Source organism: Monodon monoceros, unplaced genomic scaffold (genome assembly GCF_005190385.1).
Source record: "Monodon monoceros isolate NGI ecotype Baffin Bay Population unplaced genomic scaffold, NGI_Narwhal_1 Super_Scaffold_18, whole genome shotgun sequence".
NCBI classification, from domain to species: domain Eukaryota; kingdom Metazoa; phylum Chordata; class Mammalia; order Artiodactyla; family Monodontidae; genus Monodon; species Monodon monoceros.
In genome coordinates this window covers 23,028,266-23,098,530 of record NW_021703774.1, presented here as the reverse complement: position 1 = coordinate 23,098,530, position 70,265 = coordinate 23,028,266, and the positions used below count along the sequence as shown (strand labels likewise).

The following is a 70,265-nucleotide window of genomic DNA, read 5'->3' as shown; positions in this document are numbered from 1 at the left end:
GCAGTATCACTCAGCGGGGTGTAAATAAAGAGTGACTGAGGGTTTCCAGCCTGTGGAAGTCCCAATTGTCTGTGTCCTGGGGGCTGGGAGGCCGTATCCTTGTTTCTTAGGAAGGAAATGTCTGGCTCAGTCCCTGAAGGGCTGCTATGGGAGGTGGCATTTGAAACACCCCACTTTTATCTGGCTAACCTCACACTGCCCGCCCTGAGAGGTCTCCACGCCCAGCTCACCCAACCCTCGAGCGGTAGCCCCTGCCTGCCTGTGGCCTCCACACCCCAGACAGGGGTCTTGGGTGCCAGCCTTCCAAAGAGGAAAGTCAGGGAGGGGGGCCCTCCTTGCCGGCTGTGGCACATGCCCCCAGCACACTGCCATCTGTCTCCTCCGCCTCAAAGGAGGCTCTCCCCTTCCCTGCGCTCACGCACCCCCCTGTCTTTCTCTCTAGGGGCTGAGAATCTCTCTGGCCTTGGCTCTCGGCCGAATGATTGAGCCCTTTAATTTCTTTACCAGGAGATGCCTTTACAGCTCCGGCCTCTGTAATTCACACGGCAGCAGTCTGCTTGGATGGGTATAATTCAGTGCCGAGAGGGCTCTGGGATGTGCTGCGTGAGATAAAACTGCTGGGAAGGAGGCTGGAGCAGCAGAGGGGGGAGAGGCCCTGCGGGAGGTGGGGATGGGGGTCCTGCCCCAGCTGGGGGCTGGCTTAGTGCATTTGTGCGTTAGAATCGCCTGAAGGACTTTAAGAACGATGCTCCCCCAGTTCCACCGCAGCCCAATCAAATAAAGCATGGGTGTTTTTAAAAAGCTTCTCTGGTGATTCTAAAGTTCACCCAGAGATGAGATCAACAGGCTCAGCTACAGCTACTGGGGAGGGAGAGAGAGGATGGGTCGTCCCCGGTTGAAGGGGTGTCAATCCCACCACCCACCTCCCCCTTTAAGGCCAGAGAACAAGGGGACAGGGGTGTAGACCCTGGGCGAGTACTCCGGGCTCTAAGGGAGAAGGTTGGCCTTGCAAAGCTTGGCTGGAGGCGGAGTGGCGGGGGGAGTCCCTGATGCTCAGATGCCCCAGAGAGTAACCGGAGGAGGGGGCACCGAAGTAGCTGGGCCTCTTGCCGTGCTTCCTGACCTCACGTCCTGCTCCCCGAGCCCTCACCCCCACTCTCATCCTCTAAATCCTCCCCGTGCGCAAAGGCCCAGCTCAGATGGCACCTCCTATTCATTCAACAGGCAAATACATAGCACCTACTGTGTTTCAGGCCCTGGTTTCTGGGGTGGGAAGTGGAGACATTGTTCCAGGCTGAAGCTGCTCACGGCAGAGGGACCCTGGGAATCACAGCTCTTCATATGGTGCAGTAACCGCCATGGGGGTGCTGGGAGCCCAGAAGCAGGGCTCTTAAATCAACCTAGGGGTCTTCCCAACGGGGGTTGAGGTTTTGGGGGGGATGTGACACTTGAGCGAAGTTTTAAGGGGCAACAGGCTTCCCTGGAGCCTTTCTCAGATTCTCACAGCCTCAACTAACATCCCCCTTTCCCTTGTGACAAATGCATGGGCACCTTCTCTCCACCAGGTGTCCCATAACAGATGTTTTGTGGCTGCATCTGTGAACAGAAGTGAGGTGCTTGGGTGGGAGGAGGGTGTCTTACTCACCTTGGTAACCCCAAGGCCTAGCTGGGTGCCTGGTGTGCAGTAGGTACCCGATGAATGGTTGTTGAACTAAAAACAGCCCTGGCTCACTTTCTTTTTTAAATTATTTTACTTATTTATTTTTGGCTGCGTTGGATCTTTGTTGCTGTGCGCGGGCTTTCTCTAGTTGTGACGAGCAGGGGCTACTCTTCATTGCAGTGCACGGGCTTCTCATTGCGGTGGCTTCTCTTGTTGAGGAGCACGGGCTCTTGGCACGCAGGCTTCAGTAGTTGTGGCACGTGGGCTCAGTAGTCGTGGCGCACAGGCTTAGTTGCTCCACGGCATGTGGGATCTTCCCGGAGCAGGGCTCGAACCCATGTCCCCTGCATTGGCAGGCGGATTCCTAACCACTGCACACCCAGGGAAGCCCCCCCGCTCACTTTTGTTGGAAAGGGAGCAGCACAGCAAGGCTTTTCCCGCAGCCACGTCCTCAGGCCTCTGTGACGCCAGGCCCTCCGCCTCTCTGTGCTCGGAGCACACCACAGGCAGGCGGGGAGGGCGTGTTCAATGGAGGTTACTGGTGCTTGGGCCGCTGCGGACCCTGATGACAGCCGGCAGGAATAAGGGGTGGGGAGGGCTGTGGGCCTGAGGTGGAGGCCAGACGTTGCCCCTGCAAGGAGGGCAGGATGGAGGTTGCAAGGACGGCCCCTCTGGAAGGCACCGAGTGGACAGGGCTTCTCACCTGGGGGAACCAGGGCCAACACCACAGATGGGCTCCAGGACTGTGCATGATTCACAGGAGGGATAAGGGACAGAGAGAGAGACTGAGCAGGGCCTGGAGGAGTTCTGTGAAGAAGAATGGGAGAAAGGAGGAAAGAAAACACATGAGGTGTGTGGCAGATTCAAGTGAGAAGGTCAAAGTGGAAGAGAGACGCGAGGCCTGAGGCCCCTGGGAGACCTTGACTGGTAGCCCTGCAGCCCTGCCAGGTGGGAGCCCCAGATCCCCTCACAGGACAAGCCTGCCTGGGCCTCAGCTCCTTCCCCCACCAGAGCCAGAAGTGTGTAAGGATCACATGGGGAGATTTTTCAAAATACACTAGCTCAGGCCCATCAGTCCCAGAGGTTTTGATCCGGGCAGGGGCCCAAGATGTGTATTTGAGGGGGAATAAAGGAAATTAATACATGTAAAGTGCTTAGAAGGGCTCCCATAAGCACTCAATAAATCTTAGCTGTTTTATTCATTAGTTTCCAAAAAGCCTCCACATTTTGAGTATCTGCACTGCACTGGAAATGCCAACACTGATAAGCCAACACCTCTGCCATCTTACAGAAGGAGAGGTTGAAACTAGGGAATTCAGGGAGTGCTAGATGCAACCTTTCATCGAGGCCTGTCTTTCCTTCCTCCAGACCCATCCACTGCTCTCCATCCACATCACACACAGCCATGGTCCAGGCCAGCATCCCCTCTCACCAGCATGGCTCCAACAGCTCCTGTTTTTCTCTGCCTCATGTCCTGCAACCGTTCAACCAGAGAGATTGTCTAAGGGCACGTCTTCCTCCTCTCGTGCCAGTCCCCAAATCTCTTCTAGAGCATGCTGCCAGGAAACAAAACAAGATGACCAAACTGGGGTGGATTAGATCTTTCTTTCATCAACATCAGGCTTAGTTGTGCAGTTCCAGTGATGCATGTGTAGGGGGTGTGTATTGGACACCATCTAGTGGACAGTAGGACAACTTCTTTCCAGGCTATGGAATGATCTCCCCAAGCCCTAGTCAGACTTCTAATATCAAAGATTTAGGACATAGCCAGATTTTCAGAGCAAAGATTGCTTTGACTCCACAATACGGTCAATGTAGCAAAGGTGACTTACAGCCTTCTCGGAAGGCCCTGGCAGTAGGTCCAGGGAAGGGAAGATTAGGGTTGTTCCACACAGAGGGTGACCTAGCCTCAGGGCTGGCTCTGACGCTAAATGCCTGACCATGAGCAGTTTTCCTAGTGCCCAGGGCCTCCATTGCCTCATCTGTAAGCAAGCAGCTTACACCAGATGAATTCAAAATCCCTTCCAGCTCTAACAGCCTATGGTCCGATTAGATCACACTCCTCCTGCCAAGCAGAGGTCTCCTGGAAATGGGGTGACCGTACCATTCATCATCCAAGCCAGGATAGTGTCTTCCAAGAGAAATGCTAAACCAGATGGACACCAGCACTGCAGGTATAAGTTGGACTGTCCTATGCAAACCAGGACGAATGGCTGTCCACCTATAAAGAGGCAACTCTTTGGAACCGTCAGTCATAGGATGAGGGCATACACTCATAACCTCAATGCTTCCCATGCTTGCCCCAAGGATAGAGTGAAGAGGGAGAGAGTCCCTCTTTCCAGAGTGCCTTGGTTTGGGCTCCCTCAGAAGCAAACCTGACACAAGGATTTGGGTGGTGGTTTATTTCGGAGGGAGGTGGGTAAGAAGTGAAACAGAAGAGGGAACATCACCAAAATAGGCTGCTTTAGGTTCCCTCTGAGGGCAATGGAAGCTTAATCCAGATGGGAAACCCTGGGAGCTTTAGAATCATCCCACCCCCAGGGCAAGGGAGCTGCGGTATTTCTAGTCGTCAACCAGAGCAGATCCCAGCTGCTGGAAGGGAGGTGGGAGCATGCTGAATAGAGGAGATGAGGGAACATGCTGGGAGCACCCACAGAGTCTACTACCCTGGGCTTTGGGGACGTTTTCATGGAATCATATAGGCAATGTTTTCAAGAGAAAAGAAGGAAGGAATAAGAGATAGCTTTGCCTCATACTTATTTAATAAAAAGCTGCGGCTTGGGCTTCCCTGGTGGTGCAGTGGTTGAGAGTCCGCCTGCCGATGCAAGGGACACGGGTTCGTGCCCCGGTCCGGGAAGACCCCACGTGCCGCGGAGCGGCTGGGCCCGTGAGCCATGGCCGCTGAGCCTGCGCGTCCGGAGCCTGTGCTCCTCAACGGGAGAGGCCACAACAGTGAGAGGCCCGCGTACCGCAAAAAAAAAAAAAAAAAAAAAAAGCTGCGGCTCATAGATGTACAATGAACCCATGAGCATCCCCAAACCCACCACCATCACTGTTAAGAGGGAAGGATTCTTCCTCACTTTTGATGGGAAAGATTTTCTAAGCACATTCTTGGCCTTTCTTTCCTCCTTAAGGATGCTCGAAGTGGTCCTATGGGGTGATATCCAGTTCCCCCGGGCCAAGGAAACTTGCCCCTCCATGTCCCTGTTTACGCTACAGACAGACCCCAGAGGGACAGCACTCAGCAGACAGGCACTGAAATGGACAGGGTTTCAAACCCCAGCAGACAAACCCACTACAGGTAGAGTCAGACTGTTCAAGGGCCATGGGCTCCCCAACAGGTTCCTTCCCACCTCTGTGGACAGACCAGGTCAAAAGTGTTATGGAGAGCTTCCATCTAGGTTTGTTTGGTGGTGGTGTGTTGTTTGGAATTTTTTATTATGAACTATGTGGATGTGTATAATATGTGTAACCCTTTTAAAGAATGATCATAGCCATGTACTTATCATCCAGCTTGATAAATAGAATTAAAGTATTTTTCTAGCAATGGAATTATGGGTCAGAAAGATGAACAAGTTCAACTTTATTAGGCAATGGCTGGTTGTGATTTTATTCTGCACTGGGATTGGCTCTAAATGGGGCAGTCACCGTTGGTCATTTATTTTGCAAATATTTGTTGAGTTCTCTTTGTGCTGGTCACTGTGCTCGGTAGAATTTCAAAAATGAGCCAGATATTGCCTTTGTCCTCAAGGATTCACAGGTTAGAGGGAAAGCCAGCTATGGGAGCACATTATTATAAAACAGGATTCAGCACATGGTTAAGGAGAGTCCAATGAGTTTAGTCTAGACTCTGGGCAGCTTTGAGAGAAGCCCTCTTTGGTTGTGTCTCCAGGGCACTGTCCCTGGGTCTGGAGAGGGACCTTGCCCTCCATGCCGCATCTGTGGTATAATCCAGGTGACCAAGCCTGTCTTGGGGTTGACCTGGCTTCCTGAGTCTCCATCATCACTGGTTGGCTCACTGCTGCTTCTTTATACCCTTGCCCACACCTTTGTCTCACAATAAGAGAATGCTTCTTTCCAGAACACTAGCCCTCGACTCATATAAATTAATCTTGTTCCTTACTGGGGCAGAGTGGGGAAAGCCTGGCTGGAACAGCGGTGCTCTCTCCACTCTGCCCTCACTAGCTGGGTGACCTGTGGGAAATCACATTACCTCTGGCCTCAGCTGTAAATCCAGGAGACCAGACACAACTCCAAGATGCCTCCCTGTTTAAAAAGTCTGCGGGTGGAGAGTGGGGCTGTTGGGCTGCTATTATCGTATTCCAGGGAATTAAATTCGACTCATTTATTTCTCAGTAAGTCAAATAACAAATCACACTACAATAGTGTTCTACTGTAATTCAAACAATCAAATCTTAAAACATTAAATTATTTGTGTGTATTTAGTTCTAACTAAATGTTCTGCCCTCTGAAATTGTACAGAAAGGAGAATCACTGATTTTGATGCTATTTTTAAAAAAAGAATAGTTATTGAACAATAAATCATAACAGTTGAAAGGCGCCTCTGTGTGAATGCGGTTAGGAAATCTTCACTCTGATGGGAATTATGCAATGATTTCCAAACCAGCTCTGTTTCATAAACACAAAGATTCCCAACTGCATCGTAATGTAACTGTGGCTTGGGGAAGCTACGACCCTCTTGAATTGGGAAGCTACCCGTAGCTTTAATTTCTTCCCTTTCCTCCTTTTTATGTTTTGTAAAAGAACAAAGGAGTAAAGTAAGATCGGCTTAGTCACTAAGAGAACAGGGACAGAGATCTTCAAACTAGAAACAAGGGAATGAAAATGTACATTATTCGTGGCTTTGCTCTCACTCGAGAAATGAGTTTGCTGTCAGCACTTCAGTTCCTGCATCGGCCCCAGACCTACAGACCAAGCTTTGATCTTCATCTTTCTAGAATATTTCAGTCCATCCCAACAAAGCCCCGTTCTTGACAGAAAATCAACGTCCAGGACAATTGCGTGGGCTTAGCAGGGAACATAATTTTCGGAGGCAATTGTGAGTTTCTTTATGTCAGCCTCGTGGTTCAAAATATCAAGGCTTATTTGTTTTGTGAGAAATGCGCTCGGGAGGCACAGGCACAGGCCAGGGCTCAAACCTGCCGGCTGAACTGCGTCCTCCTCTGAGGGGCTCTGCTTTTCACCAGGCCCTGTTGGACTTGCCCTCACGTCTTTAAAGGCAAGTCAAAAAAACGTTTTTTTACATATTTGTATATGTATTCAATCACTGATTCATCCTTTCAGCAAATGTTCACTAGGTGCCTTCCATGTGCAGATGTGAGGCTAAGGGTAAAGAATACAAAAGAATTCATGTGTTAAAACTTACCTCTGTTGCCAAGTAGGAGAGCTGTGTTATTCACTCACTCATTCGCTCATTCATTCATTCACAGGGCACTGCAGGTATAGTATGAGTAAGACTCTCAAGGAGCAAGTGCAAGTCCTCAAAGGATTTACAGTTTAGCAGGAAATGCGATTGGCACGCTGAGGGTCACTGAAGGGGGCTGGCTTCCATTCATTCATTCGTTCACTTCTAGAGAAGTTGTTTTTTCTAAATTGCCTGACCCAGGTGTCCCTTTGGAATGATCTATGTTAAGTATTGCCAAGCACTCAAAAAGTCCAGAGCCCCCCATTACCCCTTTTTGAGGTGAGGCCTCCAAGGGTTCCCTGCCTAGGACTCCTTGGTGTGCAGATCTGTTACTGGGGGGTGGGAGAGAACAAAACTGCAGAGGTCCAAGGAGACTCTTGGGAGAAAAAGGCAGCCCCCATCCTCTCCACCCACTCGCCAAAACTTCTCTGACTGATTGAAATGGTTCCATCCGAGGTCCACAGCAACAATGGCCTTGAGGGCCCCGAAGATGCCAGGGCTCAGACTCATGGGGAGGGGTACTGGTTACAGCACGACTGTGGACTGTATATCAAACTAAACAACTAGACTGTCGTGGAGATTCCCTGTCCCCCACCAGGGGCCCCACGAGCGCTCCGGGCTCAAGGTGCTCCTTCAGCTCAAACTACACGCCTTCCTCTTGCACGAGGCTTAGGAGGAAGTCTTCAAAATGAGGGGGAGCTCTGATGTCATCCACGTCGCCACATTTATGCCAGGCACTGCTCCAGGCACCAGGGACCCAGCAGTGAACAAGAGCTAGATGCACAGAGGGCCTGCCCGAGGGCACCTCCTTCTGGGGTAGCCATCAAAACGTTAACAGAGCAGGAGTCTTGCTAGATTTCTCATCCTCGAAGTCATGTGGCTTTGCTTTGCTTCTACAGGCTGCAAGTATTACTTACATAATCAGGAAAAACAACAAGGCTGTTTATATTGTGGCTTTTTAAAAAGGAAGACAAGAAAAGGATGGTGAGGCCACGTGTGGTGGAGGCAGCCATGGAAACAGCCCTTCTCCGCCTCTCACTCTGCACAGACCCCTGGTTTCAACCACACACCCCAGTCTCCCACCATCATTTCTGTCTTCCCTCATCGTGCAAGAGCATTATTTTTGTCTAGTCTCGCTCTGTTAATAAACCAGGCAACATAATGTATGGTAAAGAGCATTTGGAAGTTAAGAACAAACAGGGAAATAAAGTAAGATATGTTTATATCATTTAAAAAGAACTATGGGGGCTTCCCTGGTGGCGCAGTGGTTGAGAGTCCGCCTGCCGATGCAGGGGACACGGGTTCGTGCCCCGGTCCGGGAAGATCCCACATGCCGCGGAGTGGCTGGGCCCGTGAGCCATGGCCGCTGAGCCTGCACTTCAGGAGCCTGTGCTCCACAACGGGAAGAGGCCACAACAGTGAGAGGCCCGCGTACCACAAAAAAAAAAAAAAAAAAAAAAAACTATGACAGAGTAAACAAGGTGGGGAATATTTTTTAATGGGCAAAAGGTAGAACAAGAAATTCACAGAAGAAGAAATTGAAACAGCCAACGAATATAAAAAAAGATATTCAACCTTACTGGCAATCAAACACTATTTAAATAAAAATAATATTAAAACCCAATAAGAGCACCAAAAGATATGTACATTCCAGTGGTTGGTAATGAGATTTGAACCAGCCAAAAATATCCTAAATATCCATCAACAAAAGAACAAGTACAGGGCTTCCCTGGTGGCTCAGTGGTTGAGAGTCCGCCTGCTGATGCAGGGGACACGGGTTTGTGCCCCGGTCCGGGAAGATCCCACATGCCGCGGAGCGGCTGGGCCCGTGAGCCATGGCCGCTGAGCCTGCGCGTCCAGAGCCTGTGCTCTGCAATGGGAGAGGCCACAACAGTGAGAGGCCCGCGTACCGCAAAAAAAAAAAAAAAAAAAAAAAAGAAAGAACAGAAGTACATGGAGGTGTGGTCACCCGGTGGAATAGTACATGGCAATCTGATGAACGAAGTGCAAGCACACACAGTCATGGGGTGAATCTTAACAGACGTAATGGTGAGCAAAAGAAGGCAAGCACAAAAGAACACAGAGTGTATGTGCCCATTTGCATGAAGCTTAAAAGCAGGCGAAACTATAAAGATAGGAGCTGAGCAGCGGTTGGTGGGAGGTGATAGCGGGGAAAGGGCATGATGCCTGTAAAGAGCTGCGAATGTTCTGTATCCTGAATTGGGTGGTGATCATGCAGGTAGATTCACTCAGTAAAATTCATCAAACTGTTCGCTCAAGATGTGTGCACGTCACTGTATGTTGCTCTTCAGTAACATCATTACAAGCAAAATCAGGAAGTCATTAGATTCTCAGAACTTAAGGGATTGTGCGTTTCCTCACACTTTCCCAATTTCCAGTGGATATTGTTAGTCTTGAGCACTGCTAGAGGAAGTATAAAGCAGTGCAGCCTCCTCGAACAGCAATTTGCCAGAGTCTCTAAGAACGTTTATCTCATCATCCCACTTCTAGGATTTCATCTCAGAAATCATAGCAGGGGGTGTACAAAGACACACGTGTAAAGGTGAAAATGGCAGCATTATTTTTAAAACAAAAAAAAACAGTAGGCAACAACCTAGGTTTTTATAAAAGCCAACTGAATTAAGGGGAGACAGACTGAGTGCACGTCATCTAATATCCGTCCCACCCCAAATCCATGAAGTTGGAGAAGAAATATATATATATATATATATATATATTTTTTTTTTTTTTTTTTTTGCGGTGCGCGGGTCTCTCACTGTTGCGGCCTCTCCCGTTGCGGAGCACAGGCTCCGGACGCGCAGGCTCAGCGGCCATGGCTCACGGGCCCAGCCGCTCCGCGGCACGTGGGATCTTCCCAGACCGGGGCACAAACCCATGTCCCCTGCATCGGCAGGAGGACTCTCAACCACTGCGTCACCAGGGAAGCCCGTGGCGAAGAAATATTTTAAAGTAATGAATAAGCCCATAATAGCACAGGAAAACAAGAAAGCTTGCCATCGGTATGTTCTGATCACCTCCCCATCACCCGATTGGTGAAGGAGGCATCCCCTGCCCTAAACAGTATGAGATGGCTAAACACGTGACAGCTGACACTGGGCAGATGAGGACGACAGCAGTGTATTAATCACCTACATCACAGCCCGGGGTGGAGGATACCCCACACCAGGAAGGGCCACGCCAGGGCTGCACTTGGGAGCAGAGTGAACAAGCAGTGACTGTCAGAGGCAGGCTTTGTAGTGACAAGAAGGTGGGGTGACCTTTGGTTCCCACGGGAGAATGTGATTGGCTTATTTGAGCAAATTTTCAGACTGGCAGGAAGGTGAAACCCCTTAGGGTGAGGCTGTGGACAAAGAATATCACCTGCCTTTTCGGTAAATAAGGATGTTGTAGCCTTCAAGCCCTCAGCCACTGCAGCCACCCATGATGGTGCACCCTGAGGGGATTCAAGATGGAGAAAAACAGGATACTGGCCCTAGAGAGTTAAGGCGCATATCAAAGACATAATTTCATTAAGCCCAGACTCTTGCATCTTCCCAAACATAGAAAAGTACTAAATTCATTAATCTGAGATGTCTGATTTTTCTTTAATTAACAGTAATCTTTTTATTTATTTGTTTGCTTGTTTGTTTGTTTTTGGCTGCATTGGGTCTTCATTGCTGTGCGCAGGCTTTCTCTAGTTGTGGTGAGCGGGGGCTACTCTTCGCTGCGGTGCACGGGCTTCTCATTGCGGTGGCTTCTCTTGTTGCGGAGCATGGGCTGTAGGCATGAGGTCTTCAGTAGTTGTGGCTCGCAGGCTCAGTAGTTGTGGCACACAGGCTTAGTTGCTCGGCGGCATGTGGGATCTTCCCGGACCAGGGTTCGAACCTGTGTCACCTGCATTGGCAGGCAGATTCTAATCACTGCGCCACCAGGGAAGTCCCAGCAGTAATCTTTTGACGTTCAACTACCTTTTTTGGGGGGGTTTGTTTTGTTCTTTTTTCAAAAACCCCTGTATATCCTGGCTCCTCCCTTGTCTCTTTCGAACAGGCCCTAAGAGATACCTGAGGGAGGCTGGCTGCCTCTTGGGCTTAAGTCCTCAGTAATGCAGCAAATAAAACATAATTCTCAACTTGTAGATTGTGCATTTTTTCCAGTCAGCGAGGTTCAGGTGGGTGGGGTACTGCTGGTCCAACTGTTAGAGGAGCTAGCTAGTGGGGAGCCTTTCCTGTCTAGGGGGGACACACTGGTGAGAGCCAGGGAACTCAGGGTTGGGCCCTGTGAGGCCCAAAGATGGCAAAGCAGCATGTGGCATCCCAGGCCTTACAATACACAGTGGACCAATACCTCAGGAAATCCCGAATGGCAGAGAGCAGGTAGGGCAGGATGTGTGGGGAGACCCGCAGATAACACCACAGGAGAAGTTGCCGCAGGGGCAGGACTGGGTGTTGGAGGATGGAGGGAATGACAAATGCCCACCAAGCTGAGAAGGCATCTTGAGACTAAAAAAATGAGGCAGGCAGCTCCGTATTATAGGGTCACTTACTCACAGGGTGGGATCAGGACCGGGTAGACAGCAATCAGGAAGCATTTGTAGCTGCACTCTGCACCTGGGACAATTTTACAGTGAACCTAGAGAACGGAGGTAGGTGCTTGGAAACAGGACAGGCATTCCTAAGTCAAGATTTATGAATGGGTAACTAGTCTCGTGGGCGCCAGGAATATACCAGCGAAGGGGAATAACAGGGCATAGAGGCTACCTGGTCCTAATGATTATAAAACAATATCTATTAACTGCGAAGCCCTTGACAACAGAGAAGAGACTCACTGCACAGTACGGTCCTGAGCAGGATCAGCATAAGGACAGGAGAAACTGTAAGTGCCCAAGATGGCGTCAGTTATGCTAACAGCCATACAGTGGGTAAGGAAAGCTGCACACCCAGACAACAGCTGAGTGGAGGAAGAGGGGTTCAGGGGCATTAGTCAAGGCTATGAGGGCACATCTAGGGTAGATGTGGGGACTGGAGAGGCTCTCATGGCTCCAGGCTTCTGCTGACCCCAGGAGGGGTGTGGGAACTCCTGCAGGCAGAAGACAACCCACGAGCACCCCCATCGCAGGAGCATGCATCCACCCTCACCTCCCCCCCCTGCTTCCCACACACAAAATCACCAGTCATGGGCCATAGAAGACAAAACCGGAGATGAACATATATATAACCTCAATACACAAATCAGCAGATGACCAAGAACCACTAAATGTTTGAAGACTGCCAACACTACGAAAGCTGCCCACAGGAAAACCCAGTGACAGCTCTGGCTCAGAGTTCAGGTGATTGGTCACGGCGCCCTTCTATGGCCTCTTTCTCGTCTTCTGAGTACCACCCCCAAACCACAGGAGATCCTGGTCTGTCTGTTGGCAATGAAGCAAAGAAACTGGGAGAGATGTGAGTGACAGTGCTGTGGATGGCAGGCAGCCTGAAGAGAAGTCTGTTCAGAGGAAGGAAAAGTACCCAAAGGATCTTGCTGCATCCTGAGGCAAAGGAAAGCTGATGTGGCAAAAAAAAAGGAGGCTGTCAAGGCTGATCCAGATAAGAAAAAAAAGGTAGAGGAGGGGCTTCCCTGGTGGCGCAGTGGTTGGGAGTCCGCCTGCCGTTCCAGGGGACGCGGGTTCGTGCCCCGGTCCGGGAGGATCCCGCATGCCGCGGAGCGGCTGGGCCCCTGAGCCACGGCCGCTGAGCCTGCGCGTCCGGAGCCTGTGCTCCGCAACGGGAGAGGCCACGGCGGTGAGAGGCCCGCGTACCGCAAAAAAAAAAAAAGGTAGATGAGCAAGAGGAAGATAAAGACAACAAAGTTGAAGACGATGATGAATGAAGTGGTTCTAGGGCAGCATTTTTTTTGTTGTCTATTAAGCATTTAACCTCCCTGGACACAATTCATTTTTTTTTTTCATTCCTTTTAAATTAAAAAAAAAAATTGAAATGTAAAGCTGGGTAAGATTTTCTTTTAAACTGCCCCTTTTTGGGATGGGGGGTTATTGTTAACAAGAATTCCTAAATAATTTTTTATACAACCCTGTCCTGGTGATATTTTCCAAGGCCACTAACCTTACCTGGTATTGTATACGGGTTGTGACCCAGCATGGGAATTCAAAGCAGGTTCTTGTAGGTGCAAAAGACAAATTAATTATATAGGGGCACTGTCATTTTTTCAGTTGTCTCTCATGCAGCTTACACGAAATAATTGTTCTGTTACTGAACTCTACTCTGTAATTAGGGGTCAGGGGAGTTGTAACAGTTTTGTGACAGCTTGAATGCTTCTAAGTAAATATAATAGTTTATTAGTTTTTTGAAAAAAGAAAACTATTTTATGTCATTATAATGAGAAGCAAACAAAATAATGTTTGGGAAGGCCCATTGTAAAACACAAAAATCTATATAAGTGTGAAGGAACCTTATTATTAAACAGGTGGGCTGTGCAGAGGAAGTGCCAAATGTGGATTCATTCATTCATTCAACAAAATATTCTGAGTGCTTGGCACTGTTCCAGGCACTGAGAATATTACTACAGGCAAAATCGATAAAAACCCCTGCCCTGGTGGAGCTTACATTTTGGTGAAAGAGACAGACAATAAACATATACATATATATGAAATATGCTTAGGAGCAATAAGTGCAAAGAAGAACACAGCAGGGCAAGAATTTGAAGATGGTGTGCAGACGAAGCATCTTAGCTGGGGTCATCACAGTGATGTGTGAGCAGAAGCTGAACGAAGAGAGGGAGTGAGCCCTGCACTCACCGGTAAAGACTGTTCCGGGAAACGTAAACGCAAATCTCCAAATCTCCAAGGTGGGAGTGAATTTGTGGCGTTTGAGGAACAGGCAGGAAGCCGGTGTGGCTGGGGCAGCTGGAGCCCCCAGGAGACGGAGGCCATGAAGTCAGGGTAGCAGACAGGGCTCAGATTCAGCCACAGGAAGAATTCTGGCTTTTATTCCAAGTGTGATGAGAAGGCTTTGGAAGGTTTTGAATGTCGAAGTAACACAGGTTGAGATCTAAAGTGACCTCACATGCTTTCATGGGGAGAAAAGACTGCGGGAAGGCCAGCAGGGAAGGGGACTGTCTCGGAACCACAAAAGATGATGGCGGTCCAGACAGTGGTGCTGTGTTGATGGGAAGGTGGTGAGAAACTATTGAGGTCATGGAAGTCAGGATTCAGTGACGGATTGGATGTGGAACAAAAGAGAAAAGGAGTCAAGTTGACTCCAAGGCGTTTGGCTTAAGCAACGTGGAGAACCATGGACCATTTCCTGAGGTGGAAAGTACTAGGGGAGGTTTTGGACATCACTGGATATATATATGACATCCAAACAGAAATATCGAGTAGGCAGTAGAATATACCTGGCTCTCCTCAGTGTTCTACGGCAGGAATTCTTTTCTTTCTTAATTGAAGTATAGTTGATTCACAATGTTGCGTTATTTCTGCTGTACAGCAAAGTGATTCAGTTATACATATTATATATATATATTCTTCTTCATATTCTTTTCCATTACGGTCTATTACAGGAAATTGAATATAGTTCCCTGTGGCATATAATAGGACCTTGTTGTTTATCCATTCTATATATAATAGTTTGCATCTGCTTGTCCCAAACTCCCAATCCAACCCTCCTCTTTGGCAACCACAAGTCTGTTCTCTATGTCTGTGAGTCTGTTTCTGTTTCGTAGACAAGGTCATTTGTGTCATAATTTAGATTCCACATATAAGTGATATCATATGGTATTTGTCTTTCTCTTTCTGACTTATTTCACTCAGTATCATAATCTCTAGGTCCATCTATGTGGCTGCAAATGGCATTGTTTCATTCATTTTTATGGCTGAGTAATATTCCATTGTGTGTGTGTGTGTGTGTATATATATATATATATATATATATATAAAACACATTTTCTTTATCCATTCATCTGTTGATGGACATTTAGGTTGTTTCCATATCTTGACTATTGTAAATAGTGCTGCTACGAACATAGGGATGTATCTTTTGCATTATAGTTTTGTCTGGATATACGTAGGGCAGGAATTCTTAACCTTTGTGTGTGCACCCAGGACCCATTTGTCGATCCAATGAAGTCTGTGGACCTCAAATGCAATGGTAGCTTCTAGATACACTATCAGGCAAGTTATCTAAGTCACAAAACAGAAAGCCCCACAGACCAAATTAAGATGCTTGAATTGTGGGGCTTATTAAATCCATCTGAAACACCTGATTGAAACTTCCTGCAGCAGGGAACAACATGGGGTGCATAACATACCCAGGACAGGCTAGAGGTGAGGTGGACCACACCATCTAAACCTGGGGTCATGCAATGTTCATTTTCTGTCTCTCTTTCTCTCTGCTTCATCATCCAACCCCACTGACAGTGGGGTTATGAAGACCAGAGCTGAGGATGCTCGAGGCTACTCAACAGAGAGTATCTGGAGCCAACTCACAGTCACCTATCAGAAAGACACAGGGGCAACTATGCCTGGCCACAACCGTAGCTTGCCAATCAGCCCGCTGAACAGACGTGGGTTTTATCTGCAATTCTTGGGCAGAGCGTAGGGGAGCCAGAATGGGACCATAGCGTTATCACCAGTGAGTGGCCATTAGGGAGGACATAGGTGTCAACCCAGACGTAGAATGATGATGCCTTTTGGTTTCTCTCCAAGTAAAATTCTTTTATTTGTTCCATCATATATTCCACTTAACTCTATTTATCTTCAACATATCTAACAGGTCACTACTTAAGCTTCTTGCCTATGTCCCACAACCTTCTTGCTTACTCAGCATCCATGTCTCAAAAGCTACTAGCTTTCTTCTTCTCCTCTCTAACAAGTTTTGTTTCATTCATCCCGTTTCTTTTTCTTGTCCTCTATAGAACTGAAGAGTCTCAAAGACAGCACACTCTGTTACAGGGTTTTAAATGAATAAAATTAAATGCATAGAATTTTAAAAGAAACCAGTTATATAAAAACACAGTTCTACATTAAAAAACAAGATCTAGTAGTAGCAGGTCTCTTAACTACCGCAATTTAAGTAGTGATGAGCTTAATACTGAGTCCTCTCCAACAATTGTAAAGTGATAGGAAAGCACCTGTGCTAACTATTGCTGACAAAGTCACAGGTATTGCTAAGACTCCCAGAATCTGTATCCATGCATTAAAATTCATAATGAAGGCGATGCTAGATTTCAGTTAGTATTGGGTCCCAACGGTCTGCGGACTGCAGTTAGAACGTCCGCCGAGGGCCAGCCCAGGTTGACCTCTCTTTGGCAGATCAACCACATTCCCGAGCCAGCCCAGCGCCTTCCAGACCTGTCCGCCCTCAGGGGAGAGAGGATACACGTATTAAAAAGCGAAGAGGCTGGAATTAGTTGTGAGAGCACGTAAGCCTTCCTGGGGACAAATGGTTAAAGGGGTGGCGGCGCTTCGTCCTTCAAAGAGCTACAGACGCCGGGTAAGCCCGGCCTAGGCCCGCAGCAGCCAGGGTCGAGCTCCCGCAGCCTCAGGCGCCGGGGAAACACCGCCCCACTGCCGGCAGGGGGCGCGCGCGCCGGCGGCCCCGCCACGTGAGCGCGGACGCCGGAGCGTGCCCGCCGCCAGGCATCAGTAATCTATCCAGAGCGGCGGGTGGCCTACGCGGCTTGCTCGGAGGCGGCGGCGGCTGCGTCTCTAGACGCTCGTGCGCCAGCGGGGAGCGGACCGGCGGGTGAGGCGTTGGTAGCAGCAGCGGGTCTCCAGGTAGCGGCGTCGGGCTCCCAGAGCTGCAGCAGCTCGAGGAGGAGGATGGCGGAGTCATCGGACAAGCTCTACCGGGTCGAGTACGCCAAGAGCGGGCGCGCCTCTTGCAAGAAATGCAGCGAGAGCATCCCCAAGGACTCGCTCCGGATGGCCATCATGGTGCAGGTACGGGCGGAGAGGCCGCTTTGTGCGAGGCTGGGGCTTCCGCGCGTCCGGGGAGGGTGGGGGGAGGGCTGGTCGGGAGCTGCAGGCCGGGCCGGCCCTTTCGAGCCCGCGCGGGGCCTGCGGGCGCAGCTGCTTCCTCTCGTCCCATGTTTGGACCGCCGGGTGGACCCTTTTGGAAGGTTTTGCTGATCTTGCAGCAAAAGCCCGGGAAATACGGTCAGGAGCTGGTGGTGCCTTTTACTTTGTAAAAATAAGGAGCCGCTTCTGTCCTTATTTCTGGGTTTGTTTTACAGCCATTCGCCTTGGGAAGAAAACGTACGCGTGGTCTTTTGAAGCTAGTCTGGTTTTGACCTAACCTTATTCTGGAAGATTTTTGTCCTACATTGATGGTGGCGACTGGCAAGTGAGGGTTGTTTTTTTTAATCTATTTTTGGCTATCATTTCAACACCCACTCTCATTTTTTTTAATTATGCAAAACTATGCAAGTTGGTGTCATTTCAGTACAGTGCATTCACTTTTGGCTTAATTTATGGTTTAACATTTTCCTCAAACTTTCCAAGTTCACAGACACGTCCTCCTGATGCCTTTGCAGCTTTCTGGTTTGAGTAAGAGTGGCTCCTGGGGTTTCTCACCTGAGCTTCTTGACAGATTCGGGATTTCCCTCCGGTGGTCCCTGAGGCTTGCCCGATGGCGGGAGGAGTGTTGCAGTGAGGTAGTGTGTCTGGAGGTTCCTGCCTCCTTCAGCTCCTGTCTGCCTGCCTAATCAGGGTTCCCACCTGCCCTGTCTTCCCCACTCCCAACAGAAAGCCTTTATCCAAGCTTAGTGCTCATGGTCAAGGTACCTTGATTTTCCTTCCGGGCGGTGATGCAGTATGTGTTTTATGAATGACGGGATGGTACTGCTGGATTTGCAGTAGTTACTGGCTGGAGGGGAGTGGGTACCATAGTGTACTTAGGCTGTCTCATTTCATACTATGGCAGGGACTGAGGTTGTCATCTTGGAAGCAGCCTCAGGGCCACCTAGCTCAGTACCTGGCACACAATACTTATTCGTTCAGTCAACACTTGCTGAGCAGCTGCTAGGTTCCGGGCACTGTGTTAGGTACTAGGGGCACAAGGAGAGACTCCACGCCTGGGAGCTTCCAGTTTGGTTAAAGGGGTGATGACTGGTAAACATTGCTGTACAGGGGTGGGTGCCACCTGATGGAGCTGTTCCCTAGGCATGATGTGCCCAAGATGGGAGCTCATCACAGAAGTGGCAGGAAGTTGAGGATGCAGAAGTGGGCAAGGCCTACCATTTGAGGCGTTATATCTCCTGCAGGGCATCTTTTCACCCTAATGTTTGGGCCGCCGATCCTATGAAGTTGCTATTAGCGCAGGAGCTCTTAACCTGGAGTCTGTGGGATGGCAGATAGAACTCAAGAGGTCCATGAGTTTCCGCGAGAAAAAATATGCATCTCTATTTTCACTAGACTTAAGTTACAATTCATTACTTCCTACAATTATGAATGTAACCTGCAAAGCAAAGGCGCATTAGCAGTACCTGTGATTTTTGTCATCAGTAGTAGTTACTGTTATTTTCACATCACTTTACAGTTGTTGGGGATTTCTTAAAATAACCATTTACACTCATCGCTACAAGATCACAGTAGTTATTAAAGTGGGTACTGTGTCTCGTTATTTAATACTTTAAAGCTTGTAGATTACTGTATCCCAGTAAACATTTTAAATGTTTTGATAATTATTTCAATATAATTGATTTCGTTTGTGAGCGTATGTATTTTATCGTGCATTTTAAAATGTTAGTCTGAGAAAGGGACATCCATAGCCTTCGCCGGACAGCCAAAGATGACCCTGTTCTATTGGGAAAGACAGAAAACCTCAGTCCAGCCAGTGTGTGGAGACAAGGACACTGGTGAGGAATGAAGAGGTGGGTTGGCTCTCTCTATCGGAGTCCAGGCGGTAAGAAAGTCTAACATTCTGGATCCTTCTTGATAGTGAAGGAAATTATTATTAAAATTAAGTGTGGTTTTCTCTAACTGTAACTGGGGGTGGGGTTTTAACTCAGAATGTAACATTGGTCTTGTAGGCTGAGCTGGTGAAGGCCAGAAAGAAAGAAGCCATTCTTGCCCGCCCGCCCCCGCCCCACTTCCCTTGGATTTAAATACCTTCTTTTACATTTTGTATGGGAGGATTGTTCTCTGAGTATCAAATACCTGATACTTTAGCTGGCATGCTCTGGGGCAGCCTCGAGGGGATGAACTGGGCCTTCCAGCCTTTTGACTTGTTGGTGTTCTTGGAAGGACCTGCAGCAAACTGCGTGGTGACTTTCTTCATGCTAGTGGTCATTCCGCTCTCTGCGGGGTAGTGGGCCGCGGTATGGCTTACTTTCGTGGCCCGTTTCTCTGGAAACAGACTGAGTGGCTGGGTAAGGACCCTGGTACGTGGTAGGCGCTCACGTTTGCTGAGTATACAGCGAAGGATACGGCTGCTTGCTCGAGCCTGGTAGCTGCCGAGCGGAGCCAGTAGTCTTGTGCCCTTGGTCCAATTCCCTTCCGGCTGTATCAGTCTCAGTCCTAAGTTCTAAAGTAAAGCCTTGCCTTGGTTAAGGGGTCTTTCCTCTTTTGGGGGAGGACGGGAGGCCTAACAGTCCCCCAAGCCTGTGCTGTGAGCACACCCTTGTGCAGGCCTCCTCTCTGGTGTCTGGCAGAGCGCCAGTGGTTGGGGGCATGGCACCCAGATCGAAGTTTAAGGGGTAAGTGTTGGGCCCCAGCAGAGCCAGGAAGAAATGCCACGGCCATGAGTTCCAGTCGGGGGCAAAGCCGCTGAGCCACATGCCCCCCTTTGCTTTTAGAGCAGGCTTAGACAGGGGTCCCAGGGCAGGAAGACCCAGGTCGAGGCCACCACAGATGTTGTAACAAGACGTCCAGATGCTTAACGAGGTGTCGGCTGCCTTGGTGAAAGTTTGAGAGCCAGGGCACAAGTCTACTCTCTGAAATGCCGTTTGTCGTCTGGTTGGGGGTGGGGAGGGCTGTCTCAGGTTTGGACGGAGCGTCTTTTCCACGGCAGGAGTTCCTCCATCCCACCTTTCTTCCCTCTTCCCTCCAGACTTGGGGCATTCCGCAGACACTGTGTGCCCGCCGTGAGCTGGCGTTGCCAGTTGCTAGCAAGGCAGGCATCGTGCCTCTCTGGGAGCTTCTAACCCGACGCAGGACACAGACGTTGATCAAATAATAACCCAAATGGATCTTGACTCTGGGGGGGGCATGGGAAGGGGTGTCATGGGACCTGAGGAAGTGCCGTTCGCCCCAGGTAGGGCTGGGGCACATTCTGGGCCCAGGGAACAGCCGATGCTGCTGTAAACCCAAGCTGCTTGATGCTGAAGAGTCCTTGTGCCCCAGCCTTATTAAGCCTACACTTTATTTAATACCGTATATTAAATCCAGAGAGAGGCCGCTCACCTAGTAGGAGAGGGCCAGTTGGAGATCTTGTCACTGCTTTTTCAGAGTACTTCCCCTGTCCGCACAACTCCATCCTGAAAGTTCTGCATGGTATTTATTTTTAATGCTGTCTTATGCCATCTGCTTGACATTTAGACTTACGTTCTATCAAAGCAGATGTTTGGGGCCTCTCTTGCTCCAGTCAGACCGTTTGTATATTTTTAAGTACCTCTTCCTGCCGAGCAGTGTAGTGGAAAGAACCGTGGTCACTGTTTCAAGTTGAGGCCGAGTCACTTGCTGCCTATCTGACCCCCACCCCCATGCAACTGTGAAATAATGGTGCTGATTCCCCAGAGACAACTGCAGGGTGTCCCCTGGTGGCTGGTGAGGGGCAGGAAGGACCTCCCAGCTGCTGGGGGTGAGGTGACACCCCCACCCCCCGTCCCTCTCCCTCGTAGAAGTCCTTCATCCCACGCACATCTGCGTGGCTCGCTGCTGGCGTGACGCTTCTCTGACACATTTGCTTGGCCTGGCGCCTGAGCTTGGGCTTGTTCCGCATTGTTCTAAGTGCACAGAGCCCTTTGGGCCTGGCGGTGGCACCTCTCCACGTGTGGACGTGCGGGACGCAGGACTTGCGTCTCCTGTGCCCTCACCGAGCTCTGGGCTGAGCCTGTGACTGAAGCGCGGCGGCAACTTTGGTAACAGTACACTGAACTCTTAGCCAGAACGGCGGTCAGTCCCGAGGGATGTCCTGGTCCCTGTCCCCAGGGCGGGCTCGGCAGGCAGCTTTCATAGCTGAGGGGTGGGTGCTGATGGCCCATGTTGGCAGCTTTTCCCCTGCGACGTCGGGGAGTGGAGAGGAGGCTGCCCTTGGTTTACAGGTAAGCAAACGGGGGGCTAGGATGCCAGGTGCTGAGGGCCGGGCCTGAGGCTCACTGCGCTTTCTCCTCCTCTGGTTCCGCCCTTCTAGTCGCCCATGTTCGACGGAAAAGTCCCGCACTGGTACCACTTCTCCTGCTTCTGGAAGGTCGGCCACTCCATACGGCACCCTGATGTCGAGGTGGATGGGTTCTCCGAGCTCCGCTGGGATGACCAGCAGAAGGTCAAGAAGACGGCTGAGGCTGGAGGAGTGACGGGTGCGTGCACACCGGGGAGGTGCCGGGGTTGCCCCAACCCCCGAAGCTTCCTGGGTTGTGGGGAGGAGGGGGAGCTTTTCTGTGGCAGCAAAGAAAAGGTCCTTCAGCTTACCCCTCTGTTATTTCAGCAGCGCCTCAGGGACCCAGTGTTTTGTTTGGTGCAGGATATTTCTCCAGATGCTTGAAATGTAGCCTTTACATTTGTTGCGGTTGTTATCTTTAATAGACCTTGTTTTTAGAGTAGTTTTAGGTTCACAGCAAAATTAAGCGGAAAGTACAGAGAGTTCCCATGACCTCCGCCACTATCAACATCCCCCAGCAGATGGTCCATTTGTTACAGTCACTGAACCTACACTGATACATCATCACCCAAAGTCCGTAGTTTATATTAGTCATCACTCGTGGTGGTGTACATCTTACATGGGTTTGGGCAAATGTATAATGACATATATCAATCATTATAACGTCGTACAGAGTATTTCCACTCCCTTATAAAATTCCTCTGTGTTCCACCTGTTAATCCCTCCCTCTGCCAACCACTGACATTTTTCCTATCTCCATAGTTTCATCTTTTCTAGAATGTCACATAGTTAGAATCAAACAGTATGCAACCTTTTCAGATTGGCTTATTTCATTTAGTAATAATGCATTTAAGGTTCCTGCATATCTTTTCACGGCTCAATAACTTACTTCTTTTGGGCACTGAATAATATTCCATTGTTGGGAGGTAGCACAGTTTATCCTTTAAGGACACCGTGGGTGCTTCCAAGTTTTGGCACTTATGAATAAACCTACTGTAAACATCCATGTGCAGGGTTTTGGGTGGACCTAAGTTTTCAACTCATGTGGGTAAATACCAAGGCACACAATTGCTGGATTGTGTGGTAAGAGTATGTTTATACTGTGAGCTGTCTTCTAAAATGGCCAAACCATTTACATTACCACCAGCAATGAATGAGAGTTCCTGTTACTCCACGTTCTTACCAGCATTTTTTACCAATGTTTTGGATTTTGGCAATCTAAAATGTTTGTAGTGGTATCTCATTTTAATTTGCGGTTCCTTAGTACCATATGATGTTGAGCATCCTCTCACATTTCTATCTGCCATCTGTATATGTTCTTCGGTAAAGGTCTGTTCAGATATTCTCCCAATTTTAATCAGGTTCGTTTTATTGAGTTCCTCATATAGTTTGGACAACAGTCCTTGATCAGATGTGTCTTTTGCAAGTATTTTCTCCCGGTCTGTGGCTTGTCTTTTTTATTCTCTTGGCACTGTCTTTCACAAAGTAGACATTTTAGATTTTAATAAAGTCCAGCTTCTCAATTCTTTCTTTCATGTACTAGGTCTGGTATTGTATCTAAAAAGTCATCACCATACCCAAGGTCATCTAGATTTTCTCCTGTGTTATCTTCTAGGAGTTTTATAGTTTTGTGTTCTATCAATACGTTTAAGTCTGTGATCCATTTTTTTTTTTTCCCCAAAGACTGGGTGTGGGAGTACTATTAAGACAAATCAGTGATACACAGTATTATTCTGAAAACAATGTTTGTTTGTTTTTAAATGAAAGCTTCTTTATTTGTGTTGGGTCTTCCTTTCTGTGCGAGGGCTTTCTCTAGTTGCAGCGAGCGGGGGCGGGGGGGGGGGGCACTCTTCATCGCGGTGCGCGGGCCTCTCGCTGTCATGGCCTCTCTTGCTGCGGAGCACAAGCTCCAGACGCGCAGGCTCAGTAGTTGTGGCTCACGGGCCTAAGTTGCTCCGCGGCATTTGGGATCGTCCCAGACTAGGGCTCGAACCCGTGTCCCCTGCATTGGCAGGCAGATTCTCAACCACTGCGCCACCAGGGAAGCCCCTGTGATCCATTTTGAGTTAATATTTGCGACAGGTTTAATCTGTTGTCTAGATTAAATTTTTTTGCATGCGGGTGCCCAGTTGTCCCCGCACCACTTGCTGAAAAGGCTGTTCTCCACCGTGTTGCCTTTGCTCCTCAAACATCAGTTGACTGTATCTGTGTGGGTGTGCTCCTGGGCTGTATTCTGGCATATTTATCCGTTTGTGTATTTCACCAGTACCACACTGTCTTGATTATATAGCTTTATAGCAAGCCTGGAAGTCAGGTAGTGTCAGTCCCCTGACTTCGTTCCTCTTCAATATTGTATTGGCTGTCCTGGGTCCTCTGCCTCTCCATAAGCCTTGGTCAGTTTGTCAGCATCCGCAAACTTGCTGAGATGCCTTTAAATTTTAAACAGTTTTTTTTTTTTGTCCCCTTTTGAAGATCTCCTGAGACTGAATTCTCATTTCTCTGCCTTGCTGTGAACTGACCCAGTTTAACCTGTTGTTGTGACTCCAGGCTGTTGATGAGAAAAAGTTAAATCGTCCCAGATCCTGTAATTCAGAAAGAACTATCATTAATGTTGCGGGTGTCTTATTAGAAAATTATTTTCTATTCAAAATTTTTTTTTTCTTTTTTTTTTTTTGCGGTACGCGGGCCTCTCACTGTTGTGGCCTCTCCCGTTGCGGAGCACAGGCTCTGGACGTGCAGGCTCAGCGGCCATGGCTCACAGGCCCAGCCGCTCCGCGGCATGTGGGATCTTCCCGGACCAGGGCACGAACCCCTGTCCCCTGCATCGGCAGGCGGACTCTCAACCACTGCGCCACCAGGGAAGCCCTCTATTCAAATATTGATGCGTGTGTGTTTTCATTCCTGCAGAAGTGGGATTCTACCTTAGGTATTAACTTTTTTTAATGTTCAGTCACCTTTTCTTGTGATAAAGTATACAGAACACAATATTTACCATCTTAACCATTTTTAAGTGTACGTTTCAGTGGTGTTAAGTGCATTCCCATTGTTATGCAGTCATCACCACCATTCATCTCCAAAACTTTGCCGTCTTCCCAAACTAATATTCCATACCCATTAAGCACTAATTCCCTCATTTACCTCCCCCCAGTCTCTGACAACCACTCTTATTTCTGTCTCTATGAATTTGACTACTTCTAAGTACCTCATATGGGTGGAATCATACAGTATTTGTCCTTTTGTGTTTGGCCTATACTATATTTGTCAATTTGTGCCTGACTATTTCACTCCACCTAATGTCTTCAGGGTTCATTCATGTGGCGTGTGTCAGAATTTCCTTCCTTTTTAAGGCTGAATAATATTCTGTTACATGGCTATACTAGATTTTGTTTATCCATTCATTCATTGATGGACACGTGCGTTGTTTCTGCCGATTGGTGATTGGTGAACATTGGTATACAGATACCTGTTCCAGACCCTGCTTTCCGTCCTCTTATGTATATACCCAGAAGTGGAATTGCTGGGTCGTATGGTTATTCTATATTCAATTTTTTGTGTAAACTGCAGTACTGTTTGCCACAGCAGCTGCGGGATTGTACATCCCCACCAGCAATACACGGGGTTCTGATTTCTCCACATCCGTATCAACACTTTTATTTTCTGGATTTTGGCGGGAGGGGAGGGGAGGTTGGTTTTTCAGGATTTTTTCTTTTTAGTAATACTCTTCCTAATGATTTGAAGTGGTATTTCATGGTGATCTTGATTTGTACTTCCCCATACCTACCTATTGCATTATACAGCTTAATATTTACTCTTCATGTTAAGTTACAGATTTCCATCGTTATTGTTAAAGGTACGTAGTATTCACTTCTTGAGGTCTTGCTCAATTTTGCGCATCATTCACGTATTTGACATATTAATTTCATTGAATCCTTGCCCCAGCCCTTTACCAGTTTTTCCAGTTGGGGAGCTGAGACACCTAGAGGTTAGGTAAGTGGCCCAAGGTTATGCTGGTGGTAAATGTTCAAGCTGAGATTCAAGTCCAGACTCTCTTGCTTTTGAAACTAGACTTTAAACCATTTGGCTCTATTACACATAGAGCTGCCGCAGATTTCTGGTATATCCTGGGCACCTGTCCAGTTTTTTCTTTAATTCCAAGAGGGGGGAAATACTGCTGAAAGAGAGAAAGTATTTGAAGGCCTTCTGTGTGTGTGCCAACTTGCCTTTCAGAAAGGTTGTATCAGTTCCACTTGTACCAACAGTATGAGATGTACCCATTTCTCCACTTCCACACCATCCCTAAGTATTTTCATTCCTTTTCATTTTGCTCCTAGTGACATGGAACATTTTGTCATGTGTTGATCAGTCATTTGTGTTACTTTAATAGTTGCGTGTGTCTTTTCCTCATTTTTCTCTTGGGGTATTTTTCTTTTCCTTAGTGAAATACAAAAGATACTAATTCTTGGTCTCATGTTTTGCAGATATTTTTCCTGGTTTGACATATTTCTTTTAGATAGGTTATTTTCTGTTTCATCATATTGAAGCTTCATCTTTGACTAAATGTTCTTGTCATATCTGTTTTCTCACTTGAAGTACCTGGTTTTTTTTTGGTTTTTTAGCGGTACACGGGCCTCTCACTGTTCTGGCCTCTCCCGTTGCGGAGCACAGGCTCCGGATGCACAGGCTCAGCGGCCATGACTCACGGGCCCAGCCGCTCCGCGGCATGTGGGATCTTCCCGGACCGGGGCACGAACCCGCGTCCCCTGCATCGGCAGGCAGACTCTCAACCACTGCGCCACCAGGGAAGCCCAGAAGTACCTGTTTTTGGTATTTTGAATAAAGTATCTGTTTTTGGTATTTTGAAATCTTTCATCCGGAATTTTAAAAATAACGTACATACAGTTATATGCACAAACTTTACGTGTACAGTTCAGTGAGTTTTGACAAATGCATACGCACATCTAATATTCACCCCATCAAATTTCTGTACCTGCCACCCCCAGAAAGGTCCCTTATGCCCTTTCCGGGTCACCTTCCGCCTCAGCAAGGTAACCACTGTTCTGATTTCTGTCCCTTTGGATTAATTTTGTGTGATTTAGGGTTTCAGGGAAAAAAGAGTAGTATCTTTTTCTCTCGTAAGCTGCTTTCGCTCAGCATAATGTCTGTGAGACTTACCCAGGTTGTCTCATGTGTCATCACTTCTTTTCTTTATTACTGAGTAGTAGTCTTTTGAGTATATCACACTTGGTTTATCCATTCTCCTGTTGGTAACTTTTGAGTTGTTGACAGATCGGGACCATTATAAATACAGCTGCTACGAACACTTGTGTACAAGCTCTGTACGCACATGTGCTCTCGTTTCTCTTGGGTATATAGCTGGGAATGGAGTGGTAGATCATACATTAGATGTACGTTCAGCTTTCTAAAGAAGGTGCCAAACTGGTTTCCAAAGTGGTTGTACCATTTTACATTGCCACCAGCACTGTTTGAGAGTTCCTCCACACCCTTGTCAGCACTTGGTATGGTCACTCTTTTTGATATTAGCCATTACGATAAGTGTGTAGTGATATCACGGTTTTAATTTGCATGTCTTTATTATTGAGTTGTAAGAGTTCTTAGAATATTCTAGGTGCGTGTCCTCTATTAGATATAAATAATGCAAATACCTTCTCCCATTCAGAGGTTTGTCTTTTCGTTTATTTACTGACTTTTTAAAAAATTTATTTATTTTATTTATTTATTTTTGGCTGCATTGGGTCTTTGTTGCTGCACGGGCTTTCTCTAGTTGCGGCCAGCGGGGGCTACTCTTCATTGCGGTGCGCAGGCTTCTCATTGCAGTGGCTTCTCTTGTTGCGGAGCCCGGGCTCTGGGCGCGCGGGCTTCACTAGTTGAGGCTCTCGGGCTCTAGAGCGCAGTCTCAGTAGTTGTGGCGCATGGGCTTAGTTGCTCTGCGGCATGTGGGATCTTCGCAGACCAGGGCTCGAACCCGTGTCCCATGCGTTGGCAGGCGGATTCTTAACCAGTACGCCACCAGGAAAGCCCTAGTGACATTTTCTGAAGAGCAATCGTTTTTCGTTTTGATGAAGTCCAATTTGTTTTTTTTGTGTGTGTTTTTTTCTCCTTTTTGGGGTAGTAATTTCTGTCTCCTAAGAAATCTTTGCTTACTGTTTAAGGTCATTGAAGGATATGCTCCAGAACTTCTGGGAGTTTTATAGTTTTAGCTTATCTTAAATTATTTAATTTTATTTATCTTAAATTAACTTTTGTGTTAGGTGTGAGGCACACGTTTTTTGGTTTTTTCCCCATGTGGCTATTATTTTGTTGCAGCACCATTTGTTGAAAAGACTTTGGCTTCCTTATCAAAACCAGTTGATGATAGGTCTGTATATGGTCTCGATACTTGGTTCCACTGATTTATGCTACTCCACTGTCTTAATGATTGTAACCTTAGAGTAAGTCATGAAGTCTTGTAGTGTAATTCCTCTAAATTTGTTCTTTTTCAACAGTATTTTGACCTTTCTAGGTCCTTTGTCATCTCCTTACAAATTTTGTGGTAAACTTGTCAATTTCTCCCTCAGAAAAGCTTGCTAGGATTCTGATTGGCATTGCATCAGATCTGTAGATCAAACTGGGGATTATTGACATCGTAGTAAATTGAGTCTTTCGGTCCATAAACATGATATTCAGTTCTTCTTTAATTTCAGCAAAATCTTGTAGATTCAGTGTAGAGAGAGATCTTGTATGTCTTATTAAATTTATCTCTAAGTATTCTGTATATTTTAATGCTGTTTAAATAGTAGTGTGCTTTAATTTCTTTTTCCACTATGTTTATTGCTAATATATAGAAATGTTTTATATTGACCTTGTGCTCTGCAAATTTGCTAAATTCACTTAATAGTACTAGTAGCTTTTTTGTAGATACTTAAGACTAATCCCAGTTACAATCATGTCATCTACAAATAGAGATGGCTTTACTTGTTCTTTTCTACACTTACACATTTTGTTTCTTTTTCTTGCCTACTGCACGTATTAGAGCCTCCAGTACAGTGTTGTCTGTGGTAAGAGAAGACAGCCTTGCTTTATTCCTGATCTTAGGAGAGAAACATTCAGTCCTGGAGTTTATTTTTATATAAGAAAAGAATCTAGTTTTTGTCCCAAATGGTTGGCCATTTTTTCCCAAGATTCTTTATTGAATGATTCAATCTTTCCCCGCTAATTAGGAATGCCACCTTACCGCATATTTAATTTTCTTTTTCTCTTGATTATGGAGGTTTTTTTGGTTTTTTGTTGTTGTTTGTCAGCTCTCTTGTTTTTTTATTGAAGTATAGTTGATGTACAATAGTATATAAATTACAGGTGTACAATAGAGTGACTCGTGTAATATATTACATTTATATTTATAAAATATTGGTTATATTCCCCGTGTTGTACAATATATCCTTGTAGCTCCACATGTTTAATTATTACATATACTTTTATCTGTTCCTATACCAAGATACTCCTTTTAACTCAGCACTCAACTCTGATAAGTGAAGGTGTAATGGAAATTAGAAGGCAGTGTTGGAATTTAGTATGTTACAGGGTTTTCATAGTAAGCACTTACGTTCTTTCCAAAGTGAAGAAGGGGGCTACAGAGGAAATGGAGAGAGGGGGACAGCGAGACCACCACCAGCTAACACTGTGCTGTTTCCAGGAGGCTGTCTGAGAAATTTTTTTATTTTATTGCCAGAAAAGAAGCTCTGTTAACCAACCACAATGGTAAGAAACAAGTGTAGATGAGATGGACCAGCTGTGGTCACCCAGAACACAAGGTGTCCTGGTAGAGGAATCCCAAGAGGTAGAGGAGGAGGACAGGGGCTCCTTGGAGCTGCGCGGAGGCTGCTGAAATGAGCGTGGCTGTGTTTCATGCTTCAGGCAAAGGCCAAGATGGAGTTGGCGGCAAGACGGAGAAGACACTGGGCGACTTTGCGGCAGAGTATGCCAAGTCCAACAGAAGCACCTGCAAGGGCTGCATGGAGAAGATAGAAAAGGTGAGAGCTTTGGACTTCACCTGTCTGACTTTCTGGACTTCTTGCGTTGGATGTCATCGGATATCTCAAAAGAAAAGAAAAAATAGGGGCTTTAGGTGCTGGCTCAACACCAGTGGTTAAAAATAAAGTGAAGATCTTAGTAGAGACAGGAGATGACAGTGACTTTTCTTCCAGGCAGGTCTGGCCCTGATTATTCATGGTCCAGCCCATGTACGTCGCTGCACCTGCTTTTAGGAGACCTGGGAGAGTTTGAAAAGCATTTACACGAGGGCTCTCTCCTGGGCTGTGCAGTGGCTGGGGGAAAGCTGTGTTTTATGGTAGGATTAAGTTTAAGGAGTGTGTTTCTTCCCTGGTATGAGCCTCCAGGTTTCTTCCTCTTAATCAGGAACTTCATTAACCACCCTTCCCTACCAACTCTGGTCCCTGAAGAATGACAGCTGGTCTGGCAGAGTGACAGCTATCTGAGTAGCAGGGACACAGGTGGAGGGGTCGGCCTGTGCCCTTTAGCCTCATTACCCAAGATGCTCTGATCTTAGGTAAACATGCTGGTTGATTAATTCAAGGCATCGATTAAAGGTTTCTGCCTCCTTGGTATTATACAGGAAATTGAGGTGAGTCAGTGGGTGTTTAGAAAGGAAAAACATGAAATTGCTAGATCTTTTCCAGCTACCTTCAACCGCAAGAATTTGAGGCAAAAGTTAAGGTTCCCAAGGGAATGCCCGAGGCTGTGTGCTGCTGACTGTTGCTTGGCCTGGAGTGGAGTAGTGTCCGGTGCTCCTTGTTACAAGGTTTCCAATCTGGGCTCACAGGCATGAAACTCACTCGGAATGTCAGGCCTGGGAATTGTAAACCTGGGGAGGATGGCGGGGCTAGATTCTAGCATAAGATAGTTTATTACTGCATCTTAGGGGGTCTTCATATGTGTAAAGAGACTGAAGAGTCTGGGTGGGGGGATTGCAGAAAGTCCCTGCTAGAATTGGGGCCTGCACTGGCTCCTTCTGAGCCTGCGATATAGCAGCCCAGGCGTTGTTCTTACGTCTGCACCAGGTCAGCAGAACATCCTCAGGGTAATGCTGTTACCTCCTCACTTGCCCAGGCAGCTAGGTAGGTGGGTAGCTGGTTGGACTTAACCCCTTCTTAAATGGGGTCCTGAGGCTTGAGGGAAACACAATCCTTGGTGGCATAAAAGAGCCAAAACCTCCCAGCAGCCCTCCCATTGCCTTCGGTGTGGACCTGGTCGCCCCTGGCCCCCCGATGTTTGACCATCCTTCCTTGTCTGTCTTTGGTAACACATGTGGATTCTCCTACAGGGCCAGGTGCGCCTGTCCAAGAAGATGCTGGACCCCGAGAAGCCCCAGCTAGGCATGATCGACCGCTGGTACCACCCGAACTGCTTTGTTGAGAACAGAGAGGAGCTGGGCTTCCGACCTGAGTACAGCGCGAGCCAGCTCAAGGGCTTCAGCCTCCTCGCCGCAGAGGACAAGGAAGCCCTGAAGAGGCAGCTCCCGGCCATCAAGAGTGAAGGGTGGGTGCCGGGGCCGGCAGGGTGGATGGAGGCTTCACACAGGCCCAGAGTCCATATCACTCCTGTGTTCCCCTTGCTGCCCGTCAGAAAGCTGGGGGTGCAGGCGCTGGGGGGCAGCAGAGCTCCGCCCCTTCCCCAGCTGAGGCAGTGGGGGACAGAGCAGGGAAGGCCTGGGGAAGCTGCAGTGCGTGTTCCTGCCGCTGCTGGTGGTCTGTTCCCTGTCCCGCATCTGACCTCCGTGGACAGGCAGAGAGCAAATCCCACTTCCCCCTGCTCCGTCTGAGCGCTCCCCTGGCTGGAGTCCACCACCTCCATCTTTCCTCTGACCCCTGCATGACCCACTTTCACGTCCCCCTGATGTCCTCGTGTGTGGATGTGTCCCTGTGTGTCTGGGTCTCTCTTGAGAACGGCGCTGGGAGAATCTTGACTCTTTTTAAATAGCGGGGGTGGGCGGTCGATAAGTTATCTGGTTGAGTTCAGATATGGTATGGCTTTCATACGGTGCTAACATTTAGGTCTGTGTTGATCCTGTGGGCACTTCTTTCCTGTGTTCCCTCTGCCAGTCCCTCGGCCCCAGTCTAGTTCTTGGTGACGAGCCCACCGAGGGGGCCGTGGCAGGGCTGTGGTGTACACTGTGCTCCTTGGACAGTGTAGGGTCGGGGTGACCCCACCTCCCCATCATCAAGCGGCCTTCGCGCAGTATTTCAGTTCAAAACGCACAAGTTTATTGCACCGCACACGTGGCTCTGGAGTGGGAAAGAAAACTGGAAAGTCGGACCCACAGATTTAAAAAGCCTCAGGGTGCTCTGATATGGGGTGTAGGTGTAGGAGTGAACAAGCTCACATTGATGCTGTAACAACCAGCATTGGTTGAGCACTTGTGGCGTGCCGGGCACTATGCTAAGCCTTTTACAGAGGATGTTTCATTTAACCGTCACCACGATCCTACGGAGTCGATGGTATTCTTTTCCTTGTTTTTACGGATGAGGAAAAATGCAAGGGTTTGATCTCAGGCCTGTGTGATGGCTGAAAGTGAGTGTTAACCTCCGTGGCTGACCTGCCCTGTTTCTAGGGCCTACTGATGACCCTCAGTGCCCCCTCTTAGGTCAGGGGTGATGCCACAGAACTTGGCCGGCAGCGTTTGCTGAGGCAGACTGGTTGGCAGCGCCTAGGCCACCGCTTCTTGTTGGGCTTGAAGTGGCAGCACAGCCTCCCCGGCCTGAGAACAGCCTCTTGGCCTCAGGAGCAGCCCTGTGTCTTAGATTGAAAGGCTCAGCGCCTGGCACTGATGCAGTCCCCGCCCTCAGCTATGGTCTTGCCTCCGGCATAGTCCCTGCCAGAACCTTCCAGGCCATCTCTCTCATCTGTGCTGCGCCGGGTTGTTCCAAGGCCCTGGAGGGACCGCTGGCCCCTCCTGGCAGCTGTGCTTCCTGCAGTGGATGACGTCAGCCACAGACACTGCCTGAGCAGAGGGCGAGCTTCTCAGTGGGCAGGGCCTGGCTGAGCCGCATGAGAATGGCCTTAGGATGGTGTGTCGCCAGAGCTGTTGGCTTTCAGGGCTTTAATGGCTCTGGTTCTTTCCCTTACGTCCTTTGTCTCTTTCAGAAAGCGAAAAGGCGACGAGGTGGATGGAATGGAGGAAGTGGCCAAGAAGAAATCTAGAAAAGAAAAAGACAAGGAGAGTAAGCTTGAAAAGGCCCTCAAGGTGAGTCCCAAGCTGGGCATCTCCTCTCGCCTTTCAGTCTCAACTCTCATCCTCATTCTGGGAAGAAAGTTCAAGGAGGTGCGTGTGTCCTGCTTAATGAGAGCTTTAAAAGTTCCCAACTTGATAGCTGTTGGTAAATAGCCTGGTTTTTCCCCCAGGTTTTCTTCCCTCCTCCCAAAGCAATAGTTCTTATGTGAAAGCTAGGCGCCAGAGCAGCGGTAGCCGGGCTCGGCAGGAGCTGAGCTGTCGCTTCCCGCTCGGCAGCCTCACACTGGGACGGGCACGTCGTGCTTCAGCCACACTGTGCATCACTGTGCCTCCCGGGCCTGTAGCACGTTGGAAACTGCGTATTAAATTCAAGGATGCCACAGGTTCTTGGCACAGGCAATGGCTGGAAGAGATGAAGTTCCATGTTTTTTAATGAAAATCTCCTGTTAAAAAAAATAATAATAAAAGGCATGTATTAAGAGGAGCAAAACTGCCCGTTAGGTCAGCGGTCACTGACCAGAGAAATTCATCGCTGTGTTGGTTACGTGTGTGTCGAAACGAAGTAAAAATTGTTAACCAGAAAAAGGTGAGTGTTGGGGAAACTAGGGGAGAGCAGTCAGTCGCTTCTTGGGGACGTGATTTCCATGAGCCCTCTGCTGCGCTCTTCCGTGAGTATTCCAGTTTTTGCCGGTGGTGTAAAAAATTAGAAGCAAGTTCTGGTGTGGTTCCAGCTGCTTGCTAAGAATCACAGATTCGGTGTGGTTGTCCTTCAATGAAAACTGTGTCAGTTTGGTGCCAACCCCAGCTGCAGTGGAGCTGGGGTGCTCTTCTGCATTTGCCCTTCATGCCCATCTTCCCCGTCTCCAGTGTTGTCAGAGGTAAAACGAAAATCAGAAGCTGGGAACACTGTGCATGGTCCCCACCCTGGCACACCCATTTATGCTGGCCTCCCATCCTTGGTCACGCAGATGACAAAGTTCTGCTTCTCTGATCTAACCTTATACCCTTAGACTTTTGCCTCGTGCTCCCTCATCTCCGTCACCAGTGGCCCAGCACGTGGCGCTGCAGGCAAGGATGTTATCGAGAGAGGCCCTTACAGAGGCTGGGAAAGGGCACGTGTGCGCGCGCGCGCGCGCGCGTATGTGTGTGTGTGTGTGCGTGACAAGCGAGTTAAACAACTCCTCGCTCGGTGCAGAGAGGGCCGGCATTTTCCTGTTTTGCAGAGGTGGTGGGGTCTGAGGCTGAGACGTGAGTAACTCGCCCACCACCCTCAAACGGGAGGACGCTCTTCCCTGCCCCGCCTCTGACGTCGGGAGACTACTGCCTTGCTGGCCAAGGTGGTCGTGAGAGTGCGTGCGATGGCGTGAAAAGTGTCCCACGCAGAGTAGGCGCTGCATGAATATTACCACCGAGGTTTAAAGTCCCATCTTCAGAAGAGCTTAAGTCTGTTCCTCCGTGCCACTGAGTATTGAGGAGGTGGGAGGTGTTTGGGGATTGCCCCTGCTGCTTGCTTTCAGGTTGTTGAGGAGCCGCCCCTTCCTCCCTTAGGGGCCGGGTGTTGGGGCAGATGAACCTGGTGCTTCGGGTGTGTTCCTGTGTGTCCTGGGACTTGTCCCTGAGGGGCTGGTTCCGGGGACCCCGGTGCCTGGGCCGCAGCCTCCCCACCTGCCTTGGCCCTCCCTGAGCGCCCGCACCCCAGGCGGACACCGCGGCCGCGAGCTGGGAGCACAGTCCTGGGGATGCGGCAGCCCCGGGGCAGCTCAGCTGAGCGCAGGGCTGTGACTAGAGGCAGAAGCAAGCCAGGGTGGAGTCTTCCTCCAGTTGGGTTTCTTTCTTTGAGAGGAGCTGGTCTCTCAGCTGCTGGCTCTCGTGCACAGGCCCAGAACAACCTGATCTGGAACATCAAGGACGAGCTAAAGAAAGCATGTTCGACGAATGACCTGAAAGAGCTGCTCATATTCAACAAGCAACAAGTGCCCTCCGGGGAGTCTGCGGTGAGCTGCCTTTGTGTTACGGGCGCCGCGAGCCGAGCGGCCAGGCCATGCGTGGTGCACGGTGACTTCCCCGGTGGAGTGTGGGAGGCCCTCCGGGTGAACACCTGCTGATATTAATTGGGAGTGAAATTCCATAGTCGTGTTGCATGGTCATCGCCATCGAGGTCGCCGCTTGCGGGGGCAGGAAGGGGCAGGCGCTCAAGGACCGAGGTGGGCTGCACATCTGCCTCGTGTGTTCACACCACAAACTTTGGCCCGAGGAGCCCTCTCTGCTGCCTTCTTCTCACAGACTCCCCGAGGGCTGCGAGGGCTGTCTTCCCTGCAGGCCCTGCCCTGCCGTCCCTCTGGTGCAGAAACAGTGGATGTTCTGGGTTCTCCCTTTATTTCTAAGTCACTGAGGGAAAGGGGAGCTGCAGGAACCCCTCATGCGTGGAAGTAAGATCTCATAAAGCACAAAAATGCAAGCTCCAACTGTAAACCACCTTCTCCGGGGAATGTTAGGAACCTCAGGGTAGTCCCTCCCTTCTTTTTTAGCGAGTGGAGCCCGTGCAGATTCTTGGTAAATGTCCTCTCCTGTAGCTGCTCCTTTCCTCCTTGACTTACTTCTCTTCTTCACTGGCTTCAGATCTTGGACCGAGTGGCCGACGGCATGGTGTTCGGTGCCCTCCTTCCCTGCGAGGAATGCTCAGGCCAGCTGGTCTTCAAGAGCGATGCCTATTACTGTACCGGGGATGTCACTGCCTGGACCAAGTGTATGGTCAAGACACAGACGCCCAACCGGAAGGAGTGGGTGACCCCAAAGGTAAGTGGGGGTGTGGATCCTGGGATATATTTGCAGAAAAACCTGGTCCCATCTTCTGGGCTTGTCCACACTCCAGGTCACCACGACTGCAGAGCAGTTTCTCAGACCTCTTTACATCGGGGCCATCCTCATAATCAGATTGTAGAAGTATGCCCTTGGTTCTGTACATTTGCACACTACACAGATGTAGTACCAAAGCACTTCCAACTGGAGCACAGGTTTGTCCAACTGGTGTAAAATCTTCCTGCTTGCAAAGACCGTGAGTTACTTTTATTTCTGTTTATCAAGTGCCTACCCTCTGCCAGGCACTGTCCTGGGCACAGGGGACATGGTGGTGAACAAATGGTAATTCCTGCCTTTGTGATGGGAGAGTGTTTCTCCGAGCAAGACATTTCCTTGCCTTGGTGCCAGACGGGGAGTTGTGTCCAGAGTTCAAGTCTCCTGTTGATCTCTCTCTCTCTCCCTTGAATTCTCAGAATGTAAAAAACCTCAGTTGGGGGACCTTGTTTGGAGCTGCGCTGTTGGGGGAGCCAGCAGTGTCTTGGGGGGCTGGCTGCTGGGTGGACTCCCCCGTGTCCTCAGACTCGGTGCGAGCTGGCGCCCCACCACCTGGGGCTGTCGTGGGCTCCCTGGGCTTGGGATTTGATGTCCGTCAAGTTCCCTCACCGCCCGTGCCTTCTCCCGGGGTGGTTGAGCATTTGGACCAGTGGCACATAGTAAGCGCTCCAGAATTGTTGCCTGTGGGCCCTGGGGGCTCTAGCACCTCAGCATCCAGAGCTGAACTCCACTTCCCCGCTTGCCTCTTCCACTCGTTCTTTTCTTGCCTTCTCTGTTCACTGCCATCATTACTGTATACGTATCTCTGTACTTTCGCTTGCTCGGTTGCTCTACAAGTCTGACCTTGTCCTTTCCCCACCCTTAAAACCTACAGTGATTCCCCATTTCTTCTAGAAATATTTTCCCAGCGTTTCTGAGAATGCCATTGTTACAGGCCCGTTTGTGGTATTTGTATCCCTTTTAATATCTTAGGTTAGGAAAAAAGTAAGATCGTGATGTGAACTATTTAGGATTTTATATGTCAGTTGCACTGCATCTATATACATTTTTAAAGGGTTATTTTAAAACGGTACCTACAGGTGCAAGACATTTTGTCAGGTGGACAGTGCTTGTTGCCCATGCAAATTCATGGATTTACAGACCATGGGTAGGGACTGTGCTGCCCCCAGGGGCTTGGATCACAGAATCACGGTCATCTCCTTAGCTTGAACTCTCCTCCCCCAAAGCCCTCCATGATCTGGCTCCAGCTACCTTCTGCAGCCCCTCTTTCTGCCACCTTTTTTCTCCTCACATACCACTTACACCACCCCTACACACACACACTCCCTCTCTGTCTCCCTCTCCCTCCCTCCCTCCCTCCCCCTGCCCCTGACTTGGTGGGTCACTGCCTCCAAGGAGCCCTCCCAGCATTCCCAGTATTGCATCACTTCAGCACGCCTCTGGTTTAGAAGCTAGCTCCTATGTAGAAGTTGCCTTTGTATATCTGACTGTCGGTCAAGGCTGAGCTTCTTTCTCAAAGGCAGAAACTCATTCTAAACTCACTGTGATGTGTGGCACTGTGTTAGATGCCCAGCATAATGTTTTATCCACCAGGCAGTCGTTGACCATGGACCTAGCAGGGAAGGGCTGTTTCTTGATGGGAAGAAGACTTAGGAGGATAGGGAACTGGTCCCTGAGCCTGGTGTATGTGATGTTTATTGAGTGACCACTTAGAGCACAGCCCATTGTGAATCGCCCGGAATGCCGGTGGACCGTGCTGGTGGCAGAGTTAATACGGAGCACTGACTGTTGATGGGCTCCCTGCCCATCTTCTGGGAAGGGAAGGGAATTGCCCTGATTTCCTTTCGGGTAGTAATCTCTCTCCCGTGCTCTGGGGAGTCTGGGGCGGCTTTTGGTCATGGAATGGACATACGACCCCAGGAAGAGGCCTCTTCATTCTTGAGGGGAACAACTCCAGAATGAGGCCTGGGGGTTGTAATCAGGTTCCAGCAGTGGTTCCCTGACCAGATTATCAACTGGGTTTTTTTGTTTGTTTTGTTTTTGTTTTTTTAAGGAAAATAGTTTTTCTCTTCAAGCGTCACAGTACCAGCTGTATTATAAATGTAGAAGTACTGCAAATAAGCACCATATCAGCAGTAACACTGTATTTCATACTAAAAGCCTCAAATTTTCCTATTTTGTGTTATTCTTTATCATAAGAAGAAAAAGATTCTTCAGTTCTTTTCTCTATCAGCTGGTTATTTCAAGGGAGAGCTGGTTTCTTAACTAAAACTTACACTCTTTAGGAATTCCGAGAAATCTCTTACCTCAAGAAATTGAAGATCCGAAAGCAGGACCGTATATTCCCCCCAGAGACCAGCGCCCCGCTGGCGGCAGCACCCCTGCCCTCTGCAGCCTCAACGCCCGCCACTGTGAACTCCGCTCCCCCAGGTGCAGCTCCGGGCCAGCCTCGGGGGAGGGTGGGGGGACTGGGGCCCTGAGCTAAGGGTGGAGAGGGTGTCCGTCTGGGTTCTTTGCTGGCTGATCCTGGGGAGAAGCTCTGCCCTTGTTCTCCCCATCCCACCCCCAGCAGGAGGAGGTAGGTTGGGGAGGGGGGGCTTCTGAGAAAGGCCAGGGAGACAGTTACCTGCAAGGGGCATTCAGACTCTCCTGCCTGACTGCGCTACGCTACAGAGCAGCATTCCAGGGCTCAGCCTTGTGCTTCCGGGCATCCCTGCCCCCACCAGTCGTCCTGAGCCTGATGTGATGCTGGGTCTCTGTCGCCTGCAGAGACTTGCCGTACTCGTTGTGATCAGCGTCAGCGAGAAGTACTCCACACCAACAAAGACAGTGAGATGAGTTTGTGTTTTTGTGGCAGAAGACACTGCTGTCTTTGTTTACTCAGGGACATGTGGTGTAGTCTAATGGTTATGGCCACCGTGTGCTGGGTGGAGGGTGAGGATTCTCCCGTGAACGTGAGCCCAGCAGTGACCTCCCTCCATCCTCTGGGGAGGGGGCGTGTGGGTGGTCATCCCGAGTTCAACCCGCCGCTTGCAGCCTGGGTCCAAGAGCAGGTGTGGTGGGCCAGGCGGGGTCGACGTCCGGGCCCTGCCCTGAGGGTCCCTTCTGCTTTCCCCTTACTTGCAGTTCACAGCTAAGTGATTCCGTTCCCTGCGGAGACCTCGGCCAACTTTCAGTTAAACCCTACGGGTATCCCTAGTTGTTCTCCCTCACAGGGACAGCTTAAAGGACTCCTCCCCACAGCATCTCTTGTGGAAATGTGTAACCAGCTCTGTATGTTCCCGTTTGCAACAAACAGAAGGCACACCCCTGACCCAGGTCTTTCTGGCCGGGGTCAGTGCTAAATACCTAAAATGCCAGGGTTCTTGGTGCCTGAATCAGTTCTCTCAGCTCAGTGTGGTCATGCTGACCAAAGCTCTCAGTGACTGCCGTGGACAAGGCTACTTTTTAAATTTTTTTTTGGCCACACCGCACGGCACGCAGGGTCTTAGCTCTCCAACCAGGGATCGAACCCATGCCCCCTGCAGTGGAAGCGTGGAGCCCTAACCACTGGACTGCCAGGGAATTCCCCAAGGCTAGTTTTTTTAATGGGGTTGATTAATAAGCATCCTGTGAGAACTGTAGTTTGCTTTTAGGCATGGGGTGGGAACAGAATAACAGAAGGAAATCGGGAGTTCACGTGACCCCGGCGTCCCACCCTCTGGCCGGCTTCCTGGTCCTTCCTCGTCTGTCTGTGGAGCAGACCCAGGGCGCCCCCGGCCACCTCTGCTTGAGGCCTGCTGTGGAGCAGTGTCAGTGCACGGCTTCTCCCTGGCCGGTCCTTCCTGTGCTGAGGACTGCGTACAGGTTGCTATCCTGCCCTCTGCTTTCCTGCTACTCTTACTCTTTTCTTCTGTTTACATAGACTTCTCCTCAAGGAGATCCCTTTCTCCCTGATCAGAGAGGGTGCTGAGGCCGTTCGGGGGCCTTGCAACCGGTCTGGCTTTCCCCTGGGAGCTGCTGCCTGGTCTCCTGCTCCCACCCTCCACCCCGGGCAGCAGCCCTGCCTAGTGATCCTTTTCTCCCATCCCAGACAAGCCGTTATCCAACATGAAGATCCTGACTCTTGGGAAACTCTCCCGGAACAAGGATGAAGTGAAGGCCACAATCGAGAAACTCGGGGGGAAGTTGACAGGGACCGTCAACAAGGCCTCCCTGTGCATAAGTAGCAAAAGTGAGTTCAGTCTGCCTGTGAACCAGAGGGGTCCCTGTCTCTCATGGTGGTGTTGAGCATTAAACGAGGTGAAGTGCCGAGCGCAGTGTCTGACACACAGAGGGACCCCAGAAATGTGTCTCTTATCATCGCTGGCATTGTTCAGGTCCTCTGGAAAGGGGCGTGGGCACTTGTACTTGGCACTGCTGCTCCATGCTGTGGTCTATATTCACGTACCGAAAACGCCCAAGTAAAGACTGTAACAGCCCACTCTTCTCACCTTGTTCACAAGATGTTGGTGGGTTTGCCTCCAGGCAAAAAGTTCACAGCTTAAGCAAGTTTGGAAAATGCAGAGTTAAACGAAGGTGAACAGGTTTCTTTGCAGGCTTAATATGCCGACGACCATTGTGAGTTTCCAAGACCAGAAAACGGTACACCGCTCTTCCCATAGGAACCTGACCTCCTTTCTCTATGTAATACCTATTAACATCTCGTTCTGTAGAAGGGTTTGGAAAAAGCAGCTCTCACTCATCGCACCTTAGAAAAAGGGGGATGTTGCTGGTGAGAGACGATTGTTGAAATGAACCAAGGCCCCAAGCACTAGGTTTTTTTTTTTTTTTGAGGTACGCGGGCCGCTCACTGCTGTGGCCTCTCCCGTTGCGGAGCACAGGCTCCGGACGCGCAGGCTCAGCGGCCATGGCTCACGGGCCCAGCCGCTCTGCGGCATGTGGGATCTTCCCAGACCAGGGCACGAACCCGTGTCCCCTGCATCGGCAGGCGGACTCTCAACCACTGTGCCACCAGGGAAGCCCCAAGCACTAGATTTTGAAGGAGAGGAGAGCTGTGGGTGACGAGCGTTGGGAAGTACCCAGCAAGTAATAACTGTGTAGTGATTTGAGATTTCAAAGTTCTTTCCCTCTGATTTGAACAGAGGAGGTCGACAAGATGAATAAAAAGATGGAGGAAGTAAAAGAAGCTAACGTCCGCGTCGTGTCTGAGGATTTCCTCCAGGACATCTCCACCTCGACCAAGAGCCTTCAGGAGTTGCTCTCAACCCACCTCTTGTCCTGCTGGGGGGCCGAGGTGAAGGCAGAGCCTGTTGAAGCCGTGACCCCAAAGGGGAAGTCGGGGGCTGTGCTCTCCAAGAAGAGCAAGGGCCCCGTCAAGGAGGAAGGTGAGGCCCCGAGCTGCCCCACCCTGCCGTGGCCCCATCCTGCCGGGGGCCGTGGCCTCTGCCAGGCTGGCCAGGTCCACCTGTGCACAGCCTCTCCCTTTGCGCCCGAATGGTCTTTTGAACGCTGCCCACACCAGTTTTCTCATTCGTTTTCCCTGGGCGCAGGATGGTGCGAGGCAGCACACAGATGCCATGTTGACATCTGACACAGGTGAAGGTGACCCACTCGCCCTGCCTGCTACCTTCCCCTTACTTTTAATTTATTTTTAATTTAATGTTTGCACTTCTCTATCCCCTTCCAAGGTACCAACAAATCTGAAAAGAGAATGAAATTAACTCTTAAAGGAGGAGCAGCTGTCGACCCTGATTCTGGTAAGGGAACGGGAGTGAGCAGAGTGAGCTGTGGGCACCCCGTTGATGAGGGAAACCATGTGGGACAGGGCTGCGCCTCGCCCTCCGGCCTCAAGGCTCCCGGGTCCTGAGAACGCACACGTCTTGTGGGGAGCCTGCAGACCCCCTTCTCCCTGTGAGACTCATCACAGGAGCTCTGTCCGTGACAGGTCTGGAGCACAGCGCACACGTCCTGGAGAAAGGCGGGAAGGTCTTCAGCGCCACCCTCGGCCTGGTGGACATCGTTAAGGGAACCAACTCCTATTACAAGCTGCAGCTCCTGGAGGATGACAAAGAGAGCAGGTGCGCCGAGGGCGGGAGTGTCCAGCAGCGCTGTGCTCCTGAGAGGCTCTCAGTGCTCCTGGGGAGCCAGCCGCCTCATGAAGAGCATGGGTGTGTCGTGAGGCCTGCAGTGAGGGAGGGAAGAGGCCCTCGCCCCCAGACAGCCTTTCTGTCCTCACTCATCAGTGTTACCTCGGGCTCCCCAGTTACTAAAGGCGTTTGGGTTTGCATCTGTTTTATTTTGAACATAGTGGAGGCAGGTAAGAGCCAGTTCTGGGGTGCTGAGGGACTGGGCTGGCTTGCACACTTTACTAGTACGGGCAGTTCTCTGCCAAGTCGATGGGCCCTCATTGCAGCCAGCACAGAACAGGAGCTGCATGTAAGTGGGGAAGGTGTGTTAAGTTCTAAGGGGGTGGGGGGAGCACTTTCGTATATTAAACTGACCTTTCCTTTTTAGCAAATGAAAACAGTTTACACATTGGAACTCCAGGAGATCCAAAAAGCTTTCCTCGTTGAAAGGCAAACCCCTGTGAGAGTGGCAGCCGCCGGGAGATACAGTCCGCGCCCGGTGCATCTTGGCCAGCCGCAGGTTGTAGGCACTGGCAGGCTCAGGCTCTTCACATCTCACCAAACCTTTCATTGAAAATGTGAATGTCAGAAGACCCTTAAAAGAGCACACAGTATCTGTGTGGCTACCTAAAATTTCTGAAGAAATAAAAGCCTGCGTCATTTACTTTACTACCTACTCTTGCTGGAGATCAGAAGGTCAAAGTAGGGTATCTTGCTTGTAAAACATACCTTCCAAAAGCTAGATGTGTATTGGAGTGCAGGAGAAGGGATAGGGTTTTTGTGGAAATGTGCTGAGTGCCAGAGTGTGTTAAACAACAGGCAAATGAGAACAGAATTGTCCACCTCCAGCAAGCAAATTCTAATGGTGATTTTGGACATGGGCGTTATTCTGGTGGCCTAGATTTATTGGTTTTTAGAGGGAAAGGACAGTGTGGGCTGTTAGAGTCAGAAGGTTTTTTTCAGGATAGGTCAGCGTGGTGTCTTCCAAACATTTGCAGAGGGAAATAACCCAGCAGAGAATGAATTTGTATTTCTCTGGGCAGTAGCCCAGAAAGCCAGCAGGAAGCCCCAAATCTTCTTTGAAATCTCTGGTTTTATCTTTAAAATGCATCCAAATCTTTCTGGATTTCCAATATATCTGTGTTTATTGTGATGTAAAATTTAACTTATGCATGATTTCCACTAAAAAAAAATGAACTCGCCCAAAGCTAGGCAGCACAGCCCGCAGGGTACCCAAGACTTGGCCCTAGATTGAGATAGAAACTGAAGACGCTAGCGTGGGTCTGTAGGTGGCTGACCCTGCAGGCCAGTGGCCCGCCCCCTCCCATTTCATCACATCTCAGCCTCTGATCTGAGCCAAAGGTTCTTCATTATTTTTAATACGCGTCGTTGATGGTTGCATCACCTTGAACGCATGACCTCCAAGTGTTGCTTGCCATGTTTCTTTGGGGAGAAGAATTGGATACTCTTATGTAAAGTTCTGTAGGCCTCAGGATTTACTCCTCAAGTCTGGCTGCCAGATACAAGGTTAACCTGTTCTTTGGTACTTTTTATAGCCCATTTGCCAGTATGATTTGGAAGTGCATTTTTAAATTACTCTAAACCTACAACACTCAGTTTAATAAAAGTAAAATAAAGGTCCTTCATTGTAATACCAGTTGCTTTTGTTCCTCTTTGTCAGTCACCATCATTTTGGGGGTGTTTGCAGTTGTTTCTCCCTCAAGGGGAGTGGCAGGGAAGGGAAACTCATCCTGAAATACAACAGGCTGACCCTTGAATTTGTATCTGATGTTCCTCCTCTCCTCCCACAGGTATTGGATATTCAGGTCCTGGGGCCGTGTGGGCACGGTAATTGGTAGTAACAAACTGGAGCAGATGCCATCCAAGGAGGAGGCCATTGAGCATTTTACGAAATTATATGAAGAGAAAACTGGGAATGCCTGGCACTCCAAAAACTTCACAAAACATCCCAAAAAGTTCTACCCTCTGGAGATTGACTATGGCCAGGTAATCACTTAATGCTCTTACACCTTCTAGTTCTCATAAAAGGAAGGGACACTATTCTTTTAAAAACATGCCATGGAACAGATGGCATCATTGGTGAATCCTATCAAATGGTTAAAGAATTAATACTGGTCCTTCACAAACTTTTCCAAGAGAGAGAAGAGGAGGAAACACTCTTCAACTCATTATGTGAGACCAGTATTATCCTGATACCAAAGATGAACAAAGACATCCCGAGAAAACTCCAGTCCAATATCCTTATAAATATAGATGCAAAATCCTCAACAGAATACTAACAAACTGAGTCTAGCAGCACTTGAGGATTTATGCACCATGACTGAGTGGGATTTATCCCAGGAATGCAAGGTTGGTTCAACATGGAAGTCAAGTCCATGTAATGTAACGTGAATAGAATAAAGGACAGAAGCCACATAGTCATCCTGATAAACATAGAAAAAGCATTTCATAAAATCCAGTACCCTTTCATGAATAGAATCTACCCCGTGAAATATGAGATGGCGCTTAGATGAGAACAAGCAGTGTGAGCATTTTTAAGACTGTCAAGGAGGAACAGTCTTTGAAGTTGCTCCCTAAACACAACAGGGAATAATTCACAGATTCCAGGTGAGGTTTCTTATCTGAAGCTATGTTGAATCATAGATCACGCGACTTGCTTTATCATCAAGATAGAATTATAGTGACTTGACGTGCTCCAGTAGGTCCCAGTTTTTAGTCCCAAATTATTTCCTAATAATTTCCCATTATTTATATTTGTTGCTTGAACGTCTGCCTATATATTACCAGACAGCCTTCTGTTGTCTCTTGGGTGATACTTTGGTGGCCATTGGTTTTCACAAAATGCTTACCTTGTTTTTATTTTATTTTATGTATTTTTATTTTTGGCTGTGTTGGGTCTTCGTTGCTGCATGTGGGCTTTCTCTAGCTGCAGCGAGCGGGGGCTACTCTTCGTTGCGGTGGGCGGGCTTCTCATTGCGGTGGCTTCTCTTGTTGCGGTGCGCGGGCTTCAGTAGTTGCAGCACGTGGGCTTCGGTAGTTGTGGTTCGCGGGCTCTAGAGCGCAGGCTCCGTGGTTGTGGCCCACGGGCTTAGTTGGTCCGCAGCCCATGGGATCTTCCCGGACCAGGGATCAAACCCGTGTCCCCTGCATTGGCAGACAGATTCTTAACCACTGTGCCACCAGGGAAGTCCCACCTTGTTTTTATACGAAAACTTACTGCTTTTATAATGGAGAGTGGTGCATGCTTATATTGCAGAAAGAAAGAGATTTGTAGATGGTACAGATTTAATTCCAAATTTTTGAGGCCTAACATGTCTTAAAGGAAGAATTCTCTAGTTTATAGAGTGTCTTGAGCTCTACCATTAAAAATAGAAATTAGCTCTTGTATAATGTTGAGGTGGAGAACTTGGGAGTTTAGAGTTGCACAGACTTGGTCTAACTCAGCAGTGCCCCCTAGTGAGTTTATTTTTCCCATTTCAAAAATATATACAGTTGAGCAACACAGGTTTGAACTGCATGGGTCCACTTACATGTGGAATTTTTTTCATTAGTAAATACTACAGTTCCACACAACCCGTGGTTGGTTGAATCCACGGATGCAGCACTGAGGATAGGGAGAAACCAGGAATATGGAGGACCAACTCTGTTATTCTCGGATTTTCGACTGCACAGAAGGTTAATGCCCTTAGTCCCTGAGTTGCTCAAGGGTCAGCTGTATTTGTTTTAGAAAATTTTGAGAACGACAGAGGCACAAAGAATTAAAATCATGGTGTATGTCTTTATATACTTCTTTCACTTCACAGCTACTTTTCCCCAATGTAACACTGGAGTCTTTCCTTACATACTGTATTTTCACCACCAGCTTTTGACCTTACTGTTCTTGGAGCGTTTCCCCATGTCTTCTAGAGCAATGCTGTCCAACAGAGAGAGATAGGCAGCCACTTAGGCAATTTTAAATATTCTAGTAGCTACATTTTAAAAAGCAAAATGAAACAGTGAAATTAATACTAGTTATGTGTTTAACCCAGAATATCCAAAATATTGTCATTTTGATATATTAATATCATTGAGATATTTTTACCTTTTTTTTTTTTAACTGAATATTTGAGAGCTGGTGTATTTTTAGCTCTTAGAACACAGCTCAATTCAGAGTGGCCACATGTCAAAACCAGTGACTACTGTATTAAAATGCACTGAACTAGAGCATCATTTCTTAAGTCTGTATAGAATTCCATCCTGTGGGTGGCCATTATTTGTGGTTTACCAAACAACACCCTCCCATGCCCCAATTAGATACTTAGATTATTTCCAGGTATTTGCTGTAATGATGCTGATATACTTACCTCTCTGCTTGTTATCATTAGAGATCGAGTTACCGGGTCACAGAGTATACGTATTTAAATAAGGCTTTTTAACATACTAATCGTTTGCCTTCAGTGAAGTTACAGCTACAGCAGGGGTCCCCAATCCCTGGGCCATGGACCAGTACCTACTAGGAACCGGGCCGCACAGCAGGATGTGAGGGGCAGGCGAGCCAAGCTTCATCTGTATTTACAGGCGCTCCCCATCGCTCCGGTTACCGCCTGAGCTCCGCCCCTGTCAGATCAGCGACGGCGTTAGATTCTCATAGGAGTGCGAACCCTACTGTGAACTGCGTGCGCAAGGGATCTAGGTTGCGCGCTCCTTGTGAAAATCTAATGCCTGATGACCTGAGGTGGAGCTGAGGCGGTGATGCCAGCGCTGGGGAGCGGCTGCAAATACAGATCCACAGCAGAGAGGTTTGACTGCACAGAGACCATAATAAATCAGTTGATTGGAGACTCATATCAAAACCCTATTTGTGAGTGGCAAGTGAAATCAAGCTCGGGGCTCCCACTGATTCTGCATTATGGTGAGTTGTATAGTTATTTCCTTATATATTACAGTGTACTAATAATAGAAATAAAGTGCACAATAAATGTAATGCACCTGAATCATCCCGAAACCATCCCCCCACCTCCAGTCCGTGGAAAAATTGTCTTCCACAAAACCGGTCCCTGGTGCCAAAAAGATTGGGGGCGACTGAGCTAGAGGATAAGAATGCATCTAAGACTTGTGTTTCAGCATCAAGAGTAGATGTATTGTGCCCCTGACAGCAGCAGCCCTGAACACTAGCACACAGGTTCCTCTCTGCAGCTTTGTTAAGCCAAGCAGATTCCAGGCTCAAGGCCCAATGCCAGTTGCCTTCATTCAAAACAAATACCAAACACCGTTAGTTGTTAGGGGACACCGTGATGGTCATAGTCCCTGCCCTTGTGGGTTCAAACGTGAGAAGGGTTAAGGCGTTTTCAGCATAGCCGGGTCTTGGCTCAGCCTGGATTCCCCGGATGGCAGGGGTGAAGTCCTGTGCTAGTAGAATATTGGGAAGAGCAGTCCCAGGGAACAGGGGTGAGGGGTGCAGACTTGGGAGGGTTGATGCTGGGATGCGCTTTAGCTGCCTGGCGGGAAGTCGGACTGTTAGCGTGGTCCTCTGGCACTATAGAGAATGCTGTGTGGATTCAGTCTTTGGGGAGGCAGGGCAAGAGAAGAAAGGAGACAAGATTTGTCCATCAGTCCGGTGTCCCCTGGGTCCAAGGATCACCCTCATAGCTGCCCAGCACTTCCAGGTTGGGCAGGAATGGGCCCCGGGCAGGTTCCCAGGCACAGGGCACCAGCACCGCCGGCATGGGAGGCAGTGAGGGAGGAGGTGAGGGCATGAGGGGAGTGTGGGTGCCTGCGGGTCTGCCTGTACAGAGCTGGATGCTTCAGTGGCGTCTGGAGTAAGAATCTGGAGCAGCCAAGAGGACCTGGAGGGGTGCACAGCAAGTATCTGGTCCTGTGCACATGCATACATGCTTCTCCTGGCAACTAATGCCAAGCCTTTTTGATTAACACTCAGCTTTTTTTTTTTGGCTGGTGGCACTCCATCCTGTGTCCTTTCTCTGCCAAACACCACCACCACTTTGCTTAGGTTGTTTAATTGTGTCCCTTCCTGATTTTCCCTAAAGGATGAAGAGGCAGTAAAGAAGCTGACGGTAAACCCTGGCACCAAGTCCAAGCTCCCCAAGCCAGTGCAGGACCTCATTAAGATGATCTTTGATGTGGAAAGTATGAAGAAAGCCATGGTGGAGTATGAGGTTACTGCACTTTTTGTTTTATTTGTGAGCGTTTGCTGGGGTTGATGATTTGAGTGCCGAGTTGGCAACGAGTTTGGTGGCTGGTCTTCAGCCTGAGACATGCAGGAGCTCTGAGGCCTGGGGTGCATGCTCTTTTGCAGAGGATCCTTGGCCTGCTGTGAAATAGATGGTGTGTTGTCCCCTGGGTCCCTAGACCCACTTGTGGGCATGGTCTTTCGTGGCCCAACCAAAGGGGCCACCTGGGGCTGTCACGGGAAGTCCAAGACATAGCCCACTTACGGTAAAAGAACTGCTGTAACCAGCATTGACAGAAATGCAGAGAGCTTCTGACACTTGCTTCATCAGATAAAATTCATACCAGCTGTTTTTAAGGAGAGATTGGGCTGGGTGGGATGGGGGTGATGGTATTTGTTTTTGTCCAGGAAAAGTGGCGGGGACCCTGGCCAAGGCCAGGCGTTTTCAGTTTGTTTCCCTGGGAAATGAGTGCAGAAGGGCCCCTTGTTCTTGCTGCCTCTGGCATCAGAGGTCTTGAGTGCTCACCCAAGGGGCATTCCCACAGAGGTCGTCCAGGCGCTGCTGGTATCTGGCTGGCAAACAGACTCTCCCCTCTTCTCCAGCCACCGAGCCCAGAAGCTTCAGGCTGCTCTGAAAAACAAGCAGGGACCAGCCGAGAGAGCAAGAATTGCAGATCGGCCTTGGCCATTACGCCCCTTCGCTGGCTGGCTCCCTCCCTGCCTCTTCCCAGGGCCTTCCTAGAGGCTCCAGGCAGCCTTGGAAGGGGGCGGAACGAATCTGAGTGGTATAAACCACTGGCAGCCTCTCTTCCTCAGCCCCGCATCTCCGTGTCTGGAGCTCAGCCTGGCAGGACTGCTCAGGCTCCACTGTTGTTAGAAAACTGAGTGTTGGGTCACCTCCTAGGAAACCCCTAATGGGTTTGAAGATAGCCAGGGCTTGTGCGGATGTCTTGTTCAAACAGATAAACAACCCGACTTCTGTCTGGGAGGTCTGACTAGTTTGAACAGCTTGTGGGTGGGCTCCCCAGGAATGCTGGCAGTGAGATGTGCGGAGGCGGGGAGGAGGGCAGGAGGCAACTCCGTTTCATTAAGGTTTCAAAAGAAATGTCCCACGTATCATTTCCGGCTTCCTGTGCTCTGGCTTATCTGTGATTCATAGAATTTCTCAACTGTGATCAGACCCAGTCTCTTTCTGTGAACATGACTTTTGTTTTTTTTTTAGCTTGTTTTACACTCAAGACAGGGAACTAGTTGATAAGCAGGAGGCAGAGGGCCAGGGGCCTGCTGCTGGAAGGCAGCCTGTGTTGAGAATGTGGAGAATGGGGCGCCCGCTCCCAGCCTGATGGGTTTTACGTGGGATTGGGTGGCCAGGTAGATGAGTAAACATGGTGCCCAGGGGAACTGAGCGCTCCCTGTAAGGCGGGTGAGTCCTGAGCCCAGAGCAGAGTCCCAGCTGAGGTCAGGAGAGTGTGTGCTGTATCCAGAGTCCTGGCTACAGCTCTCGAAGCCTCCCTCTGGCTGCAGCTGTGGCTCTCAGTGCCCTGACCCCAAGGCATCTCTCCCACTTTTCACTTTCTCCCTAAACGCAGCTGCTGTGGAGCCCCTGCCCCCAGCCCACAGTCGGGAGGGGAGGCAGCTTGTGTTGGTTGAGCCCTGTTCCTGTTCTTGTGGCCTTTGTGTGTGTGTGTGAGGGTGCCGGTTAGAGTCTTTTTTTAAATAAACACCGAAATGAGACAGCTCAGGGAAGTCGCTCCCCTCAGAGCATGCACTCTCACTCTGGTCACGCTGCCCGTGGTCAGAGCATCTTCCGGAGTCCCTTCTTTAGAATTGCTTTAGCGCCGACTCAGTCCATGCTAAGGTCGCTCTGTTCTTTTATTTTACTGTGGTCTTGGCTCAGAATACATTATCCACCTCCTTCCCCGGACTGAGCGCCAACTATTTAACTCTTCCCAGAAACCGGCTCTCCCCTGGGGGTGGACAGTACTGAGGGTACAGAGACGCTGACGTGCCATAGCTTGTCATCATTAGACGCTGTCACCACTGGCCCCTGATCGGCTCCTGATGGGCTGTGAGCACTTTCACATCCTGTTTCATTTAATCGGCATAGTGGTCTCATCTCTCAAGTGCTTATCCAGCCCAGTCTTTGTTCCAGGCCCCGCAGGTGCTGGAGATGTCAAGATGGGCAAGGTGCAGTGCTGGGGCCAGGAGCTCAGAGGGTCCACTGGGAACAGCCCTGGAGACAGTGGCTCCGGTTTCAGGGTGAGGGGCCCCGTGCGGCACTGAGGCGGGAGAGGGGCCGAGGCAGCGTTCGGGCAGGTCGCTCCCACGGGGAGCGGGTGCCTCGCCCGCTAGCTGGCGACCAGGCCTCGGCCCCCAGAGTTCACGCTTCTGCCGCTGCAGCCAGCTTGCCACCTCCCTGGATGCTGGTTCCCAAGGTATTGTGAGCAGCACTGTCGTAGGGAGGATGTTTAACCTTTGGGGTGACTGATTCGAAGGGCACACTGTTGATTTGGTGTAAGCATGTATGTTCAGGGGTGTGCCCTCTGAAAAATAATTCTCACTGCTTTATGGTTCTTACTTTCCGGGTGGGAATGGCCTCGGCTCTGAGACCCCAGGGAGGGTGCACCTTCGTCCTCACTTTGGAATTAGATGGGAGTCCTGCTGTGTCACCTTCTTCCAGAAGCGTGGGGCTGTTTCAGACTGAGTGCAGGGGTGGGCGAGCCCTGCTTGGCTTTTCCCTGCCGCAAATGGCAGTGAGCCAGAATCTTCCCTCACAGACTCCTGTCCCCTGCAGTGGGGGCGAGGCTGCAAAGCCCGTGGAGCTGGGTCACCGGGTGTCCCCGGGAGGACCAGAAAGACTTGTGACTGCTTCTGTAAGGGCCCAGGAGGCCTGGGGTGCCGCTTGGTCCGGCTCTCCCATCATCTCCCTGCACAGTGCTTTCAAAGGGAAAAATACCCCTGTCTCCTCAGATTGACCTTCAGAAGATGCCCTTGGGGAAGCTGAGCAAAAGGCAGATCCAGGCTGCGTACTCCATCCTTAGTGAGGTCCAGCAGGTAAGCGAGGGACCGACCTCTCCTCCAGCTGCCCAGGGGGTCTCCTGGCTGGCCTGTCACGGCAGGGGGGCGGTGGAGAGCACGCAGCAGTACATTTACTCAAGGTTACATGAAACAGGCATACTGATTCATGATGATTTAGATGTTTTCAGTTCAACAAGTATGACAAGTGCCTGCCACTTGCGAAAAGATGGTCACAGTACTGATGATTTAGCGGTGCTTTCAGTTATCAGCTATGCAGTAAACTCCCTATACGCCTAATGAGGAATTTCGTTCTCCTGCCTCATAGAAATGTTCTGAGTTTTATCTTGTGTGCCCTTAAGAGAAGCTGAGTTTATTTTGCGGTTACTAGGAAATCATCAAATAGGAAGTTAAATATTGTCTTTCTTTCATTTATGTTCATTCAACATCAATCTGCTGAGCATCTCCAACGTCCCCCAGTCCCCGGAGCCTGATTTAAGCCTCTGCCCTGAAGGGGCTGGAGGGTTCCACTTGTATTTGGGAGTGGCGTGTGAAAGAAGAAAAGCAAACAGGAAACTCACGTGGGACCAGGGAGGTGGGCTCTGGCTGGTGCTGGAGAGGAGGCCCTGAAATGTAGCAATTCAGTCTGGTTACAGCCGGTCCTGAGCCGTGACCCCTTTCCTTGTCACCCACTGCCTGAGACCTGGAAGGCTTTCCTCAGCCCAGGCTCTTTCCTGTCCCAGAATGTTGAGGCGGAGGCGCTGGGGTGGTGTCCTTTGCCCATAGCACAGAGCAGACTGCAGTACAGGCAGATGTTCAGGTGTGGACAAGCCCGTGTCACAGCGAGAAGCGGCCTTGGAGCTTCGTGCCTGCGGGGTGCCGAGTCGTTGCCCCTCTGCCGCCCTGTAGGCCCCTAGGGTGTCTGCCAAGTATGCAGTGACTAGTCCAGCTCCGCCATTTCTTTGTGCATTTACTGAGCACCTTCTGCATAGAGCGCTGATTGGCATTGCAGCATAGGGAGGGGCTCGCCTTTCTGTGCCTGGCCCTGGCCCTCCGGGGGCACCAAAGACGAATTCCCCACCTTAAAGATGAAGGGCAGTGGCCAAAGGGGCCTGACTGAATTTGGTAGCAGTGGGGGTTTTTTCTCCCTTTCAACATTTTATTATGAAATGTTTACAAACATACAAAAAGTTGAAAGCTATGAGCCCACCACCTAGATGCCGCAGGTGACGTTTTGCGGAGTGGTGGAGGTTTATGTGTCTGTAACTACACAGCTCTCTGTACAAGTGAAGTTGTGTACGAGAAGCCCCGTGTGTGCCAAGCCGCACTGTTTGAGGATGAGATCCTGCCACCGCCCAGTTGAGTGACACCCCAGGAAGGAGGTTCCCTGGCCTCTGTGCACCGCAGGCTGCCTCGGGACTCGGCTGCGGCACCCAGCTTCCAGAGGAGAAAGCCCAGCCAGGTGCTGGGGACTCAGTGCTGCTTCAGTCTGTTCCCTCTGTCCCCTCTCCGAAAGGCACTGTCCCAGGGCAGCAGCGACTCCCAGATCCTGGATCTCTCAAATCGCTTCTACACCCTGATCCCCCACGACTTCGGGATGAAGAAGCCTCCGCTCCTGAGCAACTCAGACAGCGTGCAGGTAGCACCGAGGTCCAGCAGGGAGCCCCGGGTCCCGGGCTTTGCAGGGCTGGGTGTCGCTCCTGTGCCACTGCGCCTCCATGTCACGATCCCTGAGGACAGCGGCCAGTGCTGGAGGCCCACCACTGGGCCCTCGTTTTGAAGTGGGGTTTCTACCCGTATTGGGAGCCTGCCCAAGGGTAGAACGGTTGGTTTTTCCTGCCCTTCCTGGACCACGTCAGTCTGGGGAAAAGGAGCCTTAGGAGAGAGGGAGCGTCTTCCTCCCTGCTTTCCCTCCCTGCTTCATAAGGGAGCCAGTGATCAGTCCCCACCTGTCAACCAGCGCGTGCCAGAGGAAAGACCGTTCTTACCATCACCGTGTGGCTTCTGCCTCTTCTCCCAGCCTCCTTAGCATTCCAGAAATCCTTAGGAGTGTTCATCTGTGAACGGATGGCGGGCTGTCCCTGAGCAGCTAGGAGGCACCTCTTCACTCTCTGTGTTGGACGTTACCTGGGTGAGTCTTTCTCCCTCACCTTGGTCCTTAGCTCAGGGTTTTTCTTGTGTTCCTCCAGGCCAAGGTGGAAATGCTCGACAACCTGCTGGACATCGAGGTGGCCTACAGTCTGCTCAGGGGTGGTTCTGATGACAGCAGCAAGGACCCCATCGATGTCAACTATGAGAAGCTCAGAACTGACATTATGGTAACAGGGCCTGCCCTTTCTGAAGCATCCAAACCCTTCATCCCAAGAGCAGTGGTCCCCAGACTTGAATGCGCGTCAGCATCTCCTGGAGAGCTTGTTAGAACAGATTGCTGGGGTCCGAGGATTGACCGTCCTAACAGGTTCCCAGGTGTTGCGGCTTGTGATACTCTGAGAACCTCAGAGCATTTCACCGGTAAAGAAGCACCTTGTTTGCGAGGCAGGCTTCCAAGTCGCGGCCTCAACTGAGTGTAAAGACCTGTTTTTGTGGGGCCTTAAAGTTTTGTTTTTCCCCTTAATCTAGAGAGGGTCTCTGTTTTTGGAGGTTGTTGGGGTGTGAACTCTGCAGGATCTGTTACTGGTATCCTACTTGAGACGTAGAAGTGCCTGACGGCAGCTGTAATAAAACTATGGTGCCTGGGTTCATGTCCTCTGGAGTCGAAGTGGCTCTTCGACTGGTGCACATAGCCGTTGAACTTGGGTGTGCTGGAGCCTTGGGCAGCAATCACCCTGCCTAGGCCACCCGGAGGAGAAATTTTTGCCTCAGCTCCGAGCTTGCCCTGGCCTTGAGCCCAGTCTCACATCTCTCTTCCTCAGCCCCCGTGTCCTTCCCTGCAGTGTTAGGAGGTTCAAGTGCACCAGGATCTGTTGAGCCTGGTGTCGTGTGTTTACGTCACTGAAAGAGTCTTTGCTCCGTGCTTAGGACAAAATACAGGTCTGTGGGTGTATGCAGGGTAGGACACCAAACGGCCTGGTTCTTCGTGAAGGGGTTGTTAATTCTCTCCATCTGTGATTCTGAAGCCCTTTAATTAAGAGGCAATGAGGAAGACCAGAATTCCTGAATTCTCTTAACTTTGGGTAAGAGTATGAAAATGTAAGAGAACACACGTCTTATTTCCCATAACACACCCATTTATTTAGGCAGAGATTCCATTACTTGATGGTTATTTGGTGGGTGTTTGCTCTGAGCCGTGATGTGCACGGCCCTGAGGATCCAGAAGAGATGGAGCATTCATCCCCATCGTCAAAACCCCTGTAGTCCGTGGGATCCCTGCTGCTTTTCATTGCAAGTCTTGACTGCAGGGTGTCTCCAGCTCCTTGTTCTAGAGGTTCCCTCTTCCCAGACAGTGAGCCCCGTGTTTCTAGCTTTCCTGATATCCCAAAGCACAGGGTTTTAAGGCAGAAGGAACACTGGGCTCATCCAGATAGGTGATGAAGAAGCCGATGCCTGGGGAGGTGGGGGCACTGGCCTGGCACCTGCCCCGGAGCGAGCGTGGTAGGGCTCGGAACACAGGCTGGCTCTGTCCCGCCCGGGCTCCACATGGGCCGTTTATTACCTGTGTATCAGCTGAGCCTGTGATTGTCCTTCCTGCCTCTGTGCGGCTCTCTTGGGGTCTCCCTTGCTCTAATTTCCAGGCGCCTTCCTTCTAGGTGGTGGACAAAGATTCTGAAGAGGCTGAGATCATTAGGAAGTATGTTAAGAACACTCACGCGACCACACACAACGCATATGACTTGGAAGTCGTGGATGTAAGGCTCTCTCCTCCCTCTGCCCCCTTTGTGTCCTGCCAGCTCTTCCCTGCTCATTCCTCCGACCTGGGCCTGGGTAGAAAGGAGCAGTTAACTTTGCTTTAAATCACCAGAGGAAGTGACTCGGTTGTTTGTGGAACACAGAAGTTCATAGTCCTATGGTTTGGGGTTGGCTTTTTATTCTGTTTTTTAAAAGACATTTCCTACCCGGAAACCTAGTTTTGCAATCAGAACAGTTATCAGAGATCCAAAATAAAGTGCCTCAAGTGTGCACCTACACGTAGCGCTAATTTTAATAGCTGGCCTCTGCTAAATGGGACCCTGAGTAGCAGCGTTGCTCCGTCCCAGCCTGATTGAAACACCTTGCACACTGCAGAAGGCCTTAAAGTGTTCCAGCTCTGGGGACAGACAGCTGGTCGGTTCTCCTGTGTCTAGTCAGATCTCCAGTTAACCAAAGTGACAAGTGGTTCCTCCTGCCTCTCTTCTTTATCCAATGCTCCGACCAGATCTTTAAGATAGAGCGTGAAGGAGAGAGCCAGCGTTACAAGCCGTTTAAGCAACTGCATAACCGAAGGTTGCTGTGGCACGGCTCCAGGACCACCAACTTCGCCGGGATCCTGTCCCAGGGTCTCCGGATAGCCCCACCTGAAGCACCTGTGGTACGTGCCTGGCCCGGGAGCTGTGGGGGAGGGGGGGGGCAGTGCCTGTTTCTGCTGCTGTCTCCACCAGAGCTTTGTGGGTACTTGCGTGAGAAGTGCACATGCCCCGGTGAATAAGGGGCCTTGTTTAAAGATGTAGGTGTAGCCATGGTTGATAAGGTGAACGTTGCCAGATGTCCCTCTCCTGACCCTCACTATTGAGAGCGTAGCTGCACACGTTATCAAGCAGAGTTTCTGGAACAAAGGAAGTAAGTGTCCAGGCCCTGCTTTGAATGCTAATTGGGTGTGTTGACTGACAGAGAGCAGGCTTTGGCCGCAGGCCAAGGCTGAGTTCAGACCTGCCTCTCCCACCTCCCAGCGGGGGACCTCCTTGAGCTTCAGCATATGCCTCGGTGAAATGTGCCGATAAATGAGTAGAGCCTGACCCAGACCTGAGCGATTGCTGTGTCACCTGCTGGGTTATAGACGTGACCCACCAGGCAGGGACTTAGGAATAGTCTTCCAAGCCCCTCGTTTTGTACTTGTAAAAAGAGGGGAGCAAAGAGGCTTAATGACCGGACTCATGAGTGCTGTGTGGTAGCAAACGCCCTAACCTCTCTGAACCTCGTTTTCACTTACCAAAAGGAATAAATATAACAGCCATGTTTACTGGGTGTTCACACGTGCCACGCCCTGGTCTAAGAAGCTGTTATTAACTCATTTAATTTTCACAGCAGCCCCCTGGGGTGCTTTCCCCCAGTTCAGAGAAGGAAGTGGGGTCCAGAGAGATTAGCTAACTCCTCCCAGCCCCTGGGTACCCGGCAGAGCTGGGATCTGAACAGCCTGCTCCAGAGCATGGGCCTCTACCGCCTGCCGGGGGCACTGTGGGAAGTGGGGACACGCAGTCAGTAGGTGGTGCTGCTAACTTCCCGTGAGAAGGTCTTCAGCTGTCCCTTTTCCATCCCTCCAGACGGGCTACATGTTTGGTAAGGGGATCTATTTCGCCGACATGGTCTCTAAGAGTGCCAACTACTGCCACACATCCCAGGGAGACCCGATAGGCTTAATTCTGTTGGGAGAAGTTGCCCTTGGAAACATGTGAGTAACCCTGGCTTTGGGGCTGGTGGCACTTGATGGGGGTGGATGGGGTGAGCTGTAGGAAGGAGAGCTTCCCTTGGCTGGGGGTTGATCCTGAGAATTCCCCACCATGATTAAGAGGACCCACCAGCTAGGCAGTGGGTATCAGACGCCAGTGCGTGTTAAGCAAACAAGATACAGGAACGCCTCACAAGACCAAGGACAGGAATACAGCCAGGCCTCGGGAACTGGCAGTGTCCATTCTTTCTGTGGGCTGCGAAACAGAGAGGTTGACTTGCACAAAGGATGGTCGCCTCACGACCCCTGTCCCCCTGCTGATGTGTACCTTTTCTGTCTGAGACCAGCTCAGATTGAACTGGAATCTCAATCCCAGTTCCAGATTCCCTGCAGAGGAAGTCTGATTGGCCCAGCTTGGATTGACTGTCCACCTTGGTCCTATCAACCGTAACCCAAAGAGAGCAGGGTTATGTAACAGACCAGGAGGGGTCCCAGGTTCGTGAGCTGGACAGAAACCTCCAGAACGCCCAGCCACCCCACAGCTCTAAACGGGCCCTTTCCTGAAAGCGGCCCCGTGGCAGTGATCGTGGGCATAAACTGTGCAAAAGGGGCTGCGCCGTCAGTTTCTAGAACCAGAGAAGGAGGGAGTTCCTAGCATGGAAGGTGGACTGGGTTCTCTGAGTGTTTATCTCAGCAGCTCCCGTGGCCTTGCTCTGCTAGTCATACTGTTGGTTTGAGAGCCCAGTGACCTTGGAGGCTCTTCTGAACCTGTCTTCTCTTAAATAGGTATGAACTGAAGCATGCTTCGCATATCAGCAAGTTACCCAAGGGCAAGCACAGTGTCAAAGGTAATGTGTTTCAGAAACCTGCTGCTGCAGCCCCAGGCACCCTGGACGGCACAGGGAGCGGGCTTTCTTTCCCCCAAAGCCACAGTTCCTGTGGCTAGCTATTACAGGTTCATTTTTTTTAAAAAATGACTCTCTGTGCCTGCCACTAGTATCGCAAATGCTATAGGAGAGTCCTGGTTGGAGCTCCAGTAACCGGGTGCGCTGGCTCTGGGTTTTAACCTGACTCTTAGCTTCAGCCCTGAGGGACCTCTGGTGGCATAGTGGTACCTGGAGCTTCTTGAATTGATGCAGCTCGTAGCCCGTGATGATTAGGTCCTCCTACTGACTAGTTGAACCGAGGGCTTTGGAATTCTGCTCAACAGAAAGAGGGCCAGGGGCACTACTATGCTTATGAAAATCAGTTAAGGCTGATACCCTGGAACTTGATAATATACCTACAGCTTTATGTCTGGAAGAAGGATGCAGTATGGGATGGGATTTGTGTGTCTTTTAAATGAACACGTAGATCTCATCTCTCTGGAGCATTTTCAACGTCTTTTGCCACAAATCATATCACTTCTGCCTTCTGTTTTGCAGGTTTAGGCAAAACTACCCCTGACCCTTCAGCTAGTATTACTATGGATGGTGTAGAGGTTCCTCTTGGGACCGGGATTTCATCTGGTGTTAACGACACCTGTCTACTGTATAACGAGTATCCTTTTACGCGTGTGCTGTGTGAGCCCAAAGGAATGTTCTGGGGCTGTGGAGTCACTGATACGCAGCCAGTTAACCTGGGGTGGGCTGGCTAGAGACTATCCTGTTGTGTGTCGTTCCCCGCAGTGGTCTCCCTGGTCGGGGTGAGAGACCTGAACGTCCCCCGCCCGCCCGCCCCCCCCCCCCCCCCCCCCCCCCCCCCCCCCCCCCCCCCCCCCCCCGCAGCGAGGGTTTGCAGGGTGTGGCCGGCAGGCTGGCTTAGCGGCAGCAAGTGCACTCCGCGTGGAACCGTTTGTACCTTGACGTGCTTCCCCTCCAGGTACATTGTCTACGATATTGCTCAGGTCAGTCTGAAGTATCTGCTGAAGCTGAAGTTCAACTTTAAGACCTCCCTGTGGTGAGCTGTGAGGCGTGGCAGCCCAGTGACTGCGGCGTGAATTCGCCTGACGTGCTTTGTACCGACTGACCAGGCAGAAACTTGAGCTGAGTTGCCGAGGGATAGCACCTTCACTAAACCTCCTTAGAAGGGATTTTATATGAACACTAGGTCACATGTTAAATGATTCTCCCAACTTTTCAAATCCCTTGTTTGTGTTGCTGGGGCGGGGGGGGGGGGGGGCCGGGGGTTGCTTTGGGTTTTTCTCCTTCCAGCCATAACCCTGGTAGGTACACCTAACAATAGAGGAAAAGTTGGGGAGGGTTTTTCTGTGTGTCTAGACTAGTCCAATGAAAGAACCTTGCAAGCCACGTTAGAACGTCTGCCTCACTGGTTTCCCCAGGGAAGGAAAAAATAATCTTCTGCCCTTATTTCTAAGTGTTCATCTTTAGTTTTGGAAAAATGTTAAGCATTTATTTTGAGGTTAAAATAAAAACTAATTTCATACTATTTAAATTTCCTTTTTTATTTTGCATTTGTTGTCATCCTTTTAGCTTTTTGTTGGTGGTGTTTGGTGAGGAGTGTGGGGAGACCAAAGGGAGGAACGTGAACAATTTCTCATACTCAGAAACGAAAAGTGCTTTCCTTTTCTAGAGACACTGGAACGTGGCAGCTCTCAGAATACGTAGGGTAGTAATTTTAAGTTGCATTTGAAATTCTCAACTTCCCTCTCAACGGTTTTGTCTTCTAACTTAGAACTGTATCACCAGAATACCAAAGGGCTAATAGTAATTCTGAATTAAAATTGAAATGGCTTCTGTACTTGTGTGTTGTGTGTCTGGTCTCATTCTGAGTGCAGATCTTTTCATCGTCACAGTGCAAGGTCCACAAAGACTGTAGGGGGATTGTTTGTACCCGTATCTGTGAAACCACAGAATGTGCCAGGCAACAAACGGCAGTGCCCAGTAGGAGTGCCGTGTCTGAGTGACAGAAAACCAAACATAGGAGGGCATTCTTCTTTTTCTTCAGTTTATCAGATACTTAGTGGTGGTAAGACACATGTCAGCACGTCGTTCTATTCTATGGAGTACCATTTTACATATACTATATCGCCTCATACTACCACTGTATATTTGAGCGCGGTGCTTATCAAATATTTACATTTAAGTTCCCTGAGAGCCAGGATGATATCTTATGACACTTTTGACCTTTTACAGAGGAGAATAGGAAGTGTGGGCTGGAAGGTAGAGTCACAGGCAAGAGAAAGCAGCAGAGTGAGCTGTTGTTTCAAACCCAAAGTTGCACCGGAATCTTTGGTCAGAGAAACAAAGGACAGACATCATTCCAGACAGAAAAGAAGAAAAACGTTTTCTCTGAGCTGAGCTACATTTTAGTGATTACAATGGTAGGTGCAGTTTATGAGCTGTGGCTGTGTCCCGTCATAGGCATGTTTGTGACTTTATGCAGTCAGCAAACTTTGAGGGCCACACAAACCCAAGTTAGGGTGTCGGATTTCAGATACGGGCAAATCAACTTGATAACAGAGTCTTTGTGTTTTTTCAGCGTCCTTAAATTTTGATGAAAATCCTTAGCACCATTGACCTGAGGGCCCCTGATCAGCCAGCCATTCAGTAATTCTCTCGGGCTCCATAGATCCTGAATATTCTGTATTCTTCGCCTTTTTTATCAGCACAAAGAAAGGCAATTACCCCCACCTGATTAGACAGTATTTTTAGATTGGAGTGATTGCTTAATAGGTTCTCTGTAATCAAAACTGATCTCTTTTCTTAAAGAGAGATTCACATCTCTGATTCCGCATTTTTCTTGTAAAAGAGGGAACCTGCCATGTTAGGATTCAGTATTCATATTTTGGTTTTCTTTCTTCACTTTATAAAAATTCCGGGTAGCAGCGAAAATGTGCGCAGTTAGTTTAAAATTTAAATCATACGGAAGCACAGGGTGCTCGGGGAGACGTGGTACTGCCCTCGGCCTCTCCTGGGAGCTGCCAGCCCTCCTGCCTTTGCCTGGAAATGCCCTTGCACGACAGCCGCGTCTGCCCGAGGCAGCACTTGGCTCACGTTTCAGTCCACACCCTTCCACGCAGTGTAGTCCACGCCCGAGGTTTAAACTTTCTGAGCAGAAGCACCCCCCATTGATCTGATGTGTTAACCAATGGGTTTGGTGTTGGCTCTTCTCTCTTGCCGCTGTCTCTTGGAGGCTGAGAACAGCTCCTCCGACAGCCCAGAGGACTCCTGTGAAGCTGCTGTACTGACATGAGTGGAACTTCGCGCTGGGGTGGACCCCGAAGCACTGTGCTTTTAGGGAGTCCCCTGAGTGAAGCCCGTGGCGTGTGCAGGGTGTGTGCTCCGTGTGTTTAGTGTTCACGCTGAAAGCTCTTCCACCTCGTGTAAGGTGCTGCAGACACCGTGTCTTCTCTCCACGGAGATCTGAATATCAGGAGCGGTTATCTCCAACCTGTGCGGCTCCTTGTCACCCGGCTACTTTAAGGAGTTCACATTTCCAAAGGGACCTCACTTCCTTCCCCTTCAATTCGGTGTTTCAACTCCCCAAAGATCGGGAGTTTTTTGTTGGTTTTTTTTTTGCGGTACGCGGGCCTCTCACTGTTGTGGCCTCCCCCGTTGCGGAGCACAGGCTCCGGACGCGCAGGCTCAGCGGCCATGGCTCACGGGCCCAGCCGCTCCGCGGCATGTGGGATCTTCCCGGACCGGGGCACAAACCCGTGTCCCCTGCATCGGCAGGCAGACTCTCAACCACTGCGCCACCAGGGGAGCCCGGGAGTTGTTTTTTTAAGGAATAGTGTTTCTACCACTTCAAACAAGGCCTTTTACATTGTGACTTACTGGGGGTTAATAGCCAGTTTTGAACCTCTGCCTGGAAGATGGGACAGCAGCCTCAGTTTGCCCATTTCTCTGGCTTAAGAGAGCGGAGCCAAGCCAGGATCTAGGTTATAAGCAGGCAGATTTGGGGAGACTTGTTTTGAAAAGTAAAAAGAAAATGGGGCCTGCAAACGTTTTCCTCAGGTGAGAGGTTGCCGACTGGTGGACAGTGCTGGTGATGGGGACACCTGGACATTAGCCCCGCTCCACCACCGTGCTGTCTGCGCAGCCTTGCTTCTGGGCGAGGGGCTCATCTCAGCACGGGTGGCGCGTGCAGCAGTGGGCTCGTGCCCGTGGGTCCACGGGTTTTGCCACAGTCGCCATCCCTCGGAAGTGGCCTGACTGAAGGCGGAATGGCTTCTGACGGTTCGGCTGTGAGGCAGCACCCTGAGGGGATGGGGCTCGAGCTTCTAGGCCCCAGAATATGCTTTTTTTTCTTATTTATAACTTTTATTGGGGTAGAGTTGATCTACAACGCTCTATTAGTTTCACGTGTACAGCTCAGTGACTCTGTTATACATATGTCCACTCTTTTTAGATTCTTTTCCCATATAGGCCATTACAGAATATTGAGTAGAGTTCCCTGCGCTATACAGTAGGTCCTTAGTTACCTATTTTCTATATAGTAGTGTGTATGTGTCAATCCCAATCCCAGTATATGCTTAAGATCAGAGACCAGTCTATGGTCTGGGAAGCAAGGGGTGGAGTGGGAGTAGCTCCTGGTTCTTGGCACATAAGACTTCCCCTGTAGCTCTGCTGGTTTGGAAGTCCAAGGTCCTGAGGGAGACATGCTTCCCTAGGGGCCACAACAGTGGTTCCAATGAATTGGAAGATAAAGCTGCTACCTGGCTGTTTGGGGCTCCTGAGAGGCCACCGTCCCCACAAGCAGAGAAAGGGGTTCCTCTACTGGCTGGAGTGACTGATCACCAAGTGGGAAATTGGGATGCTGGACCGCAGAGTCGGGAGGACGGTGTCTGCAGCCCAGTCGCTTCTCAGCATCACCGTGTCCACAGGGGGCGGTCAGTGGAAGTCAGCAGCTCATGACAGTGGCGGGACTTTTGAGGACTCAGACCCGCAGGAACGAAGGTTTGGGCACTTCACCAGGTCAAAAACTGATCAGCTACAGTTCTGGCTGAGGGCAGAAGAAATAGGCAACGGACAGTTGAAGAAGGAAGCTACAGGTAACAACTGTGGCTTTATGGCCAAGTATAGAAATGGTTGAAGCAACCAGATAGGGGGCTGGAGACAACTGGCCTAACTGGCCTGAGTCTAGGATTTGAGATGTTGGGTTAGAATGGCTATAAATATAAAACTGAACTCTTGTTTATGAAGTATCTATAAATGTCAGTATAGGTTACATTTGTACCCCCAAGCTCCCCACCCCGTACGTAGTTCAGCGGATCCTGAACTCTGAGGGTTACTGTTGCCCCCTCTAGAGAACCAATGATGGGCTCAGCTTGGGGGAAGAGCCCAAAGGAGAGAGCCCCTGTATTCCCAGGGTCAACTGAGCCCTTTCAACCAGGGCTCTTTCTCTTCACCGCAGAAAGATGAATCAAGCCATTCTGAATCCCTGAAATCTTTTGGTACCTACCTCTGAGTTGCTCTGAGAATGTGTGCTAATTCCTGTAAAGTACTTAGCGTGGTTCCTGCCCTTGATATGCCCTCAGTAAATCTTGGCCATTATTGCTGAAATTCTAGAGAATGTCGTTGCTGGGGTAGGAGTCAAAACAGGAAGATCCCTGGTGGCGCAGTGGTTGAGAGTCCGCCTGCCGATGCAGGGGACGCGGGTTCGTGCCCCGGTCCGGGAAGATCCCACATGCCGGGGAGCGGCTGGGCCCGTGAGCCATGGCCGCTGAGCCTGCGCGTCCGGAGCCTGTGCTCCGCAACGGGAGAGGCCACAACAGTGAGAGGCCCGCATACCGCAAAAAAAAAAAAAAAACAGGAAGCTCCAGGTAAAAAATGAGAAACTAGGGACCAGGACAAAGAAAACAAATCCTATGCTCGTTGGGAGCCGTTGGACAGTCAGGAGGAAGAGCCCAAGACTATAAATGTGACCTTATGCCCACATTTTCAATCTCCTGTGAAACCTCGCAGTGACACTGGCCTCCCCTCAGTGTGGCTTCATCTTCCCGTCCCTCCCCGTCACCCACCTTAACTTTAAAGGGACAGACTCTCCAACAGTGTTCCCCCCAGGCCCAGCCCCACTTCCAGCCAGGCCTGCTGGGGCTCAGAATAGCCCAGCTGCTGTCTCAGCAGATGGCCAGGCTAATTTTAGGCATGTGGTGCTCACCCAGAGACCAGGCTAGGCTTTTTAGATTTGAATAAGCTAGTGTGCAACTTTGGTTTGGAGCCAATAACAAAGCTTTGAGTTGTTGTGATCTGTGTGTCTGCCTAGCGCTTTACAGGCATTCCAGAAATGTAATTTCTAAAGGATTTTGTTTCTCTGAACCAACAAGACCCCACACTGTAGAGCCAGCAGGCAGTCAGGCCTGCGAGGTGCTGGGGACAAGCCAGGAGGACGGTGAGAAGCAGGTGATGATACCAGCTCCTGCCCTGGGCACACTTAACCCCTGGTTGCTCTCTTGGTCAAAATGAAAGGAGAAAGCCTTAGCTTCCTGGTTCATCTCTGGAACCACTTCTGGTTGATGGGCTGCATTTTGATGCCGTGGAAGGACTGTGATCAGGAAGAAATTAACCACAGATGCAAACAAGAACCGACTTTGGCAATTTCACCTACAGTCCCTTAAGACAAGGTAGCGTGAAGTAGCAGATGTGGAAACAGTGTCAGAGAGGTGAGACTGTCCCAAGTTCCCAACAAAGGTTGGGATCGAGCAGGTTGAGAACCTGTATTTTCCAGCAGGATGTTTCTTATGCATCATCCCCCATGTACGAAGACTGCCTTGCATACAAATTCCCTCAGAAAATTAAGAGACAGCCCAGTGTGGCTTGGAGATCTGTGATCCGGCCTGCCTTTGCCTCTCTGTGGGCTGATGCTTTAGTCACCGAAGGAAGTTGAGGACCTGAGAAGACATCGCTGGAATGATGAGACCAGACTCTAGTTCATGGCTCCCTAAGCTGGGTCTGTGAATTCTTAGAAGTTGCTGGATGGTCATCAGGGAATCCACTGTGTCAACGGCTGCTTTCAGCAACAAGAAAAGGAAAACCCAAGTAACAGCTGCTCCAACTATGAGGACATATGTAATCTCTGTCAAGAAGTGGTCAGTGGCAGGACTGGGTAATTCAGCTCTGTATTGCCCTTGGCTTTCCCTTCACGGTTGCAGGATGGCAGCTGGACTCCTAACATCAACATCCAAAGGAGAGGGTTGCCCCCTCATCCTTCTCTTTTTGCCAGAAAGACAGACTTTTCTCCATTGCTCCTAGTAGACCAGTCTCATTGGCGAGGGTTGGGACACAGCTATAAGGGAGGTTAGACATGGAATATCTGGTATTTTCAGCCTGTTTAGAGGGAAGTGGGCTCTACCAGCAAGGACCAAGGGGGTCAAGAATGGTGGCCGAGTGCATGTCAGTCCCTGGGAAGTATATGGGAAGGGAGTTGAGGCCCAGGCACACTTTTTTCTGGGCGGTGGGTCCATAGAACCCACCAGATTCTCAGCAGTCTGTGAATGCAAGGCTTTTCCAGAACTGCAGCTGTGGAGAGTCACTAAGGCTCACTCAGCTGCTCTAACATTCTGTGATTTTCGTGAAGAAAGATGCAGACCATCACGATAGAAACAGTTGCCCAGAATAGTTTAAATGGCAGTACTTAGTGTCCATCTCACAGACAAAGTCAGGCTTCGATGACACTGCGGAGGTCATGGTTAGAAACCCCTGGGACCACCAAGTTTTTCTTTTCCTCCTTAGCTTTATTTTTTTTTTGCTTTGAACCCCAGTGCCCTTGCCCAGAGGGTGGTCCTGCCCTGCTTGTCTGGAGCTGAAATCCTTCATCTGAGCGGGTACTGGATTTCAATTGTACTAGTGGTGATTCCATTCCTTCTTGGGGTGGGGCAGCCACTGGAAACAGCTCCAACTGGCTATGACAATCTGAGGAGATCTCCCAGGGCAGGGTTAGTGACTCCCTAGGGACAAGGGCCTGCGGGCCACAGGCACCAAGAGCTGCATTGAACCTGGTGAACTGCAGCCTGGTCTCCTTGGTTAACCCCCAAATTATCCCCAGTGCAGGGACCTTCTCCTGGCAGGCCCTGGCTTGTGGCAACTACTGCAAAAACACACCTAACGCCCCTGTCAAACAAAACACACCTTATTTACATTACGCTGAACAAGCACAGCTTGTGATCAGAACCATTTCTTTTTCTCCCACTGCCCTTTTAAAATTGTTCAGTGAAGGAAGCTTTCTGCTGCCACCAGAAGAAAATTCTGCAGGCAGGCCCTCTGACGCTTCCCTCTATAAAGACAGATGGTCTTTGACACCCCATGGTGACTCCAAGATTCAAACCGTTTCAACTCAGCAATTGGAATGCCGAGTCCAAGATAGCTATCAAATCTCCGGACTTGGTTTAGCATTACCATTTCTCCCTTCCTTGGCTCCGTTGGGCCTACTTCAAGCTGGAGGCCTGTGGTGGGAAAGGGACACAGTTGTTCTCTTATTTGTCGGCCTCTCCTCTTCCCGTCTGAGTTTCTGGCCAGTTTCAGGGCCCCGGGGAGGTGAAGGGGAGCAAAGGCTGAGGGCTGGGAAAGGTCTCCCCTATGCTGGCACCTGCTTAACCTGGCTCTGGCAGGTATGTGACACTGGCTCTTTCTTAGGGTGCGTTCTTTGTCTTTGCAGGGGGTCCCCGGGTGCGTGTCTATTGTGGTCGCCTGGGCAGGCTTAGCAATCAGACGCTCACCTCCAGCTTCCTGCTGCCAGGCTCCTCCCCGCACACAGGCCGCCCCACCGGACACGCCCCGAGAGGACCCCTCGCTGCACTCCCCCTGGTCCCCCACCATCCCCTGCCCTGACCGCCTCTAGGAGCTTGGCCAATCCCACTGCAGTGGCACTCCCCAACCTCTCCTGCAAAGCACTCAATCTGTCCTATCCTTATCTGGTGGGAGACGGACCCCAGTCCACCAAGCCCCCAGCAGAGGGATTCCAGATAAACCTTCCGAGGAGACAAGCCCCCCACTTCCCCTTCCTGGGGGAGGAGGATGGGCTCTCGGCGCAGCTTTCTTCTAAGATGGTCTTCTTACAAGATGCTCCCCTTCCACACGCTGATTTCCTTTATATCCCCGACCTGGCTGAAGGTTCTAAGAGTCATAAAACTTCTCAGACTGTTTCCTTTGCACATTGTATTTTGGAATCTCCACCTGAACTTTAATAACATCCTCTTGCACACTGTTTAATTTTATCCTCATACCGACCCTGTGAGGTAGATATTATCCATGGTCTACAGATGGGAAACAGGCAGAGTGAGGCTAAGTGACTTTTCCAAGGTCATACAGCTAGTAGATGACTATTCTACACATGCCTTTCATTGCCTGACCCCTACACAAATCCTGCTGAATGGGTGGACCAAGTGACAACCCCCTTCACCTAACCCAAGGCCAGCAACTCATGACCAACGTGTTAATTTGTACAAAGGAAAAAATGATTGCTCCTCCACGGAATCCTTTTCAGGTGATGGAAATGTTATGTATCTTGACTGCGGTGTCAAAGTCACTGAGTCGCACACTTTAAACAGATGTATCTTACTGTTATTAAGTTACACCTCAGTGAAGTTGATTTTGAAATAGCAGTCAATTAAATAATAATAATAACCTCTTGCCCCTCAGTGGTGAAAACTAGAGCTGAGATGTCATTATGCAGACATGGATCTGGGAACCAACTTGGACTCTGCATGAAGAGCTAGCGGAAGTCATGAAAGGGAAGGGAGGTGCCCAGCAGAGTTCCAGAGGAGTCACAGGGCCCACACCTAAAAGGGAAGAGAAGACCTCAGCTCCTGACTTTCTACTTCCCACTTCCTGTTTCCCACAGATCCAGATCCCCTCTGTTTCCTTCCTTTGGACTCCCAAGGCCTCTGCAACTTTATCGTAAGCCTTCCTCTTTTCTTGAGCCAGAGAGGTGGACGACCGTTCCCCACCCCAGCATGTGCAGCAAGGGGACCCACGTGCAGGCTCTTGGGCCCGAATTCCCCGCCTGTGTTCCTGACTGTCACGTTTCTGCTGGGCTGGCCCTCTCCTTCTGGGGCTTGCGTACTCATCCAGGTACCCTGTTATCTGACAAGCTCACCCTCACATCCCTACAGAGTGCCACCAGGGCCTCTCTGGGAAGAGGGCCAATGAACAGTGAAATGTATGATGACTGTTTGAGGCCAGACACAGTCTGCTCCCTGCTGGTGTGGCTCCTGCTTGGAGAAATGAGACAGAGAGAAGCCATACAGACTAACGAAGCAGGTTAGTCAAAGGGAGCGTCTGAGCCTGCTCTCTGCATGAGGGGACAAGAGGGATGGAGCCACTGATGCCTGAGATGAAGCAAGCCCTGGATTTGCCCAAACGTAGGAGGTTACTGTGACTGTTCTGAACCCTCGTAGCTTGAAGGGCAGGGTGACTGGCGTGGTGAGCCCACAGCCCAAGCCCAGGGGAGGAGAGCACGCTCTCCAGCCGCACTGCCTGGGCTTGAAGTGACCTCGGACAGGTTACTAAACCTCTCTGGGCCTCATATTCCTCCTCTGTAGGTTGGGATCACAGTACCTACTCATGGACTTGTTCTCAGGGCTTGGGGTAATTTTTATCTCTTTAGTTTCCATGAGTTAGAGGTGTGGCGTACTTACATCAGTGCCTGATATAGTTGTGACTTGTGTAGCCACAGCAGCAGGGACCACAGGGCTTCGGAAAGTCCCCTGAGAGTCAACATTGAGCACTTCCCATCCCCCCAGCCCACAACACTCCCTCCTCTCAGCCATCTCTGTCAATTTTAAACATTTCAACTTGCTTAAAGACATTTCACTTTAAAACAAACTTGCCTTTAAACATTTCACTTGCTTATCACACTATCTACATATATTCATCTCATTAAAATTGAAATTAGATTTAAAATTTAATTCACAAATTAAAGTTTTAAAAGCTATATTCTAAAACATGATGCAATTCTATAAGAAAAAATGAAAATATACATGCCTAGAAAAAAAAGGATTGAGAAGAAAACCCCAAAATGTAAAAGTAGCAGTCTCTTCGTGGTAGACTTACAGGTAGTTTCTATCTTTGGGGTTTTTCACATTTTCCCACAATAAGCCTTTATAATCAGGTAATAAAAACAATAAATCTTTTTAATATAGTTGGGAAGTCAACCTTCCTGTCACACTCTCATTATCCCTGCTCTTTACCACAGATAAGCACTGGTCCTGGGTCCCCTAAGTCTTTTCTACGTTTTCCCCTTGACAGACCCTGGGTGCCCTCAGCCCGAGACAGCAGGCACTGTGGCTGAGGTGTGTGGGCACCTGTGGGTGGCCTTCCGGTGCCTCCCCTCCAAGGCCAGCTCCTCAGGCACCCTAGCCAGGGCTGTTCGCCTCCAAGATGCTCGGGCCTTCACTCCCAGAGCACAGGCCTGCAGGACTGCTGCAGGCCTTGTTTTCTAAGAAAACATTTTCCAGTCCTCACCCCCCGGGTGGGTTATAACTGCCCACTGGGAAGAGACAAAGGGGCACTCCTTTTTCTGCACTTTTCTGACTGGGAAGTTGCATTTTACAGAGGAAAATGTCCACGTGGTCAAAGGTAGACTCCAAGGGTAGGGGATTGGTGAGGTCTGCCGGCTGATTAAGGATAAGGGAGAGGACTTCCCTGGTGATGCAGTGGTTAAGAATCTGCCTGCCAATGCAGGGGACACGGGTTCGAGCCCTGGTCCAGGAAGATCCCACATGCCACGGAGCAACTAAGCCCATGTGCCACAACTATTGAGCCTGCGCTCTAGAGCCCGTGAGCCACAGCTACTGAGCCCGTGTGCCACAACTACTGAGTCTGTGTGCCACAAGTACTGAAGCCCGCGCATCTAGAGCCCATGCTCCGCAACAAGAGAAGCCACCGCAATGAGAAGCCTGCGCACCGCAATGAAGAGTAGCCCCTGCTCGCCGCAACTAGAGAAAACCCGCGCGCAGCAACGAAGACCCAACACAGCCAAAAATAAATAAATTAATTAAATAAATTTGAAAAAAAAAAAAAGGATAAGGGAGAGAGGAACTGTGAAGCGGAGGTAAGCCCTTGGTAAGGTTCTGGAACCTCAGGAACTTCCCCACATCGGCCCTGACTGTTAACAGTTGCCTGCTCTTGAAATGGAAACGGGTCTGCATGCTTGCCTTTGATAGCAGCGAGAAAGAGGGAAGCAGGGAGGTCTGGATGGCCCTCCTCAGCCCTCTAAGGGGTAGAAGGGGGCAGCCGGGTCAAGGCCTCCTGCAGAGGGGGGAAGACTTCCGGGTGGGGGGCCGGTGGTCCTGACCCAGAGGACTCTGGGCCTGAGCAGCGGCAAGTCCAGAGTGGAGTCCCCAGCAAAACTCCTCTTCACATTATAAATCCCACGTCCTAAGTGAAGTTCAGGAAGGCTGGTTTAAAACCCAGATAGTAACTTGTTGAATTTTTAGAGGTCAAAGATACTTCTTCCTAGTACGTCATCTTTTAAGTTTGTCTATGTTGCCTTCATTGTTTACTCATTTATTTAACAAACACGATATAGTATGTTTTATTTGCCTGGTTCTATTCTAAGTGCTTCAAAGAAAAAATCAACACGTTGAAACAACAATATTTCATTTAAAAATAGAGGAAAAGAATTAATTTTTAAAAATCTCACTCCATATTTTTTTTTGTAATTTTTAAGAGAAAAAACTAAATATTTCTTTCTGATTGGCTTTTATACAAAATTCAAGACCATAGGTACTTTCAACTAGGTTGACAGTGGCTCTTCGTAGTTGTCATTTCTTTACGGCATGCACGAAACACTGCCAACTTATCTATCAATCATCCTACAGATTTCAGGAAGTATACGAAACAATGGGGACCGCCCCCTTTACCATGCTGTGTGTCCGGTTAACCTGCCAGGCCCTGCAGGGCTTGGTGATGAATTGTGTCCACAATTCAGTTGGG

The 70,265-nt window shown here is 49.7% G+C and overlaps 1 protein-coding gene across 2 annotated transcripts; it reads left to right on the top strand.

Moving 5' to 3' along the window:
- Positions 1–16,729: 16,729 nt before the first annotated feature.
- On the top strand, positions 16,730–58,821 carry PARP1 (poly(ADP-ribose) polymerase 1). Of its 2 annotated transcripts, XM_029228700.1 has the most exons (24): positions 16,730–17,022; positions 21,434–21,599; positions 29,312–29,427; positions 30,738–30,952; positions 32,558–32,657; positions 34,523–34,639; positions 35,265–35,441; positions 37,784–37,928; positions 38,268–38,327; positions 39,571–39,711; positions 40,622–40,864; positions 41,168–41,236; positions 41,425–41,557; positions 43,417–43,612; positions 47,653–47,781; positions 50,766–50,849; positions 52,327–52,449; positions 53,000–53,128; positions 54,557–54,655; positions 55,162–55,314; positions 56,264–56,391; positions 57,175–57,236; positions 57,813–57,927; positions 58,249–58,821. In XM_029228700.1, exons 1-24 carry the CDS (start codon positions 16,903–16,905, stop codon positions 58,328–58,330), a joined length of 3,102 nt encoding a protein of 1,033 aa, XP_029084533.1. In that variant the 5' UTR covers positions 16,730–16,902; the 3' UTR covers positions 58,331–58,821. The 2 variants fall into 2 exon arrangements, with proteins under 2 accessions (XP_029084533.1, XP_029084534.1); XM_029228701.1 differs by lacking the exon at positions 38,268–38,327 and having other exon boundaries at positions 16,903–17,022.
- The last annotated feature ends 11,444 nt before the right edge of the window (positions 58,822–70,265 follow it).

Coding starts and splice junctions, on each gene's coding strand:
- PARP1 (XM_029228700.1), top strand. CDS start 16,903: ATGGCGGAGTCATCGGACAAGCTCTACCGGGTCGAGTACGCCAAGAGC. Junction 38,328..39,570: donor ACTCCACACCAACAAAGACA/GTGAGATGAGTT, acceptor CTCCCATCCCAG/ACAAGCCGTTATCCAACATG. Junction 56,392..57,174: donor GAAGTTGCCCTTGGAAACAT/GTGAGTAACCCT, acceptor TCTCTTAAATAG/GTATGAACTGAAGCATGCTT.